This window comes from Phaseolus vulgaris, chromosome 6 (assembly GCF_051622355.1).
Source record: "Phaseolus vulgaris cultivar YP4 chromosome 6, ASM5162235v1, whole genome shotgun sequence".
In the NCBI taxonomy this organism is placed as follows: Eukaryota; Viridiplantae; Streptophyta; class Magnoliopsida; order Fabales; family Fabaceae; genus Phaseolus; species Phaseolus vulgaris.
Window position 1 is genome coordinate 16,502,886 of NC_143503.1, and position 60,948 is coordinate 16,563,833.

Here is a 60,948-nt window from a genome sequence, read left to right on the forward strand (position 1 = left end):
GGTTCGACGATCCATCCACTGAAAGCACCCAACGAAAGTCGTCCCCCTCAACTCGTGCTGCTTCAGACGAGAGCTCGACCACGAAATCTGCGAAGATCTGTCCCTTAATCGGACCTCGGGGCTCATACTTAATATCAAACTCCGACAGCTTCACTGCCCACTGCACCATCCTCCCAGCAACGTCAGGCTTCTTCAAGACCTTCTGGATGGGCAAGTCGGTCATCACCAGTATCCTAAAACTGTGGAAATAGTGGCGCAACCTCCTCGCTGAAAATACCACAGCCAATGCAGCCTTCTCCAGGGCCTGATACCTCGTTTCGGGGCCCTGCAGCACCTTACTAACAAAATAAATAGGCTTTTGAGCCTGATCTTGGTCCTGGGCGAGCACCGCACTCACCGCCCTCTCAGTTACAGCAAAATACAACCTGAGAGGGGTTCCCACCAGCGGTTTGCACAAAACCGGCGGGCTCGCCAGATATTCCTTAAGCTTGACGAAGGCTTCCTCACACTCCTTCGTCCAGGAAAATTTGTTATTGCGCCTTAAACACTGGAAATATGGATGGCCCTTCTCTCCGCTAGCCGACACGAAGCGAGACAGGGCGGCCATCCGACCCGTAAGCTGTTGTACTTCCTTCACGGTGGCCGGGCTCCTCATCGCCAAAATGGCGGCACACTTGTCAGGGTTGGCTTTTATTCCTCATTCGGTTAAGAGGAAACCCAAGAACTTTCCAGCCTCCACGCCAAAGATGCACTTCTTAGGATTCAACTTCAACCTAAACTTGGCGATCGTAGTGAACAACTCCTCCAAGTCCGCGACGTGCTTGCACATTCCTTCCCAGCATTGGTGCAAGTACCCGAACCATCAACCTCTGGTACGTGGCCCCCGCGTTCTTCAGCCCAAACGGCATCACCTTGTAGCAGTAGCACGATCTCTCGGTCATGAAGGCAGTCTTCTCTTCATCCATGGGATGCATCTTGATCTAGTTATACCCCGAGAAGGCATCCAGGAAACTCAACAACTTACACCCTGCAGCACTATCCACCAGGGCGTTTATGCTTGGTAAAGGATATGAGTCCTTTGGGCAAGCCTTATTCAGATCAGTTAAATCGACGCACATGCGCCATTTCCCATTACTTTTCTTCACCAGTACGACATTTGCCAGCCATTCAGGGTACTGGACTTCCCTGATGTGGCCTGCAGCGAGGAGCTTCTGGGTTTCGTCTCTAATCGCCTGCCTCCTCTCCTCGTTGAACTTTCTCCTCCTCTGCCGCACTGGTCTCACCAAGTTGTCCATCGCCAAATGATGGCACAAGAAGTCGGGATCGATCCCGGGCATGTCCGAAGCGGACCATGCAAACGCATCCAGATGCCGCTCTATCACCTTGGCGATCTGGTCCTGGAGCTCGACCTCCAGAGATCTTCCCATCTTGAAAATCTTTCCTCCAATCTCTCTCTCGAGCCACTGCTCGACGGGTTTTGGCCTGGTTTCTCTGGCGATCACCGCCCTGGCGATCCCCAGCTCCCTCGCTTCCTCAGGGCGATTCCTTGCCTCTTCTTCCTCTAAACCGGCGTTCCCCTCCCCCAGCTCAGCGTCCACCATCACTACGTCGCTTCCGGCGGTCTCTTCTATTACCGTCGATTTGGGCTTCACACCAGGAGGCGGGGTGGTTGTCACGTAACTCACAGACCTTTTGTTTTTCAGGCTATTCTCATAGCACTTCTTCGCTTCTTTCTGGTCGGATTTGATGGTGATCACCACCCCCTCCATAGACGGCAGCTTCACCTTCATGTGCCGGGTCGACGGTATAGCGCCTATTCTGTTGAGCGTGGGTCTTCCCAGCAGAATGTTGTATGCTGAAGGGGCGTTTACGACAAGGTATTTGATTTTCTCTGTTCTCGAACCCACCTCATCTGTAAACGTAGTCCTCAACTCGATGTACCCCCTGACCTCCACCTGGTCACCAGCGAAACCATACAAACACCCTCCACAGGGCCTCAACTGGTCAAGGGGTAGCTCCAACTGCGTGAAAGTCGGCCAGAACATCACGTCTGTCGAGCTTCCTTGGTCCACCAAAACCCTGTGGACCTTCCTTCCTGCTGTGATCAGCGAGATGACTATAGGGTCGTTGTCATGAGGCACAACGTCCCGAAGATCTTGCTTTGTGAACGTAATGTCCACATCCGGCGAGTGGTCTTCAAACATAACCACCGTCATCACAGACCTCGCGTACTTCTTTCTTTGTGACGCGGTGCATCCACCACCCGAGAAACCCCCTGCAATGGTGTGGATTTCCCCGTGTGTAGGCATCTCGTGCTGCTGAGCCTCTCCACCTGCTGGTTGGGAGCTCGACGCGCCCCCCGTCCTTTTGTCCAGTAAGTAGTCATTTAGGAACCCGCTCTTGACCAGATCGTCGAGCTGGTATCCTAAAGCCAAGCACGAATCCACGGTGTGGCCAAAGCCCTGGTGAAACTCACACCAGGCGTCTGGCTTTGGTCCCAGCACCTTGTCACCCACCTTCTCGGGCGCTTTCAACCTAGCTGATATATTGGGAATGGCGATCAGGTCCGCCAATCCCATGACAAACTTGTGCTTTGGCGGGCGATTGTACTCCCGGCGTGCTGGTTGAGGGCGCCCTGGGCCCCTGCCCTTGTTCTTCCTTGGATCATAAGGATGGCGAGTCCTCTGATCCCTCCTGGCCGCCGCTGTCTCCAGCACCCTCTGTGGCTGGATCCTGGTCTGGGCACGTGGCCTAGCGGGAGCCACGTTTCCCCTCTTCTCGGCGACTTCACTCTCATCGGCGATGTGGGCCACCGCAAGTCGCCTGACTTCAGCAAACGTGGCAGGGTGAGCCCTGATCAATGCCTCGCAGAATGGTCCCGGCAGCACGCCCTTCTTGAATGCGTAGACCAGCATCCCTTCATCTTTGGCTGGCGATCGGACCATCTGCGCCCCAAAACGATTCAGGTAGTCCCTGAGGGACTCTCCCTGATACTGCCTTATGTCAAACAAATCATAAGACACCCTGGGCGGTGCCTTGTTCACGATGTACTGCTCGACGAAGATCTTTGAAAACTTTTGGAAGTTGGTTATGTGACCTGTAGGCAGGCTCACAAACCATTCCAGCGCCGTTCCCTGGAGTGTGCTTACAAACATCTTGCAGTACACGGCGTCCGATCCTCCTGACAGCATCATCTGCGTATGGAACGTGGTGAGATGAGCCTCAGGATCCTCCACGCCGGTAAAAACAGCCTTCACAGGTACCACACTCGCGGGGATGGGCGTGTCGGTAATCGCCTGAGCGAAAGGCATAGGAAAAACGCGAGGCGGCGTCGACGGCGCGACCTCTTCAGCGAATGGGCGCCCTCGCTGCTCCTGAAGAGCTTGACGCAGTTCTTCAGTCACTCTGCTAAGCTCATCATTCCTGGCCCGAGAGGCGACCAGGTCCTCGTGCATTCTCGCCTGCTCTATGCGCGAGGCTTCCACATTCGCCTGCTGCGAACGCATGATTTCCACCATCTGCGCCATAGTCATGGCGCCTTCAGCAGCAACGGGCACAACTGGACTTGAACGGTTGCTTCTCATTTTTCTCATGAAAACTTGACGAATCACAGAGTGCAATGAACAACACCTTCTTCAGCGACGATCGATTCAGCGATCAATCGGTCAGAACTTTGCGAAACTTCGAAAGAAACCTCAAGAACACAGAAAACCTCCACCGAAACCCGCAACTCCACCAAAAACCATTGCTTCTTCCACGAAAAACCAAACGAGCCAAAGAACTCAGATCTCACCGAGCAAACTTGCGTAGGCAGCAAAAAACTTCACCTCACCGAACAAAACCCAAACGATCGGTGGAAAACGCGAAACTACCGAACAAAAACCTAGATGAACAGCGGACAATGGTTGCACCAGCACACAACCACACAGAAAACTGCAAAAACCTCCAAGAACTCACGCTGTGGATGGGAACAAGTTTTACACGGCCCCACGGTGGGCGCCTGATGATCCTGCCTGTTGACCAAAACGCTGGAGCTTTGCCTCGTCAAACTTGGATCGACGTATGCGCCGTGTTTGCCTCCGTCCTCCGCCGCGATCCACCTCAAGAACCTGCAAAAGACGAAACGGCGCCGCTGCTGCCGATCGCACTCCAACGCCCAAGTCAGCGACTGAACCACCAATTACTTCAAGAGTAAGACTCAAGAACTCTAAGGAACCGTGAACCAGTTCTCTCTTACTATACTCAAGAACTCGCAAGCGTAAAGAAGACAATCTGAACGTGTGTACCTCAAAAGTTCGTTGGAAACTCTTATATACCTGGACACTTTCTCTCTCCTGGCAGTTACACATCTGGACACGTGGCTCGCATCCAGCTGTACACGTGCCATCATCTGGGGCATCCTTGACTTGGGCGCTACTTCTGACTCTCCTTTGGCTAAGTTACTTATGCATGATACTACTCAGTGCATAGTTGTCTTGGAGCGCAATCTCTTCTGGATTGGCGAGTTAAGGTACCTTCGTACACACCTTCCCTGTGGTCTCGCCGGCCGCCTTCATGATCTGCACCACCTGTTTCACCGTGTATGCTCAAGCAAGCTATCCCCCGACCTCATCCTCTGGCCAGCTGGGAAATGTCTATCTGCCTTCATCTTCGGTGATGTCCTTGCTTCGGCGATCTCTAATCACTTGGTCGCCTGGGTTTACATCTGGCGACTTCATCTTTAACCCGGTGACCGCTGGTTCTGGTGTGCTGGAGATCGGAGCATGCCAACTTAATAAATGGCGACTACGCAAACCCCCCGACCTCCTTCCCTTCTGCTAACCAGGTGTCCCATCCAACACGCCTATATAATAGCTCGACGCCACGTCATTACTCCCGACTACCAGGGCGGTACACAAGCCCCCCACTTGTGATCTTCAAAACCAGGTGGTAGTGAGACATAGATCTATTTATTCACGATTCCATTGAGAAAAGCACTTTTCACATCCATCTGAAACAATTTGAAACCACTCATACAAGCAAACGCTAATAACAGTCTTACCGCTTCTAACCTTGCCACTGGTGCGAAGGTTTCATCATAATCGATTCCTTCAGCTTGATTGTATTCTTTGGCAACGAGTCTAGCTTTGTTTCTTGTAATGGTGCCTGAGTCATCCGATTTGTTTCTGAACTCCCACTTGGTACCTATCACATTCATTTGATTGGTTTTTGGAACAAGAGTCCAGACTTCGTTTCTTACAAACTGATCAAGCTCTTCCTACATTGTTGCTGTCCAGAATTCATCCTTGAGAGCTTCACACAATGATTGAGGTTCAATCTTTGAAACGAATACAGTATGATTGCAGAAATCTGCCATATTCCTTATGGTGGATACTCCTTTGTGGATTTGACCAATGATGTTGTCAATAGACAGATCCTTTGGGCTCTTCCAATCTTTTAGCAGATCCTCCTACTGCAGATTTTCAATCGGTTGATTTGAGGGTTCAACCGATTGAATTTCTATGTTGTTGTCAAGATTCTTTAAAAAGATGTTTTGATCATCCTCATCTGTATTGATCTTAGCTGCAGCTTGTTCACACTTGTTAGTCTCATAAAAAATAACATGAATAGACTCCTCAACAATCATAAGCTTTATATTAAAGACTTTATAAGCATGGCTATTAAGAGAGTAACCAAGAAAGATACCTTTGTTAGATTTAGCATCAAACTTACCTAAGCTTTCTTTTCCATTGTTAAGGATATAACTCTTACAACCGAAGACTTTTAGGTGGCTCACGTTTGGCTTTCTTCCATTGAGCAACTCAGAGTTTTCTTTAGAATATGCGGAATCAGCACACGATTCATCACGTAGCAGGCAGTGCTCACAACATCAGCCAAGAAGCACATTGGTAGAGCATAGTCATTTAGGATGGTCCTTGCAAGCTCTTCTAGAGACCTGTTCTTTCTCTCCACCACACCATTCTGTTGGGGTATTCTTGGAGCAAAAAAGTTATGAGAAATTCTTAACTTGTTGCAAAAGCTGGTGAACTTTTGATTTTGAAACTCCCCTCCATGATCACTCCTTATTGCTCCTATGTTGCTACAGCATGTGTTCTAAAGTTTCCTTGCAAGCTTCTTAAATTCTGAATATGCTTCATTCTTTGTGTGTAGGAAAAGTGTCCAAGTGTACTTGAAAAAGTCATCTACAACCACAAGAGCATATAGATTTCCTCCAAGACTCATAGTCCTAGAAGGACCAAAAAGATCCATGTGCAAAAGTTCAAGGGGTTTTGAAGTTGAAACACAGTTTTTTAAATTAAAAGATTTTGTAGTTTGTTTCCCCCTTTGACATGTTTCACACACATGTTCTTTTTCGAATTTGAGTTTGGGTAAGCCATAGACAAGTTCATTTGATACAAGCTTATTTAAATGATTCATATGAATATGAGCAAATCTTCGCCAAAGCCATGATTCCTCATGCTTTGATAGAAGACAACCTATTGAAGAATGACTAGATATATCAAGCAGATAAATGTTGTTAGATCTCTTACCAATGAGAAGAACATCCTTTGAATTAGTTAAGAGAATCTCATATGAATTGGTCCTAAAGGTTACTTGGTAACCTCTATCACATAGCTGACTGATGCTGAGCAAGCTGTGCTTCAAACCTTCAACATAGAGCACATAATGAATAAGCAAGCTACTTTCATTACCTATTGTTCCGTCCGGTTGACCGGGACGTCTTCGTGCACGACCTCAACCGTCAGCTAGGGACTCCTTCCCACTGATTGCCTGTGGATTCCTGCAAAAAAGAGGACAAAGAGGCGCCCTAGCGGCCGTTTGCACTCCGACGCTCAAGTCAGCCAGCAAGAAACACCAAAACTGTTCACCTCCGTCTCTGAGCACCGCGTATGGCACTCTGAAGGTGGTAAGAAATAACTGTGTATTGTGTATCTGTGTTCTCTCTCTCAGGCAAAAATATTCCCCAGTCCCTTGTTCGTAACTGTTGAAGCACGAGCAAGCAACTAGAGAGCTCTGGTAAATTTGCCAAAAGTTCGAACCCTCTTTCCAACATTCTCTGCGCTATTTAAACTACCCAAGCATTTAAAGCGCCTTAAAGCGCCTTTAATTACAAACGTAACGCACTCAATCAGCGTATTTAATTAGAAAACGTAGCGCATTTAAGACGTTGAAACGCTTGGGAGCCATTATAACACCTGAATGCTCGAAAGGGAAACTGTATTGAAGGACTTTAATTACCTGGCACCTGACTAAAGGGTGTTTCTATTCTGGCATGGCTGTCGTACACGTGGAGGTCCTCACGACGCCATGACCCCATCTGGGGGCGTTTCTGCCCATCTGGGGACGTTTCTACGTGTGAGTCCTCCTGCTTGGGAGTGCTACTGCGCTAGGGGTGACTTTTTGGGTGCCAACTCATGCCCCCAATTATCTAGTCACTTACTTTGAGAGCGTATCTGCCTTCCTCTTGTACCCTGCACCCGGCTGCCCTGGGCGTGACCTTCCTCTTGAGTCGTATCTGTCCCACAGGCGTCTCTGGGGCGGCAGGAGCACTTCACGAGTCAGGCTGCCCTACACTGGTACTATTACTATGGCCTTGAAGCCACCTTTTCCTTCTCCTTTTCACTGCCCCGGGTTATCGGGACCTGAGGCCTCCCCACGGCGTTGCTCCCTCCATGGTCTTTCCTACCCATGGGTATCGGGGAACCACACCATGATTGCCTTGCTTTAGCATCACTTGTCATATGTTTTGGACAGCCACTATCTAGATACCATAGGTGTTGTTTTTTCTCCAAACAACCCTACAAAAGAAACAAAATCAAGTTGCTAGATTTGGTCCCCTTGTGAATTTGGGTCCATAGGTGTTAATGTGTTTCCAAGAACCATTAGGCTCCTTAGGAATCCATTTCAAAATACCCTTAGGAACAGAAAACTTTCTGATTCTGCAGAACCTAACAGAGTGTCCCTTTTTCATGCAGTAGAAACAACAAACAACCGGTTGTTTCGACTTTTTAACCAATTGTTTTTTAGTGAAAGTTGAAAAAGGTTTTGTGCACCCAAGCCAGATTTTCCAAAAACACATGTTTGGGATGCCAACACATATTCAAAATTTGATTTTCTTTTCGAAATGATATCAATAATTTTCATAAGATATAAAACATTCTATTGAAGAGACTCACAATTTTTGCAAAAATTTGAATCACATTTGCAAGATGATTTTTCATACACCAGTTCAGAATTTTCTAAATCAGTTTTTGATTGATTCAAATCTTTTTCCAAAACTGTGATTTTCATTTTCAACTTCTTGTTTTCACATTTCAATCGGTTATTTGAAAGAGTTAATCTCTTAGCTTTTTCATGAATTTCTTGGAAAGCATCAAGCAATTGAAAATAACTTTCACACTTATTAGAAGAGATTGCACTTACTTGACTTGATTCTGATTCTCCCTTGGTCATTAAGCACACTTTTAACTTGTTTTTAGAAGAGATTGAGCCAGTAGATGACTCTTCTTTATCCATTAAGTCACTCCTTGGATTCTTGTGCCATTCCTCAAGTGTGTCCCACATTCCCTTAGCTGAAGTGCATTCTGAAATCTTGAGTAATTCATCAGAGTCTAGAGCAGACACAATAATATGTTGTGCCATACAATCAAGATGTTCTATAGATGATTCATTAATTTCAGGCATATGCACATAGTTATTATTTGAAATAACATTCCAAATATTCTTATCTAAGGATTGAATAAAGAACTTCATTCTTATGCACCAAATAGGATAGTTTTGACCATAAAACAGAGGTGGTTTATTCAAAGAGGCACCTTCCCCAAAAAAAACTTTTATCAGCCATCAAAAGATTTTCAAAAAACAGAAAACAAACTTAAGTAACTTTCAAGAACTTTTCTCTTGAAGCCAATTGTTAGGATCGATGGCTAGAACAAGAGGGGCGGTGAATTGTTTACAACATATTTTCACAAATACTTTGCTTAGAATGAAACTTTAACAATTAACTCAGAAAAGCAATTCAGAAAGCCAATCAAATTGCCAAACAGAAACAGATATCAGAATTATAATTGGTTAAAATGACGATTTAACCGGTTGTTTATGACAGCGGAAAATATCAAACAGTTATGGAGAGAAGAGATAGAGAGAATTACCCACAAGGTTTATACTGGTTCACTCTATCCCAGAGCTACATCCAGTCCTCAGTCAAACCACTGAGTATTTCACTATGTAACCAATCACAGATTACAAACACACAACACAAAGAGGTGACTTTGAATCCCACAAAGCCTACTCACCCTCTTTGCACACAGCCAACACCTCAAGCCAAAATCACACTGACTTTACAGGATTTTACAACAGTTTTATAAAAAGTAATATGAACAATTACAAGAACCTAAACAAGGGTAGAAAACACCTGGAATCATAGTACACCAGAAACCCTATTGATCAGTTCTTGAATCACAGCAATGCTCAAAAGCAATCTTCCTAAAACTTGGTAAAACACCTTTTCACAAACAATTGGTAATCTCTCAAATCAGTGTATCAAACTTTTTTATTTCATCAATCTTTTCACGTTTCAAAGGAGACTAGTTTTATATTCCTTGAGAAGCTACCTTTGAAGGCAGGTTTGAACAACCAAATCAGTTAAAACAAGTTTTCAAAAAACTGTTATGAAAACTTACATTTAATCGGTTAAAATTGGGATTTAACCGGTTGAATGGTTTTGACAGTTACACAACTAATTCAAAAAACAGTTTCAAAAACAATTTCAAAACACCTTTGCCAGCTTAGTGACAAACAATCGATTAATCGGTTGTTTTTCCCTTTGCATGGAAAAACACTTTAATCTATAAAACAGATTTAAATAAGCTTTGTTTGAGAATCAAGACTGATCTTACAAAGATTCTAAACCCCATAACAATACCTAAACCTAAAACACAACACAGTTTCAGGCTTCATGAGGATTTGATCAAGGTTATCAAACTCTAGGGTTAACTCGTAAACCCTTGCGAGTTTAAGGGTCATCTAAGGGTTGACGAGTCGACTCAGAAGTAAACTCGTTTTTGAGTAAACTCGGAGTTGACTCGGTCAGACTCGGTCAAACTCGCGAGTTTAAGGCCGAGTCACCGAGTTGCGAAAAAATGGCCCAAAACGGTGTGTTCCATTGTGATTAGGGTTTCTTTCACGCTCACGATGCCATCTTCCTCACTGCCGTCAAGCCTCCTCGTTGTAGCGCACCACGCTTTGCATCGTCGTCGTACCTCGCCGCGCTTCATCGTCGCACCTCCCGCTGCTCTTCGCAACTCGCCGCGCATGTACGTGCTACTGCTGCGGTGGATTTTTAGGGTTATGACAAATTGGGTTTACGGTTAGGGTTGTTTAAATTAGGTTTGGGCTTTTTTAAATTGGGCTGGGGTTTCTCAAATTGGGTTGGGGCAGATTGGATTTTTTTTAAACATTTAATAGAGCATGAGATGAATGGGACTTTTAAACTCAATAATATTTGTATAGTTTTAGTTATTTTGTTGGTGTATGAATTTGTTTATTTCAATATTATGGAAATTGTATCATGAATTTTTCTTTTTTGTTAAATTTTTTATGGATTATAGTGCAAAAGAAGATTAGTTGTTTGTTTTATTATATAACAGATTTCACACTTTTAACTTGTTTATAATAACTTTCGTTGTATAATATGGTTTACTTTTAATTTGTATACAACTCTTTCTTAAATTATGTTTTGGAGTTCATTCCTATTTAGTTTGATTGAATTTTGAGTATTTATAAGCAGATTTGAAAATTGTTTATAAATAGATCAAAATACCATTTAAAATAGGTATTAATAATATATATAAAAATAGCCACCAAAACTGATTTGGTGGCTGATTCTAAACAGTCGTTGTTTAGCGACCGAAATAGGATTGGTCGTTGTAATTAAAAGAAATAATATTTAGTCACCAAAATATATTTGGTCATTATAGGTCTCTAATTTTTCCATCCAATTATCCACTGAAAAAAATTTGGTTGCTATAGGTCTTCAATTTAGCCACCGAATTAAAGAAACACCCTATTTCTTGATGTTTGGAGTGATGAATTTAAAATTTTGCATAGAAAGTTTACCTATTAACTTAGACAACTTAAATATGATGTTAACAACTTTAGTAAAAAAAACAGGTTGTGAACTATGTTAAAATTAGTTATTTTTTAAGTAACTAAAAATTATTTAAAAGGACACCTTTTAACAAAATTAACAATGTTACTCTTAATATATTAGAAGAATAAGTTTCATTAACGTTTAAAACATAAATGAACAAAATAAAGAAAGTTGAAAAGATAAAACACTGCATCAGATTTCTACAAATAAAATATAAGGGGATTGTTTTTAGGTATTTTAGTCTTACGGTATTGAATCAATTTCAACAAAATTAATTGACAAATTCTTCCTACACCCAATATTCAACCTGTACCCAACACAATTTTAAAATTCAAAAATATCCTTTATTCTAAAAATAAAAATCCAAAATTAAAAATAATACATTCTGAAAAAGTAGATCAAAAAAGTTTTTTGTGTTCCAGAAATAAAAATCTGAAAACAAAAAATCAAAAAGCCCATTCCAAATAAAAAAATCCATAATACAATAAGAGTATTTTCGTCTTTTTAATTGGAATTGGGTGCAGTTATATAATGCAGAATCAAATGCCAAATTAGTTTTAACAAACTCCAAACTACATTGCCTTAAAGGCCGGGTTTTATTTCTTACTACACCCCATAATTACCAAGTGCATCTCATACTAAGAGAAAAAGATTAAAATATCATTCTTTCTATATTGTGTTGCTCTTGCTTTTCTCTATACTTTTGTTCTCCATTGGAAAGGAAGATGAAGGAGAAAGAGAAGTTTCAGAAGTTATCATTTAAGTTTAGACTTGTTCAAAAAGTTTAGGGTTTAGGGTTTCAAAATGTATTTTACATATTATGGATTATTCTAAAAATCTTATTTCAAAAATTTTATTCTAAAAATCAGTTTTGAAAATTATATTTTGAAAATGTCAAAAATTTATTCTAAGAACAGATAATTTTGAAATTACTTTTATTAAAGGTAAAAATGATCAAAATTGGTGAAGTGTAATTAGAAAACTCACTTTTATTAAAGATAAAATGGTCAAAACTAGTGAAGTGCAGTTAGAAATTACGAGGGTGTAGGAAGAAAAAGCCTAAACGCCGTCATGAAGTGTTGTGTTCGAAAACGCCATTGTAGGTGCATCACTCTGAGGCAGTGAACTGTGAAGAATGAGCGGAAGGAAGCATCATCCTGTAAATTGAAATTGAGTTAGTCATCAATTTTCTTCAGCAATTTCATTACAAATGCACCATTTTCTTAGTTATAGGTTAACAACTAGAACCCCCCACTTTGGTTTTCTCTGCCACAATGCGGTTCATTTCTTCATTTCAAGAACTCTATCTGTATCAAACACAAATCACCAAAAAAGTTACACCTTTAACGTATATGACATCATCAACTCATCTGGGTTGTCCTCAGAAAAAGCCCTGAAACTCACAAAAAGGTTGGAATTGAAAAAACCAGATGGGGCAAATGCTGTAATTGATCTTCTCAGGAACTACGGGTTTTCTGATACCCACTTACATAGCCTTGTAAAGAAAATCCCTTCTGTGCTTTTGTCAAAACCTGAAAAGACCCTTTTGCCAAAACTCAAGTTCTTCCATTCTATTGGGTTTTCAACCACTGACCTTCCTAGATTCCTCATTGGAAACACTTCATTTTTGAGTTCTAGCTTGGACAAAACTATTATCCCCCGTTACCAGATCATCAAGAGACTAGTTCACAGTGATAAGGAAGTGGTTTCCACCTTGAAGCACGATAGGTGGCACGTCAACCGTGGAAATTTTCTGAGTTCAGTTCAAAATGTTGGGACTTTGAGACAGCTTGGGGTGCCTCAACATTCCATTTCCTTCCTTGTAACCAATTTTCCAAGTGTAACATTTATGAATCATTCGAGATTTGTTGAGGCTGTGGAGAAAGTGAAGGAAATGAGGTTTGATCCTTTGAAAGTAAATTTTGTGGTGGCACTCCAAGTGTTTGCAAAGATGAGTGAAGCAATGTGGAAATCAAAATTAGAGGCTTTTGAGAGGTGGGGCTGGTCCACTGATATCTGTCTTTTAGCTTTCAGAAAGCATCCTCAGTTTCTGATGTTGTCAGACAATAAGATTATGAAAATATTAAGCTTCTTGATGAAAGATATGGGTTTGCCAGTAGAACACATTGCTGGATGCCCCGAAATTCTTAAATGCAACTTGGAGAAGACAGTTATCCCTAGATGTGCAGTTGTTAAGCTTTTGAAGTCAAGGGGTTTGATAAAGAGTGATTTGAAAATAAGTACCTTCATCAAGATCAGTGAGAAAGTGTTTTTGGAGAGATATGTGACCCGATTTCAGAAAAATGAACCACTAGTATTAGATGCGTACAAAGGTCAGAAGTCAATTGATCTTATATACATACCTTAATTTGGAACATCTTATTTGCTGTACTTCATTGTTGAAATTGACTTTTAATTTTGTGGCTTTCATTTTATGCTTGATGTTTTGTACTGATTTTTAGCAATGCCAAATAACTAGTATGTTACATCACTTAAGAGCTATCTTCAATTCTACTTCCAAGTTGTGGTCATTTTGATTAGGCAAAGCACATTAAATGAAGAAGATTCACTTGATCTTGTCGTCCTAGGAGAATATTGATAAATTGCTTTTTTCTGTCGGAAGAACTTGAACTATTTGGGCGAAAATTTGTTTCAACATATGTGAATAACCATGCTATTAACTTTAAAGATGTCATCACTAGAATGTTGCTAACCTTTGAGGCTCGAGGAAAGCATGAACAAAATATATTTCTTTTTAAGAACCACTCTAGAGTTTTAGCATTCTCCAATCCATAATTTATGGCAATGCCATAATACTCTCTACAAGTTTGGTATACTGCTCTTTCAGCTGAGGTTTTTGCTTTGTTTTGCTAGCTTGTAAGTGTTCACATTAACCTGATATACTTTTGGATTTGAAATTCCATTTGTAATCTCAGAATCCCTATCAGTTGTTATATTGTTATTTGACAAATATAATTAATTAATCAGCAGCTAATGTGCCTTTTTTTTTTTTCCTTTCATTCATTTGATGAACAAAGGTCCTTATTTTCGTATTCCATTAATGAAGATTTAAAAGCAGTATTTGGCTATATATGCTACCAAAACTGAGACGGCACTAACATTGATTCTAATATATTTTATGTTTTTTGGTAGTATCACACATGGTGAAGTTACTATTAGTAATGTTTCAACAATACTATATACTAGTGTGACAGCTAGAATAAACTTGACGATGATATTACACCTTGACTTATCTCAATTATAATTTTGGTATGCCTATATGTATTTTACTTCTGACACCCATTAGATCTGATAGACTATTGGAAGCTTAATTCTTGTCCTGGACATAGACAATAACTAATTTTGACATGATTTGTTTGTGGAAATATTTTTTTGACAGCTTTATAAGAGAGCTTTTGAAAGAGAAATTGTTTCCTTAGAAATAATCTGGAACAAACATGGACTTTGTTTGTTTACCTTCTTATTGGTGGCACCAAAAAGATAGTGGAAACACTTCAGTGAATCAATTAGTACCCACATTAGTACTTATTATAGGTTGTTTGCCTTGTGCTCCTATATAGATGTTAGTAACCATGGTATGGTATTCTAACACTACCTGAATAGATATTGTTCTTGTAATCCTTCTTCTTTATCTATAAAAAGAAACTCTACATGATTGTTTTTCTTTAGTAGCAATTTTTTCACTACCAAAAGTCTATCTATTTTGATGCACCATATGCTAATATTGTGCTTTGTTTTCGGGTAGGAATTGGGCCTCTAGTGTTTTGAAATTTGGATTCTCCTTGTTGTGCTTTCAACATCGGCATTGTATATTTTTGTTTCAGAATTGGCTCTTTGCAGTCTTTAGTTCTTCCATAACAATAACAAGAATATATTGGAATTGTGCCTTTTTAACAAAAGTCATTTTAGTTTTTGGAATGTATGAAACTTGTTATCCGTGTATCTTTCAAGGATTTTCTCTACTCAATCTCTCTCTACCAATATTTTTCTTGTGGACATAAATTAATAAACCATCCATTAAAAAAATGCTTACACTGAGAAGAGGAAGAGTGGTAACAAAACACTAGAGACTCATGGAAATTGTCAACAATGTTTGTTATTATACCATCAAGAAGATAGTAGGAGAAATATGGGAACTATCCATAGATTAAACTATAATAAAGAGGGGACTTGATATGATTCCAGTAACATGATGGAGATATGATATGAACATGTTATGGATTCAACAAGAGTTGGAATATGATTAGCCCCTTTTCAAGAATTTGATCAATGTTCTTAACATTCAAGAACTCACCAAAACACAAGTAACCAAGCCAAACTCACATAGAAACCCATTTTGAACAACAAACCCATGGATAGAAATTCAAGAACACAACATATAACAATTATACCCATGGAGAACGTGACCAAAACAGCAAGAACAACCAATTTGCACCAATTAAAATTGAATATAAGTGCAACAAATGAAAGAGGAGATCATAAGGAAGAGATTGCACTGATTGAAAGTGAAAACAAACAAGTAGAACAAAAATGGACTTATGTGGATGAAACTCTTGGAATGTGCACGCCACTTGAAGGATGGTTGGCTTCAAGATGAGTGTTGTTGCCGCCACTTGAGAGCCCAAGAATTCACTCAAGATAAGACTAGAAGAGAAGAAGACACAAGTCTCTCTCTCACTCACCAATTTGGTAGAGGTTCTTCACTCTAAAAAATCAATCTTATTATTTCAAAGACCTAAGCACCCCTTTTATAATTGAGAGGGCTGGTCACAAAGTACAAGAGAAGCTTTTGAAAGGTCACCTTCTAACTCCTTCTATTCTAGCACCTAAAGGAGTGTGAAGAGACAACTTTCTAGATTTTTCCTAAAACTAGCGCCTAAAGTGCTATACAATGGAGGTGTCTTTAAGGTTTCTCTCTTTAGCACATCCTAAAGCTATTCTATATTATTTACAAATTTATACAAAAGAAACTATAAAGAGAGATATTAATTGGAGCCCATTCTTGAATGCTTGTAGTCTTCTTGTTGGCTTTAGGCTTGGTCCTCTCTTTATTTAATTCTTCTTTAATTTTTTAGAAGACTAGAAGGAAGAACTTTAAATGCTTGGGTGGATTACCTCTTCCTGCATTAGTGAAGTCCTCTCTTACTTGAAATTCATCAGGACTTGTATAAATAGGAAATAGGGAAATTTAATGAAGTATTTTATCTTTGGATTGAAAATTACAAAAGTGAAAAAGTGTGGGTGATGGAAGACTTGAAGTCAAGGGATCAACAACTAGGACTATGGTTTGAGGGATCAACAACTAGGACTATGGTTTGACGGATCCAAGAAGACTAGGCCTCCATTGATATCAGTAAGCCTAAGATACTTCATTCAAATTCAACTTGTAAAATACAATGGGTAGACCTCCTATTTATAGGTGAACGAGTCTTGGAAAACAAGCAAGAGGGGTAGGATGGGAAAAGGGAAAAAAGACTACATCCCCTATTATGCTAAAGACACCTTATTCTAGTCTATTTTTGCTATTTGGACCCCTAAAGTGAGCCCAAAATTATTTACAACATATTCTATCTCTTAAGAAGACCAAAAGGAAGAACAGTTGGTGCTCTCGTTTATGCCCATCTCCTCTGGTCGGGTCCATGAGATCCTTGGTGGGGTCTTGAATTGTTTGTTGAGATGACGGCTTGCCATGTGTTTTGTCTTTTGCTTCCTTGGTCATCTTCATAGCTACTTGGTTTGTATCAATTTCTTTGTGAACTTTAATTTTAGGTTGCCTACTTGTTTGGACACTTTTTGAATTCATCTACATCTCTTTTTTAGCTTTTTAAATTGAGTTTTATTGATCTCTTTTTTAGCTTTTTAAATTGAGTTTTATTGATTTACTTTCCTTGACCTATTGAAGTGGAATTCTTATTTGGATTTATGTGTTTCCATTTTAGATTAACTAACCTCTGAAGGTAGCATTCTAGAGGAAGTGAGACTGAAAGAAAAAGTGTTATCCTTGGGAGACTCTACAAGCCAAGAAGCAATGAGAGTTAAACACTTGGAGAGGGTTGAGAGATACACCATTACTTTCTTCTTTTAATTTGCTTTATTTAATTTTCTTGTAATTCGAACTTTAACTTAGGTGTCTTGAAGGAATTTTTGGTGTTCTTCTATCTCCCAAGTGTTGACTTCCTTGTAATAGAAACACGTGTAGACAGTGAAAATGTGTTGAAGCTCACAAGTACTAACAAGTTTTCATCATTAAGCATTACCTAGTTTTTTTTTTCTTTTCAAGCTCACATGTAGGCATAGTAACTTAGTAAGTTCCAAAGTCTTGTTACTTAGAGTCTGAATTAGGTTAGAGTCTTTGTCTTAGCAGTGAGTAATTGTGAAAATTCAAAATGTCTAGACATCCTTCCACCATAGTGGAAGTGATTCAAGTTCTTTTCTTAAGAGTATAACACGTTTGACTCAAGAACTTAAATCACTAAAGTTATGGAAAAAGGAAAAAGTTTTGATGAAAGAAAAATAAAAGATTGAAATTGAAGCTAACCTTGTCATTATTGAGAAGGAAATTAGGGTTTTGAAACAAAAAGAAGAAAAAGTTCAAAACAAAAGTAAAATCGAGGAAAGAGTAGAAACAATTCCACTAGAGATTGGGGGCACCCAAGATGAGGATTGTTTGAGGATTACTGAATTTTATCAATCATCCCCTAGAAGGCATAGAAGGAAAACAAATCCTAGAGAAATTAGGGTTGCCCTCCCTCACATTTGTGGTAAGGATGATATAGAAGTCTACATTGATTGGAAATGAAGGTAGAACAACAATTTGCATGTCACCAAATAAGTGAGGAAAGTAAATTACCCTTAGATACCTAAGTTTTTAGGGATATTCCATGTATTGATGGACCTTCCTAGAAAGAGAAAGACATCTCCACATTGATCGTCCAATCCAATATTGGAATGATTTAAGAAATGCAATGAGAAAGAGACATGTTCTCTCATATTATAATCGTGATAAGCTTCAAAGGCTTCATCTAAAGGACATGAGTGTAGAAGAATATAAACAAAATATGGAGTTATACATGATGAGGGTTGGGATAAGGGAGGTTGAGAAAACCACCATAGCTAGGTTCATGAGTGATTTGAGTCTTGAAATAAGAGATAAAGTGGAACTTCTACCTTACTAAGACTTGAAGGATTTGGTACAATTGTACATTAAGGTAGAAAAAAAGATTGAGGAAAGGCACTTACAAGAAAGAATTGTCTGACTCTAGCTCTTATTCTAAGAAAGACCACAAGAGGTTGGGAAAATTATTCCAAGGATAAATCTAGAGAGAAAAATCCTTCAAGAACCTAGAGAGAAAAAGAAAAAGAAAGGGAGAGACATTCATCACACACTCGCACTATTGAAATCAAATGTTTTAAATTTCTAGATTGATGTCATATTGCATCTCAATGCCCCATCGAAAAGACACCCGAGGAGACAAGGACATATATACTAGTCAAGATGAGTCATCCACTAGTGAGAGTGAGGAGTCTAGTGAACATTAAGATGGAAATGAGGACTCCAACCTTTGTGAAAGATACCTACTTATGATAAAAAAAAAAGGCTTCTTAATAATGAACCTAGTCCACAATAGTTGTCACAAAGAGATAATAACTTCCATACAAGATGTAAATTTGAAAATAACACATGTTTTCTCATTGTAGATAGTAAAATTTGATGAACATAATTTTATTCACACTTAGACCTCTTAATCATAACTTTCTTGAACTATCATTATGAATAAATTCATTGTTTTAAATAAGATTCATGTAATTGGGTTTTAGCTACTAACTATTTTAGATTCTAAATTAATCACTATAAAGACTAATTTATAATCTAAAATAGTTAGTAACGAAAACCTTGATAGCTAATGTTAGATATCAATTTAGAAACTAGTTCATAATTTTTTTTATTAACAATAGAAACTACTTTAGATACCAATATTTTTTAATTTATAAAATAATATCTACATTAATATAGTAACTAATTATTTTGTCTCTAAAATTCATTTTTATTTAATGATTTTTTTGTAGTGATAATTATTTTATTGCTGATAATTAAGAAATTGATATAGGTAAAATATATATAGGATAAATTCTCTTAAATATTTTTTTTTATATATTTTTAATCAATATTAAACAAATTATATTTATATATATATATATAACTTTTCACACTAAATGCTATTAATTTTTTAAATTTTTTATAATATCATGTTATCTATTATCACGTTGAATACAGTTTGGTGTTCACTAATTATATTTGTTATTCTTAATTTTAAATTATTTTGAAATTACAATCAGTTTTGAAAAATAATCGATTTTAAAATTAGCAGTAAACAAATTTATAAATGGTTATACTATTTTGTTTAGAAAATATGGATTTGGATTCTAATATAATTATTCGGATTTAAATATATAAAAATAAAATATAAATTTGAATTTAGTTTTTGTACCGGACAGGAGTGCTCGGGATCTCGGGACCTCGGATTAGGCTTGTGGGTAGGCCAACTCGGCTGTTGGACCCAAAGGGTGGACCATGAGTTTAGTCCAATTATATTGTTAAGTGCGATGGAGAATAATTAAAATAATAATTTTTGTCATATATTAATGTAAGAGGTTTTAGTTAAATATATATGTTAATAAATAAGTGTAAGTGTTAGTATATTTGTAGTTGTTAACTAAATAGACATATGCATAAAGTTGTTAATTGAAAAGATAAAGTTGTTAATAAGTAGAAAGCACCCGAGATATAAAAGTGCATAAGATTCTTTTCTGTTGTAACATCGTGAGTGAAGGTACCCATGAACAAAAAAAAATTATGTTCTGTATGCTTTCAGATGAGACTAGATTCTCGTGAGTGAAAGTTGTTAAACGAGTAAGCTATAAAAGGGACTTGAGACCCCAAGTAAAGGTACGTTGTTTCTTAATACTAGACTGAAACTGAATACTTATCTATTTACCTAAGCTCTCACTGACTTGATTGTCAGAGTGTGATCAACAGGTGGAGCCCCCTCTGTCCCAACAGAGCCACGTTCTAGTGCAACGAGAAGGTGCAGAATAAGATATAAAGAAGACAGGTTAGAAGCGGAGCTTTCCACTCAAATCATTCGGCGAGAAAGTCAACTAGTGAGAACATTTGGCACCCACCATGGGGCCCGATAAAGCCTAAACCCACATTTGTGTTTAAAGCCTTCCAACGTGACGAGGAACACTAGACGTGGACCATTGGGGTTCGAAGGAAGTGACGCCCCCACTTTACTGCAACTCATGAAGACCATGAGGGCTCTCTAGGAAGCCAATGAGCAGTACAGACAAGAGCAGGAACGGATACTGCAAGAAGCTAAAGCCGAGCAAGAGAGGCTACAAGTAGAAGCCCGAGCTGAGCTAGTGCTTATTCAGGATCAGCTGATGGCAGAGATAGAGGCTTCCCGGGCAACTAATGAGGAATTGTGCAAGACTAATCAGGACTTGCGCAGGAATCTACAGCAGCATGACCGACGCTCTACAAAGGAGCGAGTTGGATTTGCCCTTGAGAGATCGTCCTAAGCCATTTTCGCAAGCGATCATGGGTGAGCTTGTGCCACCGCACTACATCACGCTTAAGATTGTTTTTAGAGGGGTGGAAGACCCTGAGAATCATCTCACGACATTCAATGCCCAGATGATTGTTTCTGGAGGAACAAATGCTATTCAGTGCAAGATGTTCATGAGCATATTTACAAGTACAACCCTACATTGGTTAAGTAGGCTTCCCGATGGCCACATCACCTCTTTTGAGCAGTTCTCCAGACTGTTTAGAGAATAGTTCTCTGTCAACTAGGTCAAGTCTCCAATGTTGTATGACCTCTTCAACATGAGACAAAGGGAGGGGGAGTCGTTGAAGGATTACCTGAACAAGGGATTGCGGTAGGACCGTTCAGCGATTCGTTGATCAAAAATTCGACGGAGACATTCTCCGAGATACGACAACGGTTTGTTGCCCATATCAATGCAGAGAAGGCTATGTCCACGAAGCATGACAGCTCGTCTTCAAGGCAGCCTAGGCCTAAGGAGAGCATCCGAGCCCGACCTTTGAGGGTTAACGAAACCTCAACCGAGAAGAAGGCGGACTTGAGGTACGCACCATATGCACCCAAGAGAAATGAGCCCAATTCAAAGGCCAGGGAGGAGTCAACATTCTGACCCAAGTTCCGAGTATCCTACAAGGTATTGCTAGGCATGCCATGGGTAGCTAACAAACTGAAGTTTCCTCATAAGACTGACAGGAATCTGTGGCCACGAAAGGACGTCTGGTGTGAGTTCCACGAGGGGTTTGGGAACAACGTCGAGCGATGCATAGCTATGGGTCACCAACTGACAAGCTTGGTGAAGGAAGGGTTCTTGAAGGAGTACCTTGAGGCTGATCGGGAAGAGCCAAAGGGAGAAGTTTCCCTCAGGGACCAAATGCATGAGATACCAATCCATGGATAGTTGAACACCATCTCGGGAGGATTTTCTAGAGGAGGGAACTTTGCGTCGAAGCCTAAGCAGTGATGTTCCTGGAGGCGAGCAGATCTGACCATCCACTAGAGCCCGATCTTCCGGTGGTGATGTCTGTTGTCACTGTGGGAAGGAAGGAACACAAAGTTCTCATTGACCTGGGGAGCTCAACAGATGTGATGTTTTGGTCAACGTTCACCAGTTTGCAGTTATTTCCCAACTAACTGAGGCCGCACAATGGGTGCTTGGTGGCCTAGATAATTATTGTAAGGTACATTGTGGTTAACACATCTTCAACTTATAACTTGCTTTTAGGAAGACCTTCCCTAAACAGGTTGGGTACGATGGCATCAACGACCCATATGAAGATGAAGTTACCCTCTTATGAGGGACGAGTTATTACCATAAAGTCCGACAAGAAGATGGCGCGAAAGTGCTACGAGAGTAGCCTGAAGAATATGAGAACTTACGTAATCACTGTTCAAGCAAGGGAGCCAAAATAGATTGCGGAGGCAGAAGTCGTCAATGAGAGGCGACCTGGACCTATTGGAGAGGTTCAGGAAAGGCAAATAAAGGGAAGAAATTTATGCCCACATTAACTCGGAGACCTTAAAGAGAAGGGTGGAAGTTAAGGCAAAAGACCAAGACAAGACCTCGGCAGTTCAAGGTTGTCGAATTGGTAATGTGAAAGGTCCATCCTTACTAGTTAGAACACAAGTTAACTCCGAAATGGACTGACCCGTTTCGCGTAGTCGAGATGCTCGGGAGTGGAGCATACAAGTTAGAAACCCTAGAGGGGGAAGTCATTCCTAGAATGTGGAACGCGGAAAACCTCAAGTTTTATTTCAATTAAAACATTTTGTTTTGATGTTTTTTCTTTATGAACAATGTGATGATTAATGTGATGCTCTTTTTTCCTTAAAGGGGTTTTTTAACGACGTCATCTAATGATATGTTTGTTCTTGAAAGATGATGCATTGGTTTTGTTTATTTGTTTAGAGTTAGTACATGGTAAGACAACCTATCTCGGTAAGATTATTTGAGTAGGCGCCCTGTGTGTAAATTGATTATCTGTTGTCAGGTAAGATGACTGGTCTCGGTAAGATTATCCGAGTAGGCACCCTGTGCGTAAATTGATTATCTATTGTCAGGTAAGATTACCTGTCTCGGTAAGATTCTCCGAGTAAGCACCCTGTGTATCAATTGATTACCCATTGTCAGGTAAGACAACTTGTCTTAATAAGATTATCTGAGTAGGCGCTCTGTGTGTAAATTGATTATCTATTGTCAGGTAAGACGACCTATCTCGGTAAGATTCTCCGAGTAGGCGCCCTGTGTGTAAATTGGTTACCCATTGTTAGGTAAGACGACCTGTCTCGATAAGATTATCCGAGTTGGTACCCTGTGTGTAAATTGATTATTTGTTGTCAAGTAAGACGACTTGTCTCGGTAAGATTATCTGAGTAGGCGCCCTGTGTGTAAATTAATTATCCATTGTCAGGTAAGACGACCTGTCTCGGTAAGATTATCCGAGTAGGCGCCCTGTGTGTAAATTGATTATCTATTGGCAGGTAAGACAACCTAGCCCGGTGTCAAGTATGACCACCCGAGTTCAGGCACTTTGCAGTTTGATTTGCTATGACTAAAGTTGTTTGGCTCAAGGAAAGGATGAGACGACCAAGCTTAGAAAGGTGCAACTATCTGAGTATGTGTTATGCAAAGCAATGCTTGGCAAGGTCAAGGTAGGTGATCCTTGCCAAAATCTATGAAATACATCTATGTACGTTGAGAATGAGCATTGGCTCGTTGCGGCTATGGGATTTAGTTCATCAAACTGTTAGGTCTTTGAGAACCTCGTGATTTCTCATGCTCAGTTTGTGCATTGAGTTCTTGTTATTTTTATTATTTCAAGCTCAGAAAGTTAGCCTAAGTGTTAAATTGATATGTAAACAATAGTTGTTATAGGCTAGTCGAAGTTTACTAAGTTAAATAACAAGGTATGCACTGGCTTAAGCTAGTCGAAGTATATTATGGCATGCATTCGCAAAGTTTCCAAAGCATCTATACATGACAAGGTAATTAAGGGATAAAAAGTAAAGGCGTTGATAAATATAAAGTGTTGCATTGTTCAAAAATATTAAAAGATTTTCAAACAGACTACTCATCCTTTAATTGACCATCAACCACGGTTTTACCCAGGACGAGTTGGGAATAGTCAATGTCAGGGTAGAGTCCTGATGCGTGTTCGATGGTCGCCTCAAATCCTACAAGGTAGGCTTGGGCGACGTCTTGCTTGCAGGCTTCAGTTTCTTTGGCAAGTTCTTCATCTTCGAGCCAACTCTCCTTTGAGTTGATCGACCTCATCCAAGATTCTGCTCCTTTCTGCAGCAGCCTCTTGGGCTTGGTTTGTAGCCTCCTTAGTCTTCTCAACCAAGTGTCGCTCAGCTTCTTGTTGCAAATTTTTGGTATGCTAGAGCTGACTTTGCAGGAGTTCCATCTTTTTGTGGAGCTTAGAGATCTCCTGGGCCTTCAAGTCCTCTGCGATGTAGCTTTAGCATTTTGGTAGCAGCCAAGCAGCTTGTGGCAAGGGCTTGGCTGAATTGTCTTATGGCTTCACGAACCAAGTGGTTTTTGTCGTGAGCCATAAGCCTTTCCTTCTCTTTGCTTAGAGCACCAGGAGTGAACTCATTGCTTAGAAGGAAGGTTGTGTCAAAGACAACCTTCAGGCTCGACAGAAACTTGCAGACCTCTTGATCTGATGGGGGCAGGTCTTCCAGGCACTGAACACCCTGGAATCGTGGCTCTTTGGTCCAATATAAAGGGAACCCGTCCACAAGGGTTACATTCCTTTTGTTACATCAAAATTTTAGAAATTCACCTTTAAAGTTTTTGTATGAAGACTGGAAGAGGGTGAGCAAAGCTCTTCCAGATACACCATTGAAAGACACCCACAATTGGCGGCCCAAGTGTTTGGCCTCTGAAAAGTAGATAAAAACTTCCAACAGTAGGCAAAATGCCAAGTTGGGAGCAAAGAATGGAGAAGGCACGAATAAATGCCCAACTATTTAGGTGTAGCTGGGCAAGAGCCACATTCAACTCAGTCAACAGCTCTTTTTCGAAAATGGTTAGAGGGAGGCGCAAAAGAACTTTCTTGAAAACAGTTGCGTAAAAGAAACAAAATGGGCCCTTTGGTTCCGATGACTCATCACAACATATTGTCTCATCCTCCCTACATGGAACTATGTTCAATCTATCGTCCTCTTTACCAAAACGACAATCGCTCTTTCTTAAGGTTACGATAAGTTCATGCGAGGTGTAATAGGAGGTTTCATCTAAAAGGTTTTGGGGTGCTCAGGGATACAAGGCTTTGTAATCCATTGTAGATTATATCTAAAACATAAACGCAAAATAAATGCAAACATTTTTCAGACCAAGCAGTAGGAGCAAACTCATAGTAAAATGAGGGCATGTTCTAAGTCCCTACAATGCAATTAGCAAGTAGTATAATCGACAAGTTGAATACTCGATGATGGAGAATGGTAAAGAGGAAATACCTGTTGTGGTAAGTGGGTAAGAGAAAGAAGTTCCTTTGTTGTAGAAGATCTTGATGACGCAAAAGGAAAAGGAAAGCTCTAGGAAGAAGTTTTGAGAGTGCGGGGAGTTTTCTGAAAAGTGAAAGATTGCGTAAGGGAGAAGACAGGAGGAGAGGGTTTTAGAGGTTTTGGGGAAATGAAACAGTAAAATGAGAATAAGCTTTCGAATGTTGGGAATGCCAAGTGGTAACACTTTCCCACCGTTGATAAGGATGCCACGTGTACGCTTTGGATTGAGTATGGTGTGACGTCACCTCAGAAACGCTTCGTGCACCGCGCCACACCTACCCACTGAGAAATCGTTAGGTCAGCTGCCAAAGCACTCGAAAGCCTCTTTGCTTAGCCAAGCTCAACTTGAGCCTGGAGGGCTTGTGTACCGGGTAGGAGTGCTCAGAATCTCGAGACCTCGATCTAGGCATGTGGGTAGGTCAGCTTAGTTGTTGAGCTCAAATGGTAGGTCATGAGTTTGACCTAGTTATATTGGTAAACCCGATGAAGAATAATTAAAATAATAAGTTGTATCATATATTAACAAGAGGTTGTTATATATATATATATATATATATGTGTGTGTGTGTGTGTGTGTGTGTTAGTGTGTTAATAGATAAGTGTACACATCAATATATTTGTAGTTGTTAACTGAATAGACATGCATAAAGCTCATAATTGAAAAGATAAAGTTGTTAATAAGTAGAAAGCACCCGAGAATAAATGATGTGATTCCAATAGCAAGATATAGATGATTCTTTGACATTTTATGGAATCAACTTGAGTTGGAGAATGAATAGGCACTTTTAATAGAAATGGATCAATGTTCTATGTTTCAAGAACTCACCAAAACTTGCACCAAACACCAAACTCACATGGAAGACCCATTTCTTGCCAATTGAACCGATTAAATTGAACAAGAAAGTAAATGAACCGATTGAAACTCTAAAGAAAGCAATTGAACCGAACAAAACATGAAAAGGAGCTACTGAACTGAATTAAAACAGTAAGAAATTGAAAAGAACCGAACAAAAGTGCAAGAAAAGGAAGATGAACCGAATAAAAGAAACTACACTTGTTTTAGAGTTCATATGGACATGGAAATGGAAGAACTAAATGGAGAAGAGAGGAAACTTATGTGGATGAAGAACTTGGTTGATGAACACGCCACTTGAAGTGTGATTGCTCCAAGATAAGTGTGAATTGCCGCCACTTGAGGGAACCAAGGCTCTCAAGATGAGACTAGGAAGAGGAGAAATCAAATCTCACTCACTCAATCACCAAATTGGGAGAGTTTCTTTACTACAAATTCCAAAACTGCATTGTGAAGGACCTAAGCCCTCCTTTTATAGGAGCAAGGGCTGGTCATGAAGCTTACAACATAAGCTATCCAAAAGACTCTTCATATGCTACTTACTAATAGCGCCTAAATGAAGCATGAAGAGTACTCTTCTGGAAAATTCTAAACTAATGCCTAAAGATGCTTTTACAAAAGAGGTATCTAAGGTTTCCCTCTAAGCACCTTTCCTAAAAACTATGTATTTAAACATTTTATATTATTTACAAATTTATAAAAGAAACTATAAAGAGAGATATTTAAATGAAGCCTATTCTTGAAAGCTTGTAGACTTCTTTGGCTTTATGGCTTGATCATCTCTTTATTTTATGTCTTCTTTTTAATTTTGAAAAGACTAGAAGGAAGAATTTCAAATGTGTAGGTGAATGACCTCTCCCTTCATTAATAAAAGCCTCCTTTATTTGATTCTCATCATACTCCTCGAGTTGGAGAGAATTCGTCCACGAATTCTGAATCCCTGCATATAACAAAGTCAGTTTAGTTTTACAATTAAAAGTGGAAGAAAAAGGCAAACAATACTTAGCTTTTGTAAACAATGGGATTTCAGAAAATGAGGTTCTATAAATCGACCAAGTTGGAAAAATTTGTTTGGGAATGATGATATCTTTTGGAAAAAGACCTCTTAAATGGGAAAACCATTAAGAGGTATGAAATCATCCCTAACACTTTTAAACCAAGATGGTGGTGAAATAGAAACCTTGGGTAATGAAAAAGATAAGGAAGGAAAACACCTTGGAGGTGAAAGGATAAGACTAATGTCAACTTGGCTTTCTTTGTCTTTTTCATTTTTACGTGAGGGAGGTGGGTGAGGTAGATCTTGTTTTACCTTGTTTGTCATTAAGGTTTTTTGTGGACAATGAAGAGCTATGTGCCCAAAACTAAACATTTAAAACATTTTATAGTTGAAATTTTGGTAGGTGACTTAGGAGGAGAAGAATTTGTAGTAGAAACTTGTTTTGTAGACGTGGTTTTCAAAAGATATAATTCCATCTTGATGGCTATGCGAAGCACTTGCTTCAAAGACGAGTACTCATTTAATTCTATAAATTCTCTAATATCTCTTCTTAAACCACGGACAAACCATTTTATCTTTGACTCTTCATTAGCATGCATATTCATTTTAGTCAAAGTTGTTTCAAAATCTTTAAAGTATTCATCTACCATCCTATGTCCTTGAGGAAGCCTTTGGAACTTCAACAAGTGTTCCTTCCTAGAAGGAGGAACAAACCTCGCGCGCATATACTCTTTCAAAGTATTCCAAGAAACCACGGGAGGTTTCTTGCGATACATAATGTCCATTACAATTGTACGCCACCATTCTTTGGCATAATCACTAAATTCTAAGGTGGCTAGCTTATATTTGTGCTCATCAAGGATCTTATGGGTCTCAAATATTTGTTCACACTTAGCCTCCCAATCTAAATATACATTAGGATCACTAGAGCCATTGAAACAAGGAAGTTGGACCGAAGGTAGCCTAGTCTTTGCATTTCGGTAGTAGCCATCTTCACGTTTATCTTCATGAGCATGAGATGGTCTAAATCCATGAAAGTTGGGTTGAGGTCTCCTTCTTCTATGATCTTCTTCACGTCCATGATCATTGGAAGAGCCTCTTGATGAAGGTCTATGATGATGATGCTCTCCATGAATAGAATGAGAGGACCTAGCTTGCTTCATTTCAAGTCTTTGTAATCTTTCCTCCAACTTTCTTATAGCTTCATCATTGAGATTAATGGTTCATTTTGCCTTTTTTAATTCATCAAGAGCAGCAGCTTTGCTAGAAGAATGCTGTTTGGAAGAACCACTGCTGTAATATGAAGCCATGTATAAAAGAAAACAGCAAACAACAAACAAAGTTAAGAAAACAAAGTTAGCAAAAAGTAATTTGGTAGCAAACTGCCGAAGCGAATTTGGCTTGACAACAAGTCACTCTTCAAAGAAATAATGTCCCTGCACCAATCTGATCTTGAGGTCTAGGAATCCTCAAATGAAAGATGTCAAAGCAACGCACACCAATCTCAAAGCCAACCACAACAAAACCAATGAAGCAATGAAGACAAACAAGAAAAGGTATAAGCAATAAAAGGCTATAACAAAAGGAATACTAGATGTATGACAAACGCAAAGATTAATGAACAAAAGACAAGCAAGAAAATAAGGAACTCAATGACAAAGTAGGCACACAAAAGAATACCTAAAGAAAAGCACTAGAGTAAATGAAGAAAACAAAAATAAACTACTGGAAAATATTTTTTATACAAACTGTGCTTGATGTTCACTGATTTAACTTGAACGATATAAAGCGAACTGGATTATGAAACTTTAACCATAGAAATTTCAAGATCTTAGCTCAAAAATGGCACTGGAATTACTTAAAAACAGTACTCCAATTAATTGAGATAAATTTTTCAAAATAGCTGCCAGATTACCGTATTTTTTTCGACAGAATTGTACACTTTGTGTATTTTATTTATCATTTTTTGTGTACTTTGAATTTTTGAGTAATTCTTTTTTCTATGCTTTTATAACACTTTGAAGAACACAAATCCAGAATTCCAGAATTTTCCAGTTTGTAAATCAATTGAAATAACGAAAAACAGTAAGCACGTTTTCAGAAAACAGAGGAATCCTAACAGGAATGAAAAACAGAATTAAGAACTAGCAAAGACATAATGGAAAATGATGTATAGGAACTTGTATAGGTCTAAAATACAAGTATGAACTCCATTCTAAAACAGAAAATGCACAAAGGATCAAGATACAAATGCAGAAAACTGTATTACACCAAAGCAAGAAACAAAAAATGCAATAAAAGTACTACAAGAAGTGATGACATTCATGGAAAAACAAGACTATGACAAAACTTGTATGGATTCAAAAAGGAAAAAACACAAACACTTGGTAGGCACAATTAAGAAAACAGCAAGAATACTCAATTATAATCCTAAAAACAGAAAAGAAACAACCAAAAGATAGAGCTCTTGAATTAAAGTGCAACACAACTCAAAAATTAAACAAGAACACACCGAAACTCATGATACCACATGATGTGATTCCAATAGCAAGATATAGATGATTCTTTGACATTTTATGAAATCAACTTGAGTTGGAGAATGAATAGGCAGTTTTAATAGAAATGGATCAATGTTCTATGTTTCAAGAACTCACCAAAACTTGCACCAAACACCAAACTCACATGGAAGACCCATTTCTTGCCAATTGAACCGATTAAATTGAACAAGAAAGTAAATGAACCGATTGAAACTCTAAAGAAAGCAATTGAACCGAACAAAACATGAAAAGGAGCTACTGAACTGAATTAAAACGGTAAGAAATTGAAAAGAACCGAACAAAAGTGCAAGAAAAGGAAGATGAACCGAATAAAAGAAACTACACTTGTTTTAGAGTTCATATGGACATGGAAATGGAAGAACTAAATGGAGAAGAGAGGAAACTTATGTGGATGAAGAACTTGGTTGATGAACACGCCACTTGAAGTGAGATTGCTCCAAGATAAGTGTGAATTTCCGCCACTTGAGGGAACCAAGGCTCTCAAGATGAGACTAGGAAGAGGAGAAATCAAATCTCACTCACTCAATCACCAAATTGGGAGAGTTTCTTTACTACAAATTCCAAAACTGCATTGTGAAGGACCTAAGCCCTCCTTTTATAGGAGCAAGGGCTGGTCATGAAGCTTACAACATAAGCTATCCAAAAGACTCTTCATATGCTACTTACTAATAGCGCCTAAATGAAGCATGAAGAGTACTCTTCTAGAAAATTCTAAACTAATGCCTAAAGATGCTTTTACAAAAGAGGTATCTAAGGTTTCCCTCTAAGCACCTTTCCTAAAAACTATGTATTTAAACATTTTATATTATTTACAAATTTATAAAAGAAACTATAAAGAGAGATATTTAAATGAAGCCTATTCTTGAAAGCTTGTAGACTTCTTTGGCTTTATGGCTTGATCATCTCTTTATTTTATGTCTTCTTTTTAATTTTGAAAAGACTAGAAGGAAGAACTTCATATGTGTAGGTGAATGACCTCTCCCTTCATTAATAAAAGCCTCATTTATTTGATTCTCATCAATAAAGGTGCATAAGATTATTTTTTGTTGTAGCACCGTGAGTGAAGGTGCCCATGAACAATATGTTTTTCTATTACGTATTCTTTTAGTTGAGATTAGATTCTCATGAGTGAAAGTTGTTAAACGAGTAAGCTATAAAAGGGCTTGGGACCCCAGATAAATGTACTTTGTTTCCGAATACTAGACTGAAACTAAATACTTATATATTTTCGTAAGCTCTCATTGTCTTGATCTCCAGAGTGTCATCAACAGGTGAAGCCCTCTCTGTTCTAACATAACAGAGTCACGTTCCAGTACAACGAGAAGACGCAGAACATGATTTATAGGAGATAGGTTAGAAGTAGAGCTTTCCACTCAAGTCAATCGACAAAAAAGTTAACCGACGATAACCGTTTCAATATAAATTATTTGTCCCTGTAATGGATTGAATTAGTTTAATAATATAGCATATCCAAATTTATGGGTTTTTTAAGCACCACTATTTTTGTTGACTTTGTTAGGTTCATTAGTTGTAATGAACTTAGGTTTTTTTTGTTAGAATATATGACCTTAAACGAGAGGGGGGTGAATTGTTTAAGAAAGATTTTCGCAAACTTTTAAGCTTAGAATGAAAAATACTTCAAGAAAACCTTGATTAAGAATTCAGTTTTTCAAAACATAAAGCAAAAACACAATACTGGAAAAACAATCGGTTGTTTTACCGAAACAATCGGTTGTTTATACCAGTTATCAATTGACAAAACTAAATTTAAAGAGATAGGGATAGAGAAATTGTACACAGTTGTTTATACTGGTTCACTCCAAACCCAGAGCTACATCCAGTCTACTCAGAACCCTGAGGAAATCCACTAAGCAATCACACCTTGATCACTTACACAACAACCAAGAGAATGACCTTGAACACCTTAAGAAACACACTCTCCTTGGTCAACACACCAACACTAACATTGTTGATCTTGATCCCCTCAAGAACACACAACCAATCTCAGTAAAACACAGAAATGAATACTTGTTCAACAGAGTGCAAGGATTACACTTGTTACAGAAGATAATCTGAAATCAATACAAGCAGAATCCCATTCCATACAATTTGATCAATCACAAACTCTTAACAATCTCAGCTCTCTGAAAAACTCAAAAACTCTTAAGAAAAACTTGTCAAAGATTCTTAAATCTCATATCTGTTTTTCTGAAAATATTCAAAGATGTAGTTTGTTATCAAATCTTAACAAACTCTTAAATTGCATTAAAAGATTGGTCAAAACATTTAATGACTGGAGCGTGAGCAGTTAAATCATTTAAAGCTCAGTCAAATAGAAAACAGTTTTTCTGTTATGGTCCCAAAACAAACAATCGGTTGTTTCCTCGAATCAATCGATTGTTTTGGTACTTAACAGTTCAACCATTTTAAAAACAGTTTTCAATCTTTTTCTCAAAACACCTAAGTATAAACAATTGGTTGTTTCGATAAAACAATCGGTTGTTTTAACTTAGTTTGAAAACATTTTACTTTCACAAAGATTGAGAATGTTAATGCTTTAGATTTAATCAAAGGGTGGATTACAACATCCAAACTACCCCAGAACTAAGCTAAACCAGCACAACAACATCAAGCATAGCAGAGGCTTCAACATCCTTGAAAGGATTTGGATTCTTCAAAACTTGAACACCACTTGGTTCAACAATCTCCCCCTATTTGATGAAGATAAATCCCTGGTGCTTGTGTTTGATCTGATTAAATCTGAAGCAGTTCCTGCAAAAATAGCATTTATACTGTCCAAAGCTTCTTACAGCAGCAAGTCAGTTTATTACTCATTCAAAGCATAAGACATGATAAACAATCGGTTGTTTACACGAAACAATCGGTTGTTTCTATCAGCAGCAGCAGAAAACACTTTCATATAAGAGATTTTAACATTTTATACAGTATCAGACAAAGATATACAAGAACCAATTAATTCTCCCCCTATTTGTCTTCACAAATAGACTTTTGCATGTATCAAAAATAAATTTATGAGAGATTATTAGGATCAAGGATACCTAACTCATTTCTTAAGAAGAAAAACCTCTCTTTTGGTAAAGGCTTTGTGAAGATGTCAGCTAACTGCAGTTTGGTCTCCACAAACTTCACTTCACAGTTCCCATTTTGTACATGATCCCTGATGAAATGATGCCTTATCTCAATATGTTTGGTTCTCGAGTGTTGAATCTGATTTTTGGTAAGATTGATGGCACTTGTGTTATCACACATCAAAGGAACCTTGCTTATTTGTAAACCAAAATCTGCAAGTTGTTGTTTGAGCCATAGAATCTATGCGCAATAGCTACCAGCATCTATATATTCAGCCTCAGCAGTAGAGAGAGCAACACATGCTTGCTTCTTACTATGCCATGAGATTAGGCTTGAGCCAAGAAGGTGACAAGTGCCACTTGTGCTCTTTCTATCTAGCTTACAACCTGCAAAGTCAGAATCTGAATAACCAATTAAATGTATTGGAAAATGAGAAGGATACCATAATCCTACAGATGATGTTCCTTTGAGATATTTCAGAATTCTTTTTGCAGCTTTGAAATGTGACTCTTTAGGATTTGCTTGATATCTTGCACATATACACACTGCAAACATGATGTCCGACCTACTAGCTGTTAGATATAGCAAAGATCCAATCAATCCTCTGTATTTTGTTTGATCTACACTCTTTCCAGCAGCATCAACATCCATGTAACAGCTTGATGGCATTGGAGTGCTTACTTCTTTGCAATTCTCCATTTCGAATTTCTTGAGAATTTCTTTGCAATACTTTGATTGACTCAAGAAGATCCCATCCTTAGTTTGCTTAACCTGCAATCCAAGAAAGAAAGATAGTTCTCCCATCATAGACATTTCAAACTCACCTTTCATTGCAGCCACAAATTCTTCACACAATCTATCTTGTGTAGCACCAAAGATGATATCATCAACATAGATTTGCACAAGAATTATTTCTGCATTTGACTTCTTGATGAAGAGAGTCTTGTCTACCATTCCTCTTTCATATCCATGAGATAGCAGAAAGTTGCTAAGCCTCTCATACCACTGCCTTGGAGCTTGTTTCAGACCATACAAAGCTTTCTTCAACTTGAAGACATGGTTGGGATACTTGTGATCTTCAAATCCCAGTGGTTGATCTACATAGACTTCCTCATTGATGTAGCCATTCAAGAAGGCATTCTTGACATCCATTTGGAAGAGTTTAAAACCACTCATACACGCAAAAGCCAGCAGCAGCCTCACAGCCTCCAATCTAGCAACAGGAGCAAAGGTTTCACCATAATCTATGCCCTCTTCTTGATTGTAGCCTTTTGCAACTAGCCTTGCCTTGTTCCTCGTGATCACATCATCCTCATCTAGCTTGTTCCTGAAAACCCATTTCGAACCAATAATATTCATTTCATTAGTTTTAGGCACAAGAAACCATACCTCATTCCTTTCAAACTGATTTAGCTCTTCATGCATAGCTTCAACCCCCTTCTCATCCTTGAGAGCTTCCTCAATTGACTTTGGTTCAATTTGAGAGACAAAAGTTGTGTGCCTGCAGAAGTTTGAGATGGAGCTACGTGTGGAGACACCTTCCTTTATCTGCCCTATGATGTTTTCCACTGACAGATCTCTAGGAATCCTCCACTCCTTGGGCAGCTCACTCTGTTGCAGAATTTCAATCGGTTGTTTCTGCGAATCAACCGGTTGTTTTTCTGCACAGATTTCCAGCTTCTCCAAACTGATGCTCTGTTCATCTTCTTCAGCACTGGTCTTTGGGATTTGATTGATTCTGCGATCTACCTCATCAAAGACAACGTGAACTGATTCTTCTACAGTCATCAACCTCTTGTTGTAGACTATATATGCATGACTTGTGAGTGAATAACCAATGAAGATACCAAGGTCCGCTTTCTCATCAAACTTTCCCAAGCTTTCCTTTCCATTGTTGAGAACGAAACAGCTGCAGCCAAAGACTTTGAGGTGACTGATGTTGGGTAGACAGATTTCACATGTGTTTGACTTGAACATCACTTGATATCCCTTGTCACAAAGTTGGCTAATGCTCAGCAGATTATGCTTTAGGCCTTCAACAAAAAGCACATCATGGATTACCAAGATGTTCTCATCTCCTATGGATCCTCTCCCAAGGATTCTTCCTTTGTTGTTGTCTTCATAGGTGACATGACCCTCTTTCTTAAAGGAGATACTCAGGAACTTTGATTTGTCCCCTGTCATATGCTTGGAGCATCCACTATCCCAGTACCATAGTTGCTTGCTCTCCTCCAAGATTTCCTACAAAAGAGATTTTCAAGTACAAAGATTTGGTCCCCTTATGAATGTGGGTCCATCTGGTTTATACTTATCAATTAAAGCTTTATTTCCCTTAGGAATCCACTTCATAAGCCCTTTAGGAACATGTTTTCTGATTTTACAGAACCTCATAGATGGCCTCTTTTCATGCAATAGAAGCATGTAACAATCGGTTGTTTCGATGGTCCAATCGATTGTTTTTCTAGCATTTTCGAAAATTATTTTGAAAATCTATCTTGTTTGTTTTGTGGATTAAAACCTAATCCAGATTTTCCAAAAACACAGTTTTGAGATGCTAGAACACTCTCAAAGTTGGATTGGCCTTTAGAAAGCTTATCCATTGTTTTAACAAGATAGTGGACCTTCTTTTCAAGATTTTCGCAATTTTCACAAACTAAAGTATCACACTTGCAAGAGGAGTTTTTGTAAATGATTTCCAAATTTTCAAAATCTGTTTTTGAATGTTCTAAATCCTCTTCCAGTGTCTTTACTCTGTTTTCAAGCCAGCTGTTCTTTTCTTTTAACCGATTGTTCAAGAGAGCCAATCGGTTGGCTTCTTCATGCGTTTCTTGAAAGGCTTGAAGCAATTGACCATAATTTTCAGAGTTTGAAGAGTTTGATGAACTTACACTACTTGAGTCATCCTCCCTTCTGGCCATGAAGCAAAGATATAGGCTTTTCTTATTTTGCCTTCTTTCCTTCTTGCTTGACTCTTTGTCATTGCTTCCTTTGGTTCATGAGCAGCCTTGAGTGTCTCCCACATTTCCTTAGCAGTTTTACACTTTGATATTCTGAAAAATTCATTAGTATCAAGCTATAATGTTTTGAGCAGACCGATCAAGCTAGGCCATCTTACATTCATCATTTGTCCATTTGGACAAAGGTTTTGCAATGAAAGAATTATCCTTTTTAAACTTTGGAATGTAAGGACCATTCTCAATTGAATCCCAAATTCTTTGATCAATAGATTCAATGAAGATTTTCATTCTTGCTTCCCAAAACTTATAATTCAATCCACAGAATAAAGCTGGTTTGTAGATTGAAGCACCTTCCTCAAAAGATAGTTTTCCAGCCAAAGAAAAAAGATTTTTGATCAACTTGAATAACTTTCAAGAACCAAGCTCTTGATGCCAATTGTTAGAATATATGGCCTTAAACGAGAGGGGGGTGAATTGTTTAAGAAAGATTTTCGCAAACTTTTAAGCTTAGAATGAAAAATACTTCAAGAAAACCTTGATTAAGAATTCAGTTTTTCAAAACATAAAGCAAAAACACAATACTGGAAAAACAATCGGTTGTTTTACCGAAACAATCGGTTGTTTATACCAGTTATCAATTGACAAAACTAAATTTAAAGAGATAGGGATAGAGAAATTGTACACAGTTGTTTATACTGGTTCACTCCAAACCCAGAGCTACATCCAGTCTTCTTAGAACCCTGAGGAAATCCACTAAGCAATCACACCTTGATCACTTACACAACAACCAAGAGAATGACCTTGAACACCTCAAGAAACACACTCTCCTTGGTCAACACACCAACACTAAGATTGCTGATCTTGATCCCCTCAAGAACACACAGCCAATCTCAGCAAAACACAGAAATACTTGTTCAACAGAGTACAAGGATTACACTTGTTACAGAAGATAATCTGAAATCAATACAAGCAGAATCCTATTCCTTACACTTTGATCAATCAAAAACTCTTAACAATCTCAGCTCTTTGAAAAACTCAAAAACTCTTAAGAAAAACTTGTCCAAGATTCTTAAATCTCAAATCTGTTTTTCTGAAAATATTCAAAGATGTAGTTTGTTATCAAATCTTAACAAACTCTTAAATTGCATTAAAAGATTGGTCAAAACATTTAATGACTGGAGCGTAAGCAGTTAAATCATTTAAAGCTCAGTCAAACAGAAAACAGTTTTTCTGTTATGGTCCCAAAACAAACAATCGGATGTTTCCTCGAATCAATCGGTTGTTTGGTACTTAACAGTTCAACCATTTTAAAAACAGTTTTGAATCTTTTTTCTCAAAACACCTAAGTATAAACAATCGGTTGTTTCGATAAAACAATCGGTTGTTTTAACTTAGTTTGAAAACATTTTACTTTCACAAAGATTGAGAATGCTAATGCTTTAGATTTAATCAAAGGATGGATTACAACATCCAAACTACCCCAGAACTAAGCTAAACCAGCACAGCAACATCAAGCATAGCAGAGGCTTCAACATCTTTCAAAGGATTTAGATTCTTCAAAACTTGAACACCACTTGGTTCAACATTTTTTACTCCAAATAAATCTATATCAACTCAAAAGCTTTTACGACATTTAATTTTAAGTTATTGGATATTTTACCCCTTGTTATCATTCTTTTATGAATTTGATTTTCTATTTTATTTTTCGTAATTTTAATACTAATAAATTTTAGTTATCCTATATTCATTTAATAATTATTCACTCTATTAAAAAAAAGTCGTTTTTTGTGCGTCTTGTTGCTCGCCAGATATTTATAGAAAATACATGTAGATAATAAGAATTTATTTTAAAATAAATAGATATAAATATATTTTATTTTAATGTTTATCGTGTTCCATAAATTTATTTTTACAATAAAATTAAGAATTAAATAAACTTAAGATTAACGTCTACATAAAAAATATTTTAAAATTATGTTTTTCATAAAAAAACATAAAAGTAAATATTTTTTAAATTATTTAAAAATTATAATAATTAACTATAATCTTATTGACGTAAAAAATATAATTATTTTTTTAAAATTGAATTATATAACATTAAATTAAAGAAATAAATATTACATATCCGTTCTGCTATATGACTAGCCTATACAAACTATGCAAAATGAACTTAAATTAGTCAATAAATTAAGAATGATGATACATTGAAACTCCTGATAGTAAAATGACATATTTAACGATTCATTAAATTAATATTTTAATTATATTTATTTTATTTTAATAAGTTGTCGAATGAGAGTGTTTTACTCTTTGGAGTCTCAAAAGAATCTTTTTCCATAAATTAACTCAGTCAACTTGTTTCCTTTTTTCTTATCGGACTAAACGACATCGTTTTGATGTTCTGAACTGAAATGCTCATGTTCTTTTATTCTCGCGCTCATGTTATCACTCGAGGTTGTTGAATTGAATCAATTTGAAGCAGTGAAGCTGGGAAGCATAATACTGCAAAGTGGTAACAAGTAGGTGAGTCATTGATAAAATATTATTGTTCATTACAAATGCACCATTTTCTGCTTGCTAGATTAACAACTAGGAGCCCCCACTCTGGTGTTCTTTGTCACAATGCCATTCTTTTCTTCAATTCACGTACTTTATCTGTATCAAACACAAAGCATCACAAAGGTGACACCTTTAATTCATTTAGCATCATCAATTCATGTGGGTTGTCCCCTAAAACGGCCCTGGAATTCTCCAAAAGGTTGGAATTGAAAAACCCAGATGGGGCAAATGCTGTAATTGATCTTCTCGGGAACTATGGGTTCTCGGAGACCCAGTTATGTAGCCTTGTAAAGAAACTCCCTTCCGTGCTTTTGTCAAATCCAGACAAGACCCTTTTGCCAAAACTCAAGTTCTTTCGTTCTATTGGGTTTTCACCCACTGACCTTCCTACATTCCTCGTTAGGAAACCTACATTTCTGAAATCAAGCTTGGAGAAAACCATTCGCCCTTGTTATGTGGTAATCAGAAGTCTAGTTCGCTGTGATAAGGAAGTAGTTTCCACTTTAAAGAATGGGCTGTGGCACTTTAACGGCAGAAATGTGGTGAATAATTCACTTCCAAACATAGAGGTTTTGAGACAGCTTGGCCTGCCTCAAGGTTCCATTTCTCTCCTGGTAGCCAATTTTCCTAGTGTCACATTTATGAAGCATGCAGGATTTGTTGAGGCTGTGGAGAAAGTGAAGGAAATGGGGTTTGATCCTTTGAAAACAAGTTTTGTTATGGCCCTTAAAGCTTTTGCAGATATAAGTGAAGCATCTTGGAAATCGAAGTTAGAAGTTTTGGAGAAATGTGGCTGGTCCAGTGATATCTCTCTTTTAGCTTTCAAAAAGCATCCCCAGTTTATGGTCTCATCAGAAAGCAAGATTCTTAAAATAATGAGCTTTTTGACGAAGGATGTGGGTTTGGCCCCTGAAGAGATCGCTAGATGCCCTGCTCTTCTTAAATGCAACTTGGAGAAGACAGTTATCCCCAGATTTGCAGTTATTAAAATTTTGAAGAGAAAGGGTTTGATTAAGAGTGATTTGAAAATAAGTACCTTTATTAAGATCAGTGAGAAAGTGTTTTTGGAGAAATATGTCACTCGATTTCAGAGTTATGAGCCACTAGTATTGGCTGCATACAAAGGTCAGAAGTCAAATTGATCATCTGGATATACTTTAGGCTTGAAACATTTTAATTGACTGTACTTGATACCAAAAATTTCCTTTTAATTTTATCTGCCTTTCATTTTTCGCCATATGTTATGTTACACCACTTACAGATTGTGGTTGTTTTGTTTAATTTGAATAGGCAGAGAACATTAAATAAAGATTCGTAAGATTGATGAATTGTTTTCTTCTCTCTGCACTTTAACTGTGAAGAGAAGAATTTGTTTTAACACATGTGAATCTGAATAGTTGTGCACTTAACTTGTAAATGTCATTAGCAGATGGTATCTAATCTCTTATTAAGGCCTTCAAAGGAGGCCAAAGACCATGTCTGCATTTCCTTGTAAGTATTATGTCTCTATCTAATCCTTATACCATTCTCCATCTCACAATTTATGGTATAATAATCTTCAAGTTTGACATACAACTCTATTAGCTGAAAGTTTCTTTCCTTTGTTATGTGTTGACAATAACCCAATATACTAACTGGATTTTAACTTCTGTACATAATATGCATAATAACAATCTTTATCAGTTGTTGTCTTGTTATCTGACAAACGGAATCAGTTTATTTGTAGCAAATGTGAGGGTCTCTAATTAGTATATGCTAGAGTGTAACAAGTTAAACCTTGCTTCTCGTATTGTATATGTTTTTTAGTAGTATCACACTTAGTCCAATTACTATTAAGAATGATTGTATAGTATATACCTGTAAGACAACTGTTGTCTTTTACTTGATGATGATGATATTACACTTTGAACTATTTATGAGACTAGATTATCCTTTAGAATTTGGGAGCACCAACACTCAGTTGTTTTAATTCTGAAGTTTATTTGAAGAAATGTATGTTTTAACTTGCCTTATCAATCCTTGTTAGGGGTGAAATTCAATAATTCAATAAAGCACCTGCTCTAGCTTTGGCACAGTTTTGCTACCAATATTTTTTATCTGCTGCTCTTTGAGAAGCCCTCTGATACTCTAGAGGGTAATACTCTCCCAGTTAAAGTAGTTTGATCTGGTTCAGTTGCTCAGAATGGTAATATTTGTTCATAAAACTTCAATTTTTGTACATGGAAACTTCATTGCTAGCTTTTATTAATAGAGATTATTGTTTTCCATTTGTCAAATGACTTAAATATGTTTTAAGTTGATGAGAAATGAGCATGTTTTGATTTGGTTCCTGTAACTTTCCTTTTCATTTTGTCCCTTAAAATTTTAAAACTAATAGTTTTAGTTCTCATAAAGTGAGTAAATTTTGGTTTTGTTTATTGTAAAATATGTTTTTATTTTAGTTCCTCTAAAATATGAAATTATTATTTTTGTCTCTAAATTTCATTTTAAAGTAAATAAATAAAAATTATTTTAGAGATATAGATTTTTTTTGGAAATATTAAATGTTGACACTGTATCAGATACACTAGTGACACACTTTTAAAAAATTATGCAAGTTCTTAATGAGTGTTACTTATAACAGGCATCATTGATAAAAATTATATTTTTTGAGGATGAAAATTAAAGAATTTTTTATTACCTGAAATGAAATTAAAATTTCTTAATTTTACATAAATTAAGAACATATTTAAGATTTACATATGAATTAACCTGATATTAAAGTGCTTGATCGTGATAATTAATTATTGTGGTTATTAGTTGGATTAGAATGGTCAATTTAGTCTTTTTATGCTTATTTTCATCTGGTGCTTGATATTTGATACTGTGGCATAAATTACAAATTAATTCTTAAATTCAGAATCCATCTAACAAAAAAATGTAGGTAATAAATAAACATGATATAATTTTTTTTACACAATTCTTGTATAATTTAAAGTAAATATGTAAAAATGGCTAAAATTAAAATAAGAAAGGGTTGGATTGTGTATTAAAACTTTTTAAATTTTTTGGTAAATCTTTGTCTAATGAACACTAACAAATAAATTTTATACTTGATATATGTATGCATTTTCATGCAATTTTCTTTAAGAGATTATGCTTATGAAAAAACGTTAGACATAACTTAAATGCCTTGTGAAAAACATTTTTTAAGTTTTGCTTTTGCAAAACTCTCTTCCTTAGGTTAGACTGGGAGATATTACTGATTTGTCTGATAATCCAAACTGTACAATTCTTGATCAACATGATCAAGGTTCTACTAGGACATTCTAACGATGTAAATTAAAAAACAAGTATTATTTGAACCTAATCACTTATGGCTAAACATGAGTATTCTTTGGAGTCAGACACTCCAAGCTAAACATGAGTATTATTTAGAACACAATTACTCTTGATTGGGATCGAATATTCTTTAGAACACAACCACTCTTGGCTAACACATGAGTATCATTTGGAACACAACCACTTTTAGTTAAGATCAAGTATTATTTGGAACACAATCACTCTTGGCTAAGACCAAATATTCTTTGGAACCAATCTCTCATAACTAAACACGAGTATTATTTATATATAACCACTCCTAGCTAAACATTGAATATTTTTAGAAACACAATTACTCCTGACTAAGACATAGATTACAAAGAATTGTGATCAAAAGATTACAAGGTTGTTTACTAAAAGAGGGTAACGTCCTAAGATAGATACAAAATGATAAAAACTCTTTTAGGTTGCTCTCGAACACAAACAATGTTCTTGCTCATAAATACAACACAAAGGATTGCTTAAGATTACAAAAGCTTGTTCTAATTCTTGCTGTAAGAGTTTTGACAATCTTCCTTCTTCACAAAGGTCTGTAATTAGAGTTAAGAAGGAAAGAGTTGTTGCAAATTCTTTGGAGTTGTTTGAGACAAATTGTAATTCTTCTTTTTCATTTTGCGTTTATCCACGTTTGAAGGCTAGAGATTAGAAATGCATTAAATGCTCTTAATTTAGCATTAAATGTATGTGGCTTCTTTGTGTAACTCCTCTTATACACGACATGACTTATGATGCATGTTGTAGGTAGTTTCTTTCCATCTTTGAGTAAAGTGCAAAACCATATATAGTTGGCTTACTCCATAGCCCTAACATCCTGCCTTTTTCAAAAAAGTTGTTTGTGTGGAGCAGCTTTCAACTTGTTCTTTAAGGGATCTTGATGTTGACAAAAATGTTGAGAGATCCTCTTGAAATAATGAATAATTGAACATTCTCTACAAGCATAAAATAAACATTTATAAGTTTGACGTGTACCATGAAATGCTCAAGATTACATCTCTCAGACAAATTATGTTTACCATGTGTCCAAGCAAAAACTTATTAGGCGGAGAACATAAACAAGAAAATCTTGTCTATTCAGTCATACTACTATGTTTCTTAAGCTAAATAAGACACAAAATTCAAACCACCACCAACTTAGGCTGAGAGGAATGACGCAAATGAAGTAGAGAGAAATAAATTCATCCTCTTAAGCCTTGTAAATACTTGTATAGAGTAGTGTACATTTTACAACCTTGTATATTGGCTGAACATTTTGGAGGTTTGTATTATGAGTTGAGTAGAATAGGTTGGGTGTCAAAATCTCAAAGGAAGAGTTAGGTCATAAACTCTAACCCTAAGAGAGAAAGATGGCACACCTTTTCTAAGAAACCATACCTTCCAATACAACTTAGGGTTTGTACAAGCTCCCTTGGGCAGTAACAGGGTTTTCAAACCCTAATCCTAACTTGCAATGTATGTCAGGGTATGAGTAGCTTGCACCACATGCTTCTTACCCTCTATTCTTCCTAGAAATAGAGTTTTCCTCTCGTAAATATAAACTTGGAATTGAGTATAGAATTGCTACCAAAATGGTTTTGTGTTCCTCTTCCAAGTATCTTTATTCTTTGCTACCACTTGAAAGTGATTTAGAAGGATTGTGCTTGAAGTTGGCATAACCTTTTCATTGTACACCAATCTTCTACGTTTACCACTATTCTGACTCATTGCTCACTCAATTACACCCCATTTCTGTTGTCAAACCATCTCCTCTTCCATTAGCACCGAAGAACGTTGCATGGAGCCAAGGAGATCTTCATCACCAACTCTCAAGGAAGAAGACAAGAAATGGCTAAAATAGAGAGAGAGACTATCCTGGAGAGACTCAAGAACAAGTGAGTTGCAATTTTGATAAGTGCCTAATTTCATAAATATTTCATATTAAAATATAGACACTTATGAGAATTTATTGCTAATTTACATATAAAATAATCCCTAATTTATGAATTTATACCTTTTTGCAATTTTTATGATCTTTATTTGAATAAGAGCATTTTATTCCCAACTTTGGTGTTAATTGTAGGTTTCTAGGGAAGATTGGAGATTTGGATTATAGAGTAATGATTGAAGCTAAAAAGAGAAAGTTGGAAGGTCTCAGAATGGAGAAAAGCACCGAAAAAGCTAATGTTGCAATATGAGTATTTCGCTTGAGCGAGAATGCTCCAGGATAGTTTTCAAAAATTGACGTGTTTCTCGCTCAAGCGAGAATTCCTTGCTTGAGCGAGAATGCGTAAGACAGATTGGACCTTTTTTATATTTTATCACATAGCCCATCAACACAACATAGGAAGCGACCTAAACTTAGAAAATTAGGTTAAATAGACGGTTAGAGGCTCAACCCTAGTATGCAAGATTGAAAGGAAAACGCCATTGAGTGAATTGTAACCCAATTGGGAGAATGAAAGGTACTAGAAGTATGTCTGGCTAATTCTATCATTTGGGATTGGGAGTAATTTGGTCGAACTTTTATGTATTTAGGTGATATTTAATATGATATAATATTTTGTGCTTGATTAATTATTGGTATTGTTGTTTTGTTTCTAAATTTTAGTGACAAATTGAGAATCTTAAATCTGACCGAGAGGTATTTTTAGGGTTCTGACCTAAACAACAATACTTAACATATTTGAGTGTTAGAGATAGACTTGAAATGTTAATTGTCATCAACGTCTGAGTGTGAAGTTGTTTTTATAAGTATGCGAGATATCAATATTTAGGAAACATTCTTAAGAAATTTATATGCGAGAGATCGATAATAATGAAATTTCTACGGGCATTAATTTCAATCAAATAACTTAATATTGACATGCTAATCAAAATACATGAGAGTGAGAAAGATGAAACCTAATCCTTATTTTTCCAACTTGAAGCAACCAATTCTTTGTCTGTTTTCTCATTGATCATTGCCAACACAACCAATTTCAACACTTTCTTTTATTGTTTTGTTTGATATTTAGTGATTATTGTACTTGATAATTTATTGTTCCTTGTGGGATCGATATCCGTCTTTAAGGACAATTATTACTTCTGACCAACACGGTACACTTGTCGTAAAAATTCATCAAATTTATGCATCATAAATCTACTAATTTAAAAGTTCTTACAATGCATCAATTGCCTAATTATGACCTTCTTGATTGGCTATTGGGAGGAAGAAGAAGAGGGAAATTCAAATTTGGATTTCCTAGAAAGGTGGCACATTAAGTGGTTCAATTGCTTCTCCCAAGCTAACCCTATCCTAAGGTTTCTCTTAGGCTTGAATGAACTCAATTGAAACCTTAGCTAGGCTATGAAACCATAGTTAGTCTACCTTAACACTAATCTACAAAAGGACCAAATAACAATCCCAAACACCTACTCTATTTGTCTCAAATACAAGGCTTAAATGCCATACTTTCTACAGGGTTGGCGTATATCGAGAGTAGCTTGGACTTACTAAGATCAGTGGAGGCCCAATCTTGTATTCTTCGAGTTGTAGTCCTAGTTGTTGGTATCATGGGTTCAAATTTAAAGTAGAAAAAATTTAATATTTTTTTAACAATTACTAGTGATATAATAATAATAAAATTATTATTATATGATATTTTATGTTATATAATCATTATTAATTTATAAACATTCAATAAATTTTTTATTAATTATATTTTTATTAAAAGAAAAATAAATTTATCATAGGGTATTTTATATTAATAAATAATTATTTATAACATGTATATTTTTTTATTTTTAATAAAAATTTAGTGACAACTTAAAAATAGTCACAAGTAATATATAAATAATGACAACAATTTATTTACAACTAATTTACAAATAGTGACAAATTTTATATATAACACTATTAATTTAATTATTACAAAATAAAAATAATATTGATATTATACATTTGAATAAAAAATAACACAAATATAATAATTTTTTTTGTAAGAATGAATTTATGACATATTATTATTGATACAAATATTGTTGTAATTCTAAAGTGGTATTGTGGAAATAATGATTTTTTTCATTAAAGGGTTTTGAGTTCAAATCTAAAGTAGAACAATTGTTTTTTAACATTTTATGAAAAATTAAAAAAAATAGTAACAATTTTTATACTTATCATTATCATTGTTACATATAATTTAGACGATTTAAATTTTATATGCTGAATTTAAATTTGAAATGAATATCATAATAAAAAGCATAAATGTATAAAAGTATGCATATATGAATAAAAGTATCAAAATAAGTATTGCAATTGTAAAGTGTCACAAAGAAGTAAAGTTGTTTCTTGAATAGAAAATCATATTCAAATTTCAAGTAGAAAAAAGTAATGTTTTTTTTTAACAATTACTAGTGATATAATAATAATAATGAAAATTAATATTATATGATCCTTATTACTTTATAAGAATTAAAAAAATATTAATTATATTTTTATCTAAAGAAAAATAAATTTATCATATGATATTTTATATTAATGAAGAATTATTTGTGGTAAATTAAAGATAGTCACAACCAATATACAAATAGTGAAAAATTAAAATATTCTCACAACTAATATACAAATAGTGACAAATTAAAATATTCTCACAACTAATATACAAATAGTGACAAATTTTTATATATATCACTATTAATTACACTAGCAGAAACACAAACGTTGTTGTGCCTATGCATCCACTTTTTTATTTTTATCATTTATATATAGTTATGTTTAATATTAAAAATTAAATAAAAGATGTCAATTAAACCAAAATAGCGTATTCATATTTTTTATTTTTATCATTTATATATAATTATGTTTAATATTAAAAATTAAATAAAAGATGTCAATTAAACCAAATAATAAGAAGAGATAAAAATTATAATTTTTAAGAGAGATGAAGATATAAAAAAATAAAATAAAAATTGTTTCATGTTATGAGAATGTCCACGACTGTTTCGAACAAACTACTCCACGTTTAAAATTTAAAATTGATAACTGCCTTTTACAAGATGACAATATATTAGTTTTTTTTTTAAAAGAAGTTTTCAATTTTTCATAAGAATAATTAGTTATTTAATAAATATTTAAAAAATAGGGAAACATATACCAAATGTTTTAGAAAAAATAGGAAATGACGCAATGACCATAGTAATGAAATAAAATAAAATACTGATATAAGGATAAAATAGGAAAAAATTTGAGAGAAGTTAAAGAGAAGAATTCCCTTTATATATATATAAAATAATGTTTACTTATAAAAAGAAAGATGATAAATTCAAATATAAAATAATATAAATTTAATAATTTTTTTTGTCACTTAAATAAATATATATGTCTAAATTTTCTATTATATACGTAAAAATAAACTTATGATAAATTATTATTGACACAAATTTCATAGTAATTCTAAAGTGGTATAGTGGGAGTGTTAAAATTATCTTTTTACCTTATTAAGAGTCCTAAGTTCAAACCTAAAGTAGAACAATTATTTTTTATTACTAATATAAATATATATATATATATATATATAAAATTGTAATTTTTTTTATTAAATATATAAAATTAAATTTATGAGATATTTTAACAAACTAATAATTAATAGTTTGTCATTCATAATAAATAATTGTTAATTTATAAATATTTAATAACTTTTATATTAACTATATTTTTATTTAAAAAAAAATATTTTTATTATATTACTGTAATTATTTATGATATGTGTTCTTAATTTTTTAATATATTTATTGTAATATTTTTTTAGTTTTGTCATATTTATCACTAACTTTTTGTTACTGAAACTAATTTTTTATTGTAGTATCAAGATTTTCTCTCAATTAGTTTTTCTATAATTTTCAGTAGTAACAAGCATATTTCAAGAGTTTCTCTAAATTATTTTTGTATTATTTGGCTGAAACAGAACAACTTTGTTGAGTATCTATTTTATTCAAACTTTCATTTCCTTGTTATCTTCTATTGACTTTCTTGATTATAGTAATTTGGAAATTCAATTTTTGAAGAGAAGATGTTTCTTTTTCCTTATGAAAACATCAATGAACTTTACAATGACATCATAACCTTTTGCAGTTCATCATAACTCACATAACATAAACTTCTACATGATAATATATTTTTATTCTAATAATTTCTATATTTTTCATCCAACAAAATCATGTTATAATGAGTAAAGATAAACTAAAATATCTTTTATTTTTGGTACAACAAGTAAATTGAAGTGAAATATTTGTTTTTAAAGTCTCCATTAGGAATTTAATTTTAATACATTATGTGAGTACCGTCAACTATTTCCTAGATATATTTTTTGAAATAACTTTACAAAAACTAATAGCTATATAATACACAACAATTCAAAATTAAATTATACTACAAAAAGCTTGTAATTATAACTATTGACCCCTTAAAAGAAAGTTTGACTTATAAAAATAAAACAAAAGAATTCTTTAGTAAACCATGTTTGGAACCAAATTTCATAATACATTAGTGGGTTTAAGATCACTAAGATATATGGTTTATCTCTTTCTTTGTGGGTGTGAACGAGAAGGTGAAATTAGGTTCCCAAATTTGCCTGTAAAATTCTCCCTACATCTCCATTGGTTTCATTTGTTTGTTTTACCAACCCGTTAAATTATCTAGTGTATATTAGTGAACATTATGGTAAAATAAAACAAAAATTAAATAGATTTCATTAAATTATTCTATCTTAGTATTTTTATTATAATATTGTTTTCTTTGTTTATTTTATATACATTGAAAATGAGTAACTTACAATTATTTTTTATTTATTCCACGTACCAGATGTTGGAAGTGGTACTCCATCACTAAATCAAATTGTAGAATCAAGGGGAAAAATCAAAATCTATTAATGATGAAGTTGTGGTGATTGGGTGACTTCTAGTTATATTTGTAATTAATGTGTTTTTCACCTCTCAATTACTTGTTTCTATTGAACTGAGTAACTTTGATTGTTTTCTCATTTAATTTTATTTATTATCATGTCAATGTACTTATTTTCAGTTAGATATTTCAGAATCTTAAATAATCATAACACTGCCATATATCCACTTTACATATGAAATATCCATGGATATATACTATATAGTATAAAGGTGGTCACAAGGATGAAGATGCGGGTGAAAAAGGTGAGGTTCGTGTTGGCCCCTTAAAATATGAGTTACCCAAATTGGCATAGAAAAAAAAGAGGGTAATTTTATCTTTCTGGGCCTTTTATGTTTTGTATGGGCCAAACCCAAATGTATCTTCATAGTGTATTTATCATGTACCCTTTTCTAATGTTTTACACACTCAATTTGATAGAAATATTTTATGATTAATATTTGTGCCTATCTTTTCTCTTTGCCCTTTACCACCGCTCATTGTTTCTGTTTTCATCCCTTGCCACCGCACATCATCTTCCACAAGTTAGAAACATGTATAACCTTCAAAAACTCAAGATGGTATCAGAGCGGGTATAACCTGCTTCTCTCTCTGCTGCCAATGGTTCTGTTTCCCTTTCCTTACTTATCTTTCTTTTCTTTTTTCGTTTTTTTTCCTTAGATCTGTTTCCATGGCTGAAACCTAGGAAAGTTCTTTCAAGAATGAACAACAAAATCCCGCTAGCATGTATTATCTACATCTGAGAAAAAACCCAGGGATGGTTTTGGTCACACCACTATTGGATGGTTCAAATTACCACTCCTGGAGCAGAGCGGTGAAAAGGGCTTTTCTTTTCAAGAATAAATTCAAGTTCGTCAATGGAGATATGCCAGAGCCATCTCGTAGCGACAATCAATATAAAACAAGGGGAGAGAAGAATTACGAAATATTATATTGACTCTAAGACATTGTGGGAAGAGCTTGACGCATTGCGGCCCATGTAAGAATATATGGCCTTAAACGAGAGGGGGGTTGAATTGTTTAAGATGAGCATATATTTATTCACACTCACTAGCCTTATTCATAGATTATTGGACTATAATAATAAATAAATCCATTGTTTTAATTAATATTCTTATAATTGGGTTTATTTGGGCCTTAACTATTATTATTGTTAATTTTGTGTTTTTAGAGTAAATTATCCAGAGGAAGCATCTACCTTTGTGAATGGGCCAAATATGCAAAAGTCCAAGTTGCTTCTTGAACCAAAACAGAAAAATATTCTGAGGAGAAGAAAGAGAAAATAAAAGCTACAAGATTCCATAAACAGAATTGGAAGCAAATTTTCTGCAAAATAAAAAGAATTATGGAAAGTGGAAATTGTTTACAAAATCTAAACTGCAATATTTTCCCAAGATCCTTGGAGCAGAAAAGCCCTATAAAAGGACACAAGCATCAAGGAGAAGAGAGAGAGCTTCATAGGGTTTTCTTAGTTTATTTTCTTCTTAGTAATTCTTTTGTTTTGCCTCCGCATGGAAGGCTAAACCTTTTTTGTTGATTCCTTTGTAATTTCCCATTGAGTTCTGAGGTTTTGTTCAATAAAAGTTTCGATTTTTAATTCTCTATAGCAGTTGTTTTTATTGTCTAATCTCCTGGAAAACTAGTTTTTGTGAGAGGTTGTACTTGAACGCATGATTGAAACTCTTCCTTATCTTAAACTTTGGTTTCTTAGTTAGTTCGCATTGTTCTAATTAATTTCTTGGGCGCATGATTCAAGGGAGAGGAGGTAAGCATTCCCATGGAGTATACGCATGGAACAAAGTGGGTATGGATTAAACCAGTAGACGCATGCTTTACTGGTGAGTTTCAGTTGAATCAGATCGGCGCATGTTCAATCTGGTTTAGCTCTGTTGGAGGATTGAGAAAAGATTATTCTTTAGAGAACCTGTGAAGAATTCAATGGTGGAAGAACTTGGGATCAACCGCTTTTTATTTGCTATTTTAATCTCTTTCATATTTTCTGCACAACTATCTCAAACCCCCCCTTTTTTTATCTTTATTGTTATTGCTAACTTTTATTGCTTGCAGATAGATTTTAAACCCTGATCAACTGATTTTACTATTGGATTCGTTGGGATACGACTTGGGGTCATTTGTCCACAATTATACTATCATCTCTCTAGTGTTAGACAAGTCTACGCTAGAATTGTATTAATTTGACAGCAAAACGACAGCTATCAAGGGGGTTTTGAAAACTTTTTCAGGTTTAACAAAATTCTTTATGTGAATCCAGAACAGAAATTAAGTTAGCCAATAATATAAGCAATTAAACAGCAAAGAAACAGAAAAACAATCGGTTATTTCTTCGAAACAATCAGTTGTTTATATCAGCAAAACTTAAAACATAATTTAAATGAGTTCAAAGTAAGAGAGAGATACACCAACCGTTTATACTGGTTCACTCTTAAGCCAAAACCTACATCCAGTCCTAAGAAAACCACTGGGTAATCCACTAAGCAATCAAACCATATTACAAAACACAAATCACCAAAGTAGTGACATTGAACCTTTCAAGAAACACACTCCCTTTGGCAAAACACACCAAGAGTATTGATCTTGATCACCTCAAGAACACACAACACTCCTTGGCAACACAACACCAGAAATACAGTAGGTTTTGAAGGGATTACACTTGTTCAAAATACAAACTGAAATCAATACAATTGCAATCCTATCCCACTCTCTTTGAAAACCCAAAGCTTGATATGAATGTTCAAAAATTAGAATCAACTTTGACACAAATCAAAAACTCAAATCTATTTCTCTTACTTGTTTGAAAACATAAACAAACCATTTATATTTTCCAAAGATTTGTCAAAGAATTAATGAAGGAGCGTATTCAGTTGAAAAACATTTAAAGCAGATTCAACATTCAAAACTAAATTCTTTTAGGATTTTCAAAGAAATAATTAGTTGAAACCACGAAACAACCGATTGTTTGGCTTGACAGTTAAGTCAACCAAACTAAAACAACTTTCAACCTTTTCAAAACTCCTAAGAATAAAACAACCGGTTGATTTGACAAAACAACAGGTTGTTTTTCACTTAGTTGGAAAAACACTTGATTTCAAAAAAGTTTGAAATCACATCAGTTTTAGATTCAACAAAGGAGTGGATCACATTCTATTCTACCTAGATCCCACCCAAACACAACAGCAACACCAGACTTTCATCAAACACTTTGGATTTGAATTCTTCAAAGCACTTGATCACTCTTGATAAAAAATCTCCCCCTATTTGATGAAGAGAAATCCTTGGTTGCTTGTGTTGATCTTGATTGAATATGAAACTACACCTGCAAAACAAAAACTATGTAATCCAGAGCATCTATCATAGGAGGTTATGATCATACATCAACTAGTTTTCAGCATAAATGAAAAAGCAGAAAACCAGCCAAAACAAACAACTATATCATAAAAACAACCAGTTGTTTCCCTCCATTCAATCAGATGTTTTTATCAGCAGAAGCAAAAACAACTTATAAACAGAAATTAAAGAGTTATAACAGTTTGTAGAGCAACACAAAAACCATATTCTCCCCCTATTTGTCTTCACAAATAGACTTTATGCAGAGAAAACAGTTTAAAAGAGATTTTGAGAGTCAAGAATGCCCAAGTCATTTCTTAAAAAGAAAAACCTGTCTTTTGGCAAAGGTTTTGTAAATATATCAGCAAGTTGTAGTTTTGTTTACAACAGCTCCCAGCAGCAATGTATTCGGCTTCTGCAGTAGAAAAAGCTACACAAGCTTGTTTCTTACTATGCCAAGAAATGAGACTTGATCCAAGAAGATGACAAGTGCCTCTTGTGCTTTTTCGGTCCAGCTTACACCCTGCAAAATCAGAATCTGAATATCCAATTAAGTTCATAGGAGAGTAAGAAGGATACCATACACCAACATTGGTTGATCCTTTGAGATATTTGAGAATCCTTTTTGCAGCCTTGAGGTGAGATTCCTTTGGATTTGCTTGATACCTTGCACAAAGACATACGACAAACATGATATCCGATCTACTTGCTGTGAGATAGAGTAAAGAACCAATTAAACCTCTATATTTTGTTTGATCAACTCCTTTTCCAACAACATCTGCATCCATGTAGCAGCTTGAAGGCATAGGTGTGCTTGCTTCTTTGCAACTTTCCATCTCAAATTTCTTGAGGATTTCTTTGCAATACTTTGATTGGCATAGGAAAATTCCATCCTTTGATTTCTTAACCTGCAGTCCAAGAAAGAATGAAAGCTCTCCCATCATGGACATTTCAAACTCACCTTGCATAACAGCTACAAACTCCTCACATAAACTATCTTTGGTAGCACAAAAAATGATGTCATCAACATAGATTTGGACCAAAATAATTTCAGAATTTGCTTTCTTGATGAAAAGAGTTTTGTCAATCATTCCTCTCTCATAGCCATGAGATAAAATAAAGTTACTAAGCCTCTCATATCACTGCCTTGGAGCTTGCTTAAGCCCATACAATGCCTTTTTCAACTTAAAAACATGATTGGGATGTTGATGATCTTCAAAGCCCGATGGTTGCTCAACATACACTTCTTCACTGATAATTCCATTGAGAAAGGTACTCTTCACGTCCATTTGAAATAGTTTGAATCTACTCATACAAGCAAAAGCCAGCAACAGCCTTACAACTTCGAATCTTGCAATAGGGGCAAAGGTTTCACCATAATCAATTCCTTCTTCTTGATTGTAACCTTTGGAAACTAGTCTTGCCTTGTTTCTAGTAATCACACCAACCTCATCTAACTTGTTTCTAAATACCCATTTAGATCCAATGATGTTCATCTCATCTGTCTTGGGGACAAGAAACCACACATCATTCCTTGTAAACTGATTCAGCTCTTCATGCATTGCATCCACCCATTTTTCATCTTTAAGAGCTTCTTCAATTAACTTTGGTTCAACTTGAGAGACAAAAGCAGTGTGTCTGGAGAAGTTTGAGATATAACTACATGTAGAAACACCCTCCTTTATCTGCCCAATGAAGTTCTCCACTGACAGATCTCTTGGAATTCTCCATTCTTTAGGCAACTCATCTTGCTGCAGAATTTCAACCGGTTGTTTCGATGAATCAATCGGTTGTTTTTCTGGACAACAATCCAGTTTCTGCATAATGAGGTTCTGTTAATCCTTTTCAGTGCTGTTCTTTGAAGGTTTTAAGACTTTGTGATCAACTTCATCAAATACCACATGAACAAATTCTTCTACAATCATGAGCCTCTTCTTGTAGACTCTATAAGCATGATTATTTGAGGAATATCCAATGAAAATGTCATTGTCCGCTTTTTCATCAAACTTTCCCTGATTTTCTTTCCCATTATTCAGAACAAAACAGCTACATCCAAACACTCTTAGGTGACTAATGTTTGGTTTCCTTCAATTGAAGAGTTCATATGGTGTTTTCTTTAAAATTGGTCTTATTAGCACTCTATTCATCACATAGCAAGAAGTGCTAAAAATATCAGCCCAAAAATACTTGGGTAGGGAGGATTCACTTAGCATGGTTCTTGCTAACTCCTCAAGAGATCTGTTCTTTCTATCCACTACACCATTCTGTTGAGGAGTTCTTGGTGCAGAAAAATTGTGCAAGATCCCTGTCTTCTCACAAAATTTGCTAAATTTCTCATTTTGAAATTCCCCTCCATGATCACTTCTTATTGAGCCAATATTGTTGAAATACAGTAGTTTTTTAAGGGATTACACTTGTTCACAGTACAAACTGAAATCAATACAATTGCAATCCTATTCCACTCTCTTTGAAAACCTAAAGCTTGATATGAATGTTCAAAAATTAGAATCAACTTTGACACAACTCAAAAACTCAGATTTATTTCTCTTACTTGTTTGAAAACATAAACAAACCATTTATATTTCCTAAAGATTGGTTAAAGCAATTAATGAAGGAGCGTATTCATTTGAAAAACATTTAAAGCAAATTCAACATTCAAAACTGAATTCTTTTAGGATTTTTAAAGAAACAATTGGTTGAAACCACGAAACAACCGATTGTTTGGCTTGACAGTTAAGTCAACCAAACTAAAACAACTTTCAACCTTTTCAAAACTCCTAAGAGTAAAACAACCGGTTGATTCGACAAAACAACAGGTTGTTTTTCACTTAGTTGGAAAAGCACTTGATTTTAAAAAGGTTTTAAATCACATCAGTTTTAGATTCAACAAAGTAGTGGATGACATTCTATTCTACCCAGATCCCACCCAAACACAGCAGCAACACCAACCTTTCGTCAAAAACTTTGGATTTGAATTCTTCAAAGCACTTGATAACTCTTGATCAGTAACCCTTACTACCTACTTGTATCTCTAAAGTAAAGTTCATTTGTAACATGATGAAGACCATGTCCAACTACAAGGACTCTGAACGGGTAATGTGCTTCTTGAAAGGATTGGGAGAAATGTATAATGCTATTAAAATGCAAATTCTTTTGACAGAACCTCTACCAGGAATCAACCGGGTCTTCTCTTTGGTTCTTCAACAAGAACGTCACTTGAATGAAGGCATGGGGTTGGATACAAAGATAACGATTAACAGTGCCAATCAAAGAATCAACAACAAGACCAACAACACCAATCAAGGTTGGTGTAGATATGGAAGAGGAAGAGGAAAAAATTATGGGAAACAGAGTTCTTACTATCACAAGATGAATCACATTGCTGACGAATGTTATAAAAACACAAGTTTCCACCTTGGATGAAGCAGAAGATGAATTACACTGCAAAAGCAATTGAGAAGGAGGGAGATTTGGTGACTGAGATTGGAAAACCAACACACAATGAAACTCTCAATGAGCAAATTTTTAAAGCTTTTGGATCGAGGCAAATTTAACATCTGATAAATATGATTCAAGATTCAAAGAACAGAGATAAGGTGATAAAAAAACCATAGGTGATTCGTTTTCCATAAAAAAAATAGTATAGGTAAGAGAGGCATACACTCTTAGGTTGAATCTAAAACTGATATGATTAAAAACCTTTTTGAAATCAAGTGTTTTTCCAACTAAGTGAAAAACAACCTGTTGTTTTGTCGAATCAACCGGTTGTTTTACTCTTAGGAGTTTTGAAAAGGTTGAAAACTATTTTGGTTTGGTTGACTTAACTGTCAAGCCAAACAATCGATTGTTTCGTGGTTTCAACCGATTGTTTCTTTGAAAATCCTAACAGAATTCTGTTTTGAATGGTGAATATGCTTTAAATGTTTTTCAACTGAATACGCTCCTTCATTAATTGCTTTGACCAATCTTTGGAATTTATAAATGGTTTGTTTATGTTTTCAAACAAGAAAGAAAACAGTTTTGAGAAATTCAGTTTGAGAGATTTGATTCTAAGATATCAAGATTCACATCAAGCTTTGGGTTTTCAAGAGAGAGTGGAATGGGATTGCAATTGTATTCAATTCTGTTTGTACTGTGATTAGGTGTAATCCTTTCTAAACCTATTGTATTTCTGGTGTTGTGTTGCCAAGGAGTATTGCGTGCTCTTGAGGTGTTCAAGATCAATACTCTTGGTGTGGTTTTCCAAAGATAATGTGTTTCTTGAAGGGTTCAAGGTCACTACTTTAGTGGTTTGTGTTTTGTAATATGGTTTGATTGCTTAATGGATTACCTAGTGGTATTCTGGGGACTGGATTTAACTCTTGGCTTAAGAGTGAACCAGTATAAACTATTGTGTATTTCTCTCTTACCCTGAACTCATTTAAATTCTGTTTTAAGCTTTGCTGATATAAACAACCGATTGTTTTTGTTTTTGCTTTGTTGTATAATTGCTTAAATTATTGGCTAGCTTGATTCCTATTCTGGATTTACACAAAGAATTTTGTTAAACCTGAAAAACTTTTCGAAAACCTCTCTTAAACAATTCAACCTTCTCTCGTTTAAGGCCATATATTCTAACAATTGGCAACAAGAGCTTGGTACTTGAAAAATATTCAAGTCTGATCCTAAAATCTTTTTTCTATGGCTGAAAAACTACCTTTGGGGGAGGGTGCCTCAATTAACAGGCCACCTTTGTTTTGTAGTTTGAATTATTAGTTTTGGAAAGTTAGAATGAAAATCTTTGTTGAATCTCTTGATAAAGGAATTTGGGATGCAATTGAAAATGACAATTTTATTCCTAAATTTGAAAAGGATGGATCTTCTATTGAAAAACCATGGTCCCAATGGACTGATGCTGAAAATAAAAAAGCCAAGTTTGATTGCATTGCCAAAAATATCTTAACCTCTGCTTTGAACTCGGATGAATTTGTCTGGATCTCACAATGTGCATCTGCTAAGGAAATGTGGGATACTCTAGAGGCCACCCATGAAGGAACAAATGATGTGAAGAGAGCAAGGACACATACTCTAATACAAGAGTATGAAATGTTCAGAATGCTCAAGGGAGAATCAATTACTGAAGTACAAAAGAGATTCATTCACATTATCAACCATCTAATGAGTCTTGGAAAAACCTTTGACAAAGAGGAGTTGAACATCAAGATCCTTAAGTGTCTTGATAGATCATGGCAACCTAAAGTCACGACTATCTCAGAATCAAAGGACTTGACATCTTTGACTATAACCTCCTTGTTTGGAAAGCTTAGAGAACATGAATTAGAGATGAATAGTGATGTGATTCCACTAGCCATATAGAGAAAGGTTCTTGACCTTCTTAGGAATCACCTTGAGTTGGACATTATAGAGGCACTTTTCTTAGAGTTGGATCATTTGTTCTAAGACAAGAACTCACAAAAAACTAGTACCAAATCCCAAACTCATTTGGATGAACCAATTTTAGTCAAATTGAACCAAAAAAGAAGAGAAACTAAAAGGAACCGAACAGAATTGAAATTAAAAGGCAAGAACAGAACATAGGTGCTGGAAAAACAGAAAAACTGAACCAAAAAAACTCAAGAACACAAGACAACATGAACAATTGAAAGAGAAGAAAGGAAGGAGAAGAGAGTGCTCATGAAGATGGAAGGATGTTGGATGATCTCACCACTAGAAGTGTGGAATGCTCCTAGATAAGAGTGATGCCGCCACTTGAGGACTCCATTGATCCATCAAGATAAGACTAGAGAAGAAGGCTCCAAAAGCTCTCCAAAGTTCACTCAAAATTTGAGTAGAGTTTTCTTAGATTAATTCCAATCTGAAAAATACAAAGAGAGCACCTCTATTTATAGCCTAAGGTGCTGAAATATAAGCTACAAAAATTCAAAAAACTCCCTCCCAAAAAGCTTCTAGAATTTGCGCCTAAAACAAAGCATGAGGAAGGTGTGACCTCTTCCTTCACTTTGGCACCTCCTTTTCTACTCCTACACCTATCTACTAACACCCCCACCCTAAGACTCCTAACTAAAGACTAAAAGATGCTTTAACAATAGAGGTTTCTAATGTTTCCCTCTAAGCACCTTTCTAAACAATATTTATTTAATACTTGGCCTTGCCCTTCATGGGATGGACTTTGGGCTTTTGTGGGCTTTGGCCTTCTTGGGCTTGGGCTTGGGCTTTATCTTTTGCAAAGATTAACAAGTAAAACTTTAAATATGAAGGCGAATGATCTTGTTCTTCATTATAAAAAGCCACCTTTATGTAAGGAACATTGTTTTGAAAGTTGCCAAGCACAAGAATAAGCAAGACTCAAGTGATGAAAGTGAGGAAGAAAATCTTAGCTTGCTGTCCAAAAAGTTCAGCAAATTCTTGAAGAGAAATTGCAACAAGAAATCTAAAAAAGAAAGGTATGGAAACAAGAAAACTAGTGATTTCAATTCTAACAATTACACTTGGGCATATAAAAGCTGATTGCCCAAATAAAGAACGCAAGGAAAAGAAGTCAAGCAATAAAGAAAAGAAAGGGAAGTCAAAAAGAGCCTATATTTCTTGGGATGAAAATGAAGTCTCTTCATCAAGCTCCTCATCAAGTGAAGATGAAAAAGCCAATCTGTGTTTGATTGCTGAAGGAGATGACGATTCAAGCAGCTCAGGCAGTGTAAGTTCTTGTGCCTCCTTAAATGCTGAAAACTATAGTAAATTACTTCAAGCTTTTAAAGAAACTCATGAAGAAGCTAACCGATTGACTCTCTCAAACAACCGATTGAAAGGGTTGAATAACTGGCTTGAAAATAGAGTCAAAACTCTTGAAAAAGAATTGGAAAAGTCAAAAACAGATTTTGAAAATCTTGAAATGCATTGCAAAAATTCTTCTCACTTGTATGACTCTATAGCTTGTGAAAATTGTAAAACTCTTGAGAGTAAGGTCCACTATCTTGTAAGAATTGTGGATAAACTTTCAAAGGGTAAATCCAACTTTGAAACTTTCTTAGCATCCCAAAAATGTGTTTTTGGAAAATTTGGTTTGGGGTTTAATCCTCAAAACAAGAAAAATGGGATTTCAAAGCCTTTTTCAAAAGTGCCAGAAAAACAACCGATTGAAAGATCGAAACAACCGGTTGTTACATGCTTTTACTGCATGAAGAAAGACCACTCAGTTAGATTTTGTAAAATTAGGAAATATTTTGTTCCTAAAGGTATTATGAGATGGATTCCCAAAGACTCTGATGTTTCCAATAATAAAACTGAATCCAAAGGACCCACATTTGTAAGGGGACCAAATCTTGTTGCTTGAATTCATTGTGTTGCAGGGATACTAAAAGAAGCATGGGGTCTTGAGTTATCTGATCAAGCTTTTGAAAGAAAATGATTTTTTCTGGAACTAAATTAAGGTTTTGTACTAGCTCAAGGTGTCTTGAAAGCCAAAAGAAGCATTCTTGATCATAAATAATGACTCATTGAAGGGACTTCATGACAAAAGGATAAGACTTTCTTTGTCTTTGTTTTTTCTTATAAATTCATGCTAAAATCTTCATCTATGTGTATATGTACAATTACATTTTGATTCTTCACTGTGTTTTGTTTTAAATCTCAAACACTGTTGCTGCTGCAGAAAAACAACCGATTGTTTTCTCGAAACAACCGATTGTTTGTTCTCTGACAGCACTACATAAAATTGATTTAATTTATTTATGAATTTTATCTGTTACAAATTTATTTTCTAAAGGGATTATGAGTCAATAAAGCAGTCATGAGGTTTGATTTGGTTAAGGAGAAAGTTGCTTCTTGTCATAAAAGGAATATATTCCATATCTTGGAAATTCAAGTGCCTTTATGACTAGTCAAATCCACATGTGCTGACCATGTGATTTTCTGGTAAGGGCTGACGTGGTTCTGTGCAAAGATTGGACTAGATTCCTCTTCTTGAAGACTGAAACCCACTGTAACCAAAGGATGAAAGAGGATTTCTGTTTTGCTATAAAACCCTTTGCAACAGTTTTTCTACACAAAAACAACCCATTGGCATATCTCTTGCTGCATCTCATATCTTCCTCTGTTTTTCTAATTTCTCACATTTTGGTTTCATGGATCCTACTCCTCCATCATAAAAAAGGATTAAAACCGGAGTTGTAAGATCAAGAGGACGTCTTGAAGGCTGGTTTTCAGGAGACAATGAATTGATTGAGAAATATCGCTTTGAAACAAGTAGAAAAGTGATAAACAATCTAAAAGTTGTCTTTTTTAGCTGGTTGAAGAGTCAAAAGTTGGCTGATGTGAGAAGTCTTCTGAAAGAACAACTGTTGAAGAGGTTCTTAGACATGAAAGGGAACATCTATCCGGATCTTATTCGGGTTTTCTACACCAACTTAAAGTTTGAAGGTAACAATCTTGCCTCTCATTTCAAAGGTGTGGATATGGAGATCACTCATGAAGTGTGGGCTGTTGAGACTGGCCTAAAGTATGCTGGTTTGAGAATCCACTAAGGGAACAATGGTGTGGTGGAAGACTTCAACAAAATTCAATATTACAAAAGTTGTTTGAAGAATCCTCATGCACAAGTAAGAACTTGTTCGGTTGGAGGGTTGAAATTGAATGAAAGATTGTTGACTCTCATTGTCACTTGGATTCTAACACCAAGAGGGAGCAACCATTCTGTTTTCAGTGAGGAAGATTTTGTCTACATATACTGCATAATGAGCAAAGTCAAGATCAATTGGATCCATATCATCAAGGAACACATGCAAAAATTTATGAGGTTAAGTGATTATTATTATCCTTATGCTATCTTGATTTCTAAATTCTTAAACTATTTTGAAGTGAATCTTGATGATGAAACATCTGAGTTGGTGAAATCAACACATGAAGTGAACAATGGGTCACTAAGCAAGATGGGTTTTTCCAAGATCAATGGAAGATGGGTAAGTAAGGATGGTGATTATGGTGGTTTCTCAAGTGGTGCTCATGCCAAACATGATGAAGAAGATCAAGAA

At 35.9% G+C, this 60,948-nt stretch overlaps 2 protein-coding genes and 1 long non-coding RNA gene across 3 annotated transcripts; all 3 read left to right on the forward strand.

Annotated features, from left to right (window-relative positions):
• Positions 1-12,238: 12,238 nt before the first annotated feature.
• LOC137831105 (transcription termination factor MTERF15, mitochondrial) lies at positions 12,239-17,418 on the forward strand. Its single transcript, XM_068638641.2, has 2 exons — positions 12,239-13,485; positions 17,113-17,418. The coding sequence occupies exons 1-2, from the start codon at positions 12,363-12,365 to the stop codon at positions 17,115-17,117; spliced, it is 1,128 nt and encodes a 375-aa protein (XP_068494742.2). The 5' UTR covers positions 12,239-12,362; the 3' UTR covers positions 17,118-17,418.
• Positions 17,419-38,130: 20,712 nt separating this feature from the next.
• LOC137831104 (uncharacterized) lies at positions 38,131-40,617 on the forward strand. The gene is made up of 3 exons (XR_011084339.2): positions 38,131-38,268; positions 39,734-39,795; positions 40,331-40,617. It is a non-coding gene; the product is annotated as an uncharacterized LOC137831104 (long non-coding RNA).
• On the forward strand, positions 38,267-39,558 carry LOC137831103 (transcription termination factor MTERF15, mitochondrial). Its single transcript, XM_068638638.2, has one exon. It carries the CDS (start codon positions 38,304-38,306, stop codon positions 39,444-39,446), a length of 1,143 nt encoding a protein of 380 aa, XP_068494739.2. The 5' UTR covers positions 38,267-38,303; the 3' UTR covers positions 39,447-39,558.
• Positions 40,618-60,948: the final 20,331 nt, after the last annotated feature.

Coding starts and splice junctions, on each gene's coding strand:
- LOC137831105 (XM_068638641.2), top strand. CDS start 12,363: ATGCACCATTTTCTTAGTTATAGGTTAACAACTAGAACCCCCCACTTT.
- LOC137831103 (XM_068638638.2), top strand. CDS start 38,304: ATGCACCATTTTCTGCTTGCTAGATTAACAACTAGGAGCCCCCACTCT.